Below are 70,822 nucleotides of genomic sequence, written 5' to 3'. Positions count from 1 at the left end.
AACACCTTGTGGTCTGTGTAATTTACAATGTTCCTATCCCCTACGGGTGGCTAAAACCCTTTGGCAATATGAGTGAGTGTAGACAATGCTGCTCCGGCCTCTTGAGTCCACAGGCAGAACAGCACCTCTGCTGGGACTCACAGCTCTGTCACACAACACAGTGAAACTACCAAGACTCTGTTCAGTTTTATTCTGACCCCCATGGTGGCTTTGAGCATTGGAATAGGACCTGGGTTACTCCCTGTGGAAAAGGCCCCAAAATATGCTATGTGGAAGAGGGGAGAGACAAGCCCACCCCCTCCATGCCCCCATCCTGTGCAGTGGCTAGGAGGCTCTGTGGGAGGGATACAGAGCATCCCCCTCTTGCAGTAGCTCTGGAGGGGGTGGAGGATGCAACTGTGAATGCATCAAACCTACTACCCTAGAAGCTGCCTCAGAAGAGGGAACCCCAGGTGAGATACATGCACAGAGCTGCAACTGGGACTGCACAGTGGCTGAGCCTCTCACCATGGTGTTGTCCCTGCACTTCCCAGGGTATCCACCCTTGCCTTTCGCAGCCCCCTCCAGCTAGTCAGTGTTTGGTAAATTACCCAAGCCCTGACAAGTGCAGTCCCACATGCAGAGGTGATGCATGCAGGAGGGGTATGCAGGGTCACTTGCTCACCCAGATTTCTCCGGATGCCTCTGGCGGGGATGCCCAGCAGCAAGGAGGCAGCACTCTCCCTAGCAGCGCTGCTCTCTTTGTGTCCCTGCTGCCACCTCCTTCCCCACCACATGGGGCTGCTTCACCTTCCCTGCTGCTGGAGTCCCAGCCCTGCTGCCTGCTTTGCAGACCATCTGAGCTGGGGGTGGAGGCAGAGACAATATTGAACTCTAGCAGAGGGAAGACAAAGCAGCCCTATGTGGTGGGGGAAGAGTTCAGCCAGCAGCCAGCTCCTAGCCCAGTGGGGTCCTGGTCCATGAATGAGGCGCCCAAGTGCTATGATAACACAGCCAGCCACCTGCTGTTTCCTCCCTCCTCACGCCGTAGACACACTGAGAGCACCACTGCCGGGGGAGCACTGCTTCCTCTCTACCATGTGTCCACACCAGAGGTGTCCCAAAAAATCTGGGTGTGACCCCCCCAGAACCTTTCATTTGTGCACCCACTAGCCACAGCTATGTGGTGCCTCTGCCCACAGACATGGAGGCACTCCGGGTACCCAGCACTGGGGAATGATCACTGGCTGCAGAGGCTCTTGGTACATGATCCCTCACGGAGACAGTCTGATTTTCAGATCTTTGGGAGGTGCAGAAATGAGTGTCCATGTGGCATGTGCCCACCTGAATACAGAGTTACCCAGACATCTTGCTGGTCATGCATGTTGACTCATGAGAATCTGGTTCCTTTGTGCCCCTGCTTTGAACCTGCATGCTCCCATGGAGAGGTCGGAGTACACAACTGTCCATCCCGTAAAGGAGCATGCCACCCTACAGGGGTCTGTGCAGACTGGCCTGCCAGGCACCCACTTGCTGCTGCCACAACTCACATGCTGCTCATCGGTGTCTGTTTATGTCCTTGAACTCCTGTCTGTGCTTTTATTTTCTCAACAGCCATCTTAAACGGGAGCCAAACAATGCATGAGTTTCCCCGGGCCCTTTGCAGGGTGCCAGTTAGCATCAGCAGCCCTCATGGTGAGAGCATCGTTTGTGCAGCTGAATGCAGCTCCTCCTGCTCCTACTCTGTTAGCACCATTATTAGTCATTAGCTGCCTCCCAGTGCTTTCATTGTTTGGAGGGATGCGAATGAAACTTGCTAACAAATGTCTCTCTGTCCCTCCCTCCCTTTCCCTGGCTTTCTTCTTGGCCGCTGTTTAGACATGATCAGGTAGGTGAGTGCTTGGCATGCACTGACACTGAAGGGGACCGGGCACTGCTGTTTGCTGGGATCTGGAGACAGGAGCACACACCTGAGCTGTTCCATGAGATTCTGACCCAAGGTGGTGGAAGTCCTGTGGAACGGCCAGATGAATTGGTGAGATTTCCACAGCCATGGGGCAAAATCTCCCGATAACCATCTTGGGCCAAGAGCTCCTAGAAGTGGCATTATCTTGATATTGCAGCTGAGCCTGAACTAAACTCAGAAAGAGCCTGTCCAGTTACGGGTCAGATCCCAGTTGACAAGCACAGGAACCAGCTCAGGGTGAGGATCTGAGCAGTTCACACTCTGAAATTCAAAGGAGCTGGGTTCAAGGGGCTCGTTTTGGCCTGACTGTGACTGCTGGGGAAATACCCAGCCCTCTGCCCAAGTCAGGCTGGGGCCCCACTTGCAGCATGGCATCATTGCTGCAGGGCTGCAGAACCAAGGGCTTAGCTGCAATGCCCCTCCTGAGAGCATAAGTCACTCACCCACTCCGGAGAACAGGAGACTGTAGGGGGTGGTCTCCTTGCAGTGTCCAGCGCTGGGGGTCCACAGCATGCACAGAAATGAGGATAGTATGTGTGATGAAGTGGGACTGGTTTTAATGTTCCCTCTGAATACTGTGTGGGGGCCTCAGCTGTGGCCAACCCTCTGTCGCCTAGCAACTAATGGCCAGGCCCTTCCCCCCTGCAAGGGGATGCTAAAGGTGTTGGAGATAGAGAGATCAGGTGACCTCCTGGCCCGGGAAAGAGACAAAGCCCAGAGAGGAGGGGCTGGAGGGGGTTTGATAGTTTTTGGAAGCTGGTTGGAAGATGGAGGGGAGCCCCGAGGAGGGTCAGGCCTCCCAGTGGGGCTGTGACCTCCCTGGGACCCCAGATGGACCTAACTAAGGGGGATCTTGTTGTCTGTATTGGCAAGACCTGTTTTGGACTGAGTTCCTGTCGTCTAAATAAGCCTCTGTTTTACTGGCTGGCTGAGAGTCATGTCTGACAGCAAAGTGGGGGTGCAGGCAGGGCCGGTGCAACCATTTAGGCGGACTAGGCGGTTGCCTAGGGCACCGAGATTTGGGGGCGCCAAAAAGCGCCCCCCAATTTTTTTTTTAAATGGTTGAGCAGCCGCTGCTGCTGCGACAAAGAGGGAGTCTGAGCTGCCGGCGGTAGCCGGCAGCCCAGTGGATCCCCTGGGTCAGGGCACCGCCATGGCAGCCGGCAGCCCAGGGTATTCCCCGGGTCAGGGCACCGCAGCAGCAGCCGGCAGCCCAGGGGGTCCTCCCGGTCAGGGCGCCGCCGCGGCAGCCGGGAGCCCAGGGAGTCCCCTGGGTCAGTGCGCCATTGCGGGCAGCCCAGGGCTTCCTCTGGATCAATGCGCCAGCAGGGCCGCCCAGAGAGGGGGGCAAGAAGGGCAATTTGCCCCAGGCCCCGCAGGGGCCCCCACGAGAGTTTTTTGAGGCCCCTGGAGTGGGGTCCTTCACTCGCTCCGGGAGCCCCGGAAAACTCTCGTGGGGCCTGGAGCTTCTTCTGCTCCCGGTCCTCACTGGAGTGGGGGTCCTTCCGCTCCGGGGCGGAAGGACCCCCCACTGGTGAATTACCGCTGAAGCGGGACCTGCTGCCAACATGCAGCCGGGTCTTCGGCAGTAATTCGATGGCAAGGGGCCCTTCTGCTCTGGGACCAGTCGCCGAAGTGCTCCGGAGACCCGCGGTGGGGGCCCTCCACCACAGAATTACCGCTGAAGACCCGGCTGCACTTTGGCAACTGGTCCCGCTTCGGCAGCAATTCGGCTGTGGGGGGGCCCCGCGGCTGGTCTCCGGGGCACTTCGGCGGCGGGTCCTGGAGCGGAAGGGCCCCCCACCGCTGAATTACCGCCAAAGCGGGGGCCCCCAGCCACCGAAGACCCCAGGCCCCCGGAATCCTGTGGGCTGCCCTGGCGCGCCGCTGACAACCCCTGAGTCAGCATGCTGCTGTCGGTGTAACGAAGTGACAACCGCATGGACCAGACGGCAGCAATTCCTGAGCAGGCACACAGATGGTTAAGTTACCCAGCAGAAACTGCACCTAGTTGCAAAACGGGAGAGTTGCTCAAAGTGTTGTCACGCCGGCAGCCTCCAGCCCAGGGGTTCCACTGTGCAGTCCTGCTTGGAGAGGATGCGGAGCAGAGGTGAGCTGGGGTGGGGAGGTCACAGGGCTCCTCAGGCCAGGGGGTGGGGAGCTGCTGCAGGGCTGAGGGGGGCGCAAGGTGGAAGTTTCGCCTAGGGCACGAAACTTCCTTGCACTGGCACTGGGTGCAGGACCCTCTGGCTTCCCCAGGACTCCAACTGGGTAGACTCGCTGTGGGAAGCACACGGAGAGGCACATGCTGAATGCTACGTGTGAGCTTCCTGCCCTGAAGACAGTCTGCTCCAAGGGAGAGAAGGCTCCCCAAAGTCCTGATTGGCTTTGTGGGGAGCAGTTCCAGAGCATCGCCCAGGGATTCTGTAACAGTATGAATGTGACTGAAGCAGCAACAACACTGGGGTTAAATACATGAGGCACAGGCTGGGCTGCCATGCAGGCTGGTGACATCTGAAAGTGTCTTTTCATTCCTTGTGTGCTACTCCCACCCCATTGCACAGTGAAGACAGTGTAATAATGCATTAACCTCTGACACAGGCCCCATGCGAATGTGCCATGGGCACCCTGCCCCCACAACAGCCCAGGCTAAGCTGGCTCCAGAGATGGAGGTGAGGTGCGAAGCTGGTGATTTCACAGGCTGGGCTGCCATGCAGGATGGTGACATCTGAAAGTGTGTAGGCGAAACTGACATATAAAATATGCCACTTGGAGCCAATTTACAGCAGCGGGGGAAGATCATAGTGTGTCTGATTGGAAACAGGGAAGGCCCAGCCCCACAGAGCTGTGGCTGCTCTGAGATGGCTCTGAGGTCCAGACACCAGCACAGGCCATTTAAACCAGACCAAGTTCAGTGAGGAAGAGCCAGCCAGCTGGGTTCCAGGGCTTGGCCAGAGGAAATGCCCAGATGGTGAAAGTTTAGCCTGCAAAATCCTTGAAATATCCAGGCAAAGCGCCCTGCTGTCTCCTTGCCAGCGCTGAGACCTGCAGCCCAGCGAGAGGAGCAGCAGTCAGGGCCTATGTGGAGTCTCCTCAGCGTGGGGATGTGTCAGGCTGTGTGTGGCTGAGGGGAGGGTAATGTGCAGGGATAGGTGGTGAGAACCCAGCACCCCCCACAAGGGAGCGTGCGCTCACGTGCTGGAGGTGGCAGCCGCAGTGGATTCTCTGCACGCTCCCGCTGGCCAGTGGGGATCCACTTTGCCGGACTCCAGCAGAACTGCAAGCCCCTCAGAGGCTGCTTCTCACTAACTCTTGGGCAGCCACCTTCCCTGCGGACTGCAGGTGCCTGAGTGAAAAGTGCACAGGCTGAGTCGCTCTGGGAGCCAGCCCTGCCACCTTCAAAGCTGTGCGTGCATGTATGCAACCCTGTGTGTGCACATCTGCGTGTGCGTACATGTGAGTGTGTATGTATGCATGTGTGTGTGCATGCATGAGTGTGTGTGTGCATGTGCATGCTCACGCACAGGTCCCATTGCCAAGCCTCTGTGTGTAACCAGGGCAGGAGCGACTGTGCTAGAACTCCCTGTTCATTCGATGCTGCAACATGAGAAAAGGGGCCAGAATTCACGTTTTCACATTTAGTTTCCTTTGTACTCGGTTAATTAACACCTGAGCCTGGTGATGTCATTAAGCAGCACTAAAGCTTTATTGGGGTAATTTAATTTTCCCTTTCATATCAGGATGATTTGCTTTGTTAGGGTTGGTACTGGGGGGTGGTGCAGACGGGGGGACAACACCCAGGCAGTGCCAAGTGACAATCCTATATTGTCAGTATAAATAATTCCAGAGGGGAGAGGCAGGGATCTGGGCTAGGAACCGCAGAGCTCTCAATCACTCCAAGAGCCAGCCATCTGGTCCTGAGCATTGCTACGGGATTGCTGGCTCTGGGGAGTGGCAGTACAGCTGGGGGCAGGGCAAGAGGCCACACCCACTACCTCACTCAGCTGACAGTGGAGCTAGCGGACCTCAGGCCCAGTGCTGGCTGGGGACCAGCACGCTATTTTTTTAAGCCGAGAATTGTGTTAGCCCAGAAGTTGCGCTGGTGCTGCAGGTACAGGCAAGGTTCCTGCCCTGCTGGGCATGACAGAAGCACAGCCAGGGAAAGGAGGCAGCAGCTTGATCACACAGCTAAAGGGAGATGCTTTGGGTGCATCACAGACTGTTCTGATAATAATTAGCTCAAGGAAAATGCTGCTGAGGGAAAATATGGCTCTGAGCACAGCTGGGTCTGTGCAGCTTGCACTGCGTCTGCCTCAGACAGACAGACAGAGAGGGGCTGATACCTCAAGGGGCTGGGGATGAGCAGCGGCTGGTTAATAATGTTGGGGGATACTGGTGGTCAGTAAATGTGGGCACCACTGCAGGGGCCACTCCCCTTTAGCAGCACTGGGCAAATGTCCTTTTCAGCAAGGGGCCGACTTCTACTTTGCTTGGTGCCGCCTCAAGGTTCAGGCCAATGGACACATGCAGGGAAGGGGTGATGCAGAGCCAGGCCTGCAATCTCCACCCTGCCCCCTTCCGCTCACCCCACATCTGGCTGTGCAGTGCGAGGTGTCTGACCAGACCCAGGCAGATGGAGGGATCTGTATGAGGTGGGTGGGGACCTGGAACAATGAATCATAGAATCATAGAAGATTAGGATTGGAAGAGACCTCAGGAGGTCATCTAGTCCAACCTCCTGCTCAAAGCAGGACCAACAGCAACTAAATCATCCCAGCCAGTGCTTTGTCAAGCCAGGCCTTAAAAACCTCTAAGGATGGAGATTCTACCACCTCCCTAGGTAACCCATTCCAGTGCTTCACCACCCTCCTAGTGAACTAGTGTTTCCTAATATCCAACCTAGACCTCCCCAACTGCAACTTGAGACCATTGCTCCTTGTTCAGTCATCTGCCACCACTTAGAACAGCCAAGCTCTATCCTCTTTGGAACCCCCTTTCAGGTAATTGAAGACTGCTATCAAATCGCCTCCTCACTCTTCTCTTCTGCATACTAAACAAGCCCAGTTCCCTCAACCTCTCCTCATAAGTCATGTGCCCCAGACTTCTGATCATTTTCATTGCCCTCTGTTGGACTCTCTCCAATTTGTCCACTTCCTTTCTGTAATGGGGGACCCAAAACTGGACGGAGTACTCCAGATGTGGCCTCACCAGTGCCGATAGAGGGAAATGATCACGGCCCTCGATCTGCTGGCAATGCTCCTACTAATATAGCCCAATATGCTGTTAGCCTTCTTGGCAACAAGGGCACACTGCTGACTCATATCCAGCTTCTCATCCACTCTAATCCCCAGGTCCTTTTCTGCTGAACTGCTTTTTAGCCAGTCTGTCCCCAGCTTGTAGCAGTGCATAGGATTCTTCCATCCGAAGTGCAGGACTCTGCACTTGTCCTTGTTGACCTCATCAGATTTCTTTTGGCCCAATCCTCCAATTTGTCTAGCTCACTCTGGACCCTATCCCTACCCTCCAGCGTATCTACCTCTCCCCGCAGTTTAGTGTCATCTGCAAACTTGCTGAGGGTGCAATTAATCCCATCATCTGGCTCATTAAAAAAGATGTTGAATAAAACCAGCCCCAGGACCAGCCCCTGGGGACTGCCACTTGATACCATCTGCCAACTAGACTTCGAGCCATTGATCATTACCCATTGAGCCCGACCATCTAGCCAGCTTTCTATCCACCTTATAGTCCATTCATCCAATTCATACTTTTTTAACTTGATGGCAAGAATACTGTGGGAGACCTTTGGGGGCTCAGAGATGTCCCAGAAGATGTCCTGGGGCTGGCAAGGGGAGCAGGTGATGACAGGGGTGGCAACCAAACAGAGAGGGCTTCTGGCACGAGGCTGGGTGGGGTTATGCAGGTACCTATAGATGAGCCTGAGGAGTCTGAGTAGAATGTGGTGAGGAAGAGGGAGTGAATGGAGGGGACCAGCACGGTTCAATCAATAGTGCAGGGCGATGCCAGCTGCTAAGTCTGGGCGGAACCGGCACTAGGGGCTGAGGCCCAGTCGGAGGCTGCGGCTGGGAGCTGGCCAGGAAGAGGTGGGGGATCAGTCACTGGGACTGGCAGGGAGGAGGCAGTGCGTGTGCAACAGACTAGCCATGTGGGGAGCCAAAGGAGACCTCAGGGGTGGGACTGGGCAGGGCAAGGGGGGCGCATGCCGCACTGGGTCAGAGGATTAGGTGCCCCGCCAGTAGCCAGCCTGGCAGGGCCAGATCAGAGCAGCAGCGCAGCAGGGCAAGGCAGTTGTGGATAAGTGGATCTGTGAGTCATCAGCCTGCAGAAAGGTGAAGCCATTCAAATGGAAAAGGTCAGGCAGGGGCGCTGTGATATTGGTAACTCTGTGTTTGCCGCCCACACACTGCCATTCATTCTCAGCCTGCCACGCGGCAGGGGCTCCACAGCAGGAAACCATCCAGGGACTCACAGCCTGGTGCCCAACTGGAGCCCTGCACCCCCTACCCTGAGACCTGTCTTTTCTCATCCCAGGGGCACCTCAGCTGGGCCTAGCCTGGCCTCAGTCCTCTTACTTTACTTCTCCTTCTCCCCTCTCTCAGTGCTGAGCTGCAGGATCTTCCTTCTGACCATGGATCGCTGGTTACATACATTATCGCCCCTCTCTCCCCCCCAGCGGAAGAGATGCTTCCATCTCCCCCTCTGGCATCCGCCACTTGACCGAGATGGAGGGGCTGGAGCGGATGGAAGGAGACCCAGACTGGGGGCATCTGCTGGGCAGAGCAGGAACCCAGGGAGTGTGGCACCCCCTGTGCTGTGGGAAGGTGATGAGCAGAAAAGGTTGGGCACTGTGAGCTGCCCACCATGGCCTGGGAAGGGTGGCTGGGGGTACAGGCCAGCAGGGAGTGGGCAGAGCATCCACTGATCCCAACGGCCCTGGCCGCACATGCAGCAGGTTCAGGTTGCTATTCAGTCCCTAGGATGAAGCACCTGGCAGAGATACTTAAACTAGTTCAGCTAAAATCCATCACCTGCCCCTGCACAGCAGGCTTGTGCCCCTCCTACTGCTAGCCTCTCCCTAATGCTGGCCCCAGTGACTGTCCAGGAGCCAGACCCCAGCATGGCTGCAGGGAACAGCAGCAATGGGAGGGGGTGCCCGCGAGAAAGGAGAAGGGGTGATGGGCCCGCCTCCTGGCCCACCATAGCCGCACACTGTTCTGTCATGAACAGCCACAGCACAAGGCATTGGAGCAACCCAGCGGGACAAACGGCACCTCCTCCTGCTCGCATGGCAGTGCTGGGGGTGCCAGCAAACACTGGCAGTCCAGGATTAAAGCATGCACTTGCCCCCTGGCGCCCTCTCTCCTCTTCTCTGCCCAGCACGGCTGTTGTAATCCAAAAAGCCATTTCCGAGCTGCGGTGCCATGGACGACAAGTCCCAAGTAGGATGTGAAGAGGCACATTCAGCACATAGGTGTTAAAGCTTTTCTGTCCCCTGGGACTGCAGGCAATAAAAGCCTTGTACAGCCAAGCAGGAAGGCAAGAAGCTGGAGTTGAACATATGCTGTCTGGCTCCAGGCGATGTTCCCTGTGAGTTATTGCAGGTGTTAGTGCTTGAATCTCAGCCCATCTCATCAGAGTCCAATTTCTGTCACTGCTTCCCTCTGTAATGAAGCCCTGATCGTAGGGTTAGGGCATGTGGAGATGACTCTGCGGTCATAATATTTTGCCCTCACACCTCAAAGAGAATACCAACAAAATTAGCCCTGGGATGGTCACTGCTGGCTGTCATAGCAGTTTGGATCAGTCCCAATCCCAGTCACACAGGCCCAGGGACAGAGTTAAGGTTGGACACAAGCCACTGAGAAGACTTCTGGGTGTAAGAACTGGGCCTGGAGGTTGGGGTTTGCATCCCTTAGCTTGTGATCTCTGTATGACCATATGTCTAGGGGTGTCCATGAGATGTGAGAGAGAATTGCAATTAGCAACCCTAACTGCATCTGATAGGAGAGGAAAGTGGTGCAGAGGTGAGGTGGCTTGTCTAGGCAGAGAGGGGGACAGAGCCCAGCCTGGTGCTTTAGCCACTAGGTCACACCGCCTTCCCAAAGTCACAAGTTGCGGCTTATGGTTTGAGGGTGGGATGAAGTGAGCAGAGGAAATGGGCTGCAAGAGGGAACTTAATGACTGCAACACAACCGCCAGCACTGGCAATTAGCAAACATTTCAAGAGAAATTAGGAGAAGCCAGTGACAGGCGAGTGCATTTCTATTAAAAGCTGCCACGTGTGATCCCTCCCCGAGCCTGCTGGCCCCTCCTTACCTGGCGCGTGCAAAAGCAGATGCAAACCTGACATTAATGCAATATTCAGGGTGAGCTTTTAATTGCAGATATGTCAGAATCTTCAGAGTCAAGACAGCTGCACCAGCTGCGAGGCCCGTCAGTGTGGAGGGGAATCAGACGGGCTGGGTGTGTGGGTGGGGGGCTGTCTGCATGTGCATCAGAAGTTCTCTCCTTGCTGGGCAGCCAGCTTCTGCCCCCACTCCTGGCTCTGGTACCACACTGAGTTCAGCTCCTTCCTCACTCGCCACCCCTCCCAGGATGCCTCCACCATCCCTCCTTAATGATCTTCTCACCAAGGGCTAGAAGTCACCATGCACAGCACTCTGGGGCCATCAGCATCTGCTCGAGCTCTAAGGGATCATTTCTACTGAGCAGAAGAGAAAGCACGAGCTGGTCTTGTGTGCCCCTTTGCCCATTCCACCTCCACCAGTGCCCCTTTGCACTAGTGACAGCAAGGAACCCACTGTCAAAAGCTCCATGCTTAGGGTTTATCTAAGAGCATAGTAACGGCCCATACTGGGTCAGACCAATGGGCTGTACAGATATAGAGGCATAACCACACTCAGAGAGCAATGCTGGAACAGTTCCCAGCTAGACCAGCCCTTACAGGTAACTAGAGACCGCTGGGAAGAGGGTCTCCACAGACCTGCCTGCTGGAGTCCCAGCCATGAGGTGCGGGCCCAGAACAGTTCAGACCATCCCCAGCAGCACCAACCTGCACCTGTAGTAGAAGTTGCCCTGGGCCTGGGCAAAGAAGACTGGCAAAGAAGCAGAGACTCAGGGAGGGTGAGAGTGGCTCTCCCCAGGCAATGCATTCTGAGAACGACAGCTATGGGGAGTGTCACGGAGTGTGGGGGAGTCCGGCCCTGCACCCCTCTTCCTGGGACCCACAGTGACTTTTAGCCAGCCAGTAAAACAGAAGGTTTATTGGACAACAGGAACACAGGTTACAGCAGAGCTTGCAGGCACAGTCAGGACCCCTCCATCGAGTCCTTCTGGGCTTTCAGGGTGCTTGGATCCTAGCTAGGATACCCTGAATTCCACCCACACAGCCCCAAGCCCAAACTCAAACTGCTTCCCTCCTGCCACTCCCTTCCTTTTTGCCCCCTTCCCGGGCAAAGGTGTTGACCTTTCCCCTCCCTTACCTAGCTCAGGTTACAAGCTCCGGTATCGTCCATCCCCTAAAGTCCTCCCCTGCTCTCCCATTCCCCACACAGACAGCCCCTACTCCATCAGAGGGAGAACAACCTAGCTGGAGCTTTCTGAAATTAGCTCCCCAGATCCCCACTCCTGCAGCCTAGTGTGAGCAATGCCAGGCTGGCTGACTTGGCAGGACGGCTGACGAGATCAGCCTGAGACAGACACCCCCAAATTGCTTGACCCAACAGGCACCTGAACAGTGGAGCTGCTCTGTTGCAAAACAATTGCTCTGTACCTCTGAGCTGGTTCCCTCTGAGCTGATTCCTCCATGACTCATCAATGGTTGGATGGCTGCCAGTCCCCCCTGAAAAAGGCTGTGAACCTGCAGCTTTCACCCACTGGAATAGGAATGTTTACTCACCTGTACATATTCCCTGAATCGTGCATTACCCTGGTTACTCGCATCTCTCACTAGTGTCCCCCAGCATCTTGAGCCAATGGTAAAGAACAGAAAGCTCATAAAAAAAATTAACTCAAGCCATTGGCCAAAGACATCTGACTACTGGCTATCTCAGCATGTGATCAGGGCCAGTCTGACTCAGGAGATGGGTTAAGCTGAACCACAGCGCTGAGGAGCTGCATGTTCTGAGCTCCAAGCGTTGAAGCTGCTTCATGCATTCAGTATCAGAGATGGGAAACTTGCCAAGTCCAAGCTGTGCCTTGGAACTGCTGCGGCTCTGTTTCAAGACCTTCGAGGACTGACACAGGCTCCTCCGTGGAGCATGTCAATACAGCCTCCTATCTGTTCAGATCCGGGGAACCCCAGGCTTGTGGCACCCTATTTGCATATATTTTGTATCATTTTGCATATTATTAGCGGTGTATCAGCTAAGCTTTGCTTCTGCTCACAGCTTTGTTTCATGAGAGGTAAAACGCAATTTGCATAGAGCTGCTCAGGAACTCTGTAGTGGTGCTCTCTAAACAGCACAGACACACTGCTAGGTTGGAGCTGCTGTGCCCTCAGGCAGGCGCCGGCAAGGGCTGCAGCTTGGGCAGCGTTGCTACTGACCCTAAGTTCCTCAGTTAGCTGTGAACTAGTGAGGCCTGCAAGCCGATGGGGTCGGGGACTAGGCAGCACTATGGCAGCTGAAATGTGACTCGAATGAGTGAGAGATAATGCACAGTGACAAACTCACATTGTGTTCTCGGTGACTTGCCATGGACCATGCTGGTCTCCTCCGAGGAGAATGTCTTGTGGGTCAGCATGGGTGGCGCAATGCAGCCATTGGAGCAGCATGCAGCCACATTTCACAAAGCCAATGGAATGCTTGAGTGCATTAATAATACAGCCTGCTTTTCCCTAGTGCCTGTCCAGTGAAGATCACAACATGCTTTGAGAGAGATGCCACCGAACTGGCCTTGTGTGGCTCACCATGCCCAGCTCTGGTGGTTACAAGGGGTTTACCAGAGGACCCACAGGTATTTCCATGTGAAGGGAGATGCCCAGCCTGGAGGGAATGGGGGCATAGCCCACAAGGAGGAAGAGTAGAGTGATGGCTGATCAGAGACTCCTTTACCCCATCTCCTGAGGGGTCACACCGTGAAATCAGTGGCTGGTAAATTCAGAGTCAATAGAAGATTCTTCTTTGCCCAGCACCTGTGGAGCCCACTGCCCGGCCATGGGGCTGGACGTTGAAGAGCTGCAGTTGCATGGCCAGTAGGATCCACCAATATTCCAGCCACCCAGGGTAACCCCAAACAATGGGGCCCTGGGGCTCCTCCCACGGTACCTTATGCCAGGTTTCGTCTACTGCTCTCAGCCCCATTCTGCAGGACCATCCATATCTTGCCTTTAGGCTCTTCAGCAGATGTGAAGGGTTCGATCACAGAGACCCCTATGGGACTGTCACCTGATGTGCTGAAATTACCTCTGAGTCCATTTTCCCTGACAGCTTGGAACTTCCAGAACCTTGTCTCTGTGAGCCAGACACGCGAGCCTGCTGCAACACAGACCCAGGTCTGGTCCACACACCCAAAGCTGCAGACTAACTGAAAACAGCTCAGCAGGTCATGTGTCTCCAGCACCCAGACACCCAGCTCCAGATGGGATCCAAACCCCAAATAAATCCAGTTTACTCTGTATAAAGCTTGTACAGGGTAAACTCATAAATTGTCTGCCCTCTATAACGTGGATAAAGAGATGTGCAGAGCTGTTTGCCCCCCTGCCCCCCAGTATTAATCACTTACTCTGGGTTTATTAATAAACAAAAGTGATTTTATTAAGTATAAAAAGTAGGATTTAAGTGGTTTCAAGCAATAACAGACAGATCAAAGTAAGTCACCAAGCAAAATAAAGCAAAAACATGCAAGTCTAAGCATAATACATTAAGAAACTGATTATAGGTAATATCTTATCCTCAGAGATGTTCCAATAAGCTTCTTTCACAGACTAGACTCATTCCTAGTCTGGGCCCAACCCTTTCCCCGGTACAGTCTTTGTTAGATCCAGCAGACATCTTAGGTGGTAATCAGGGGTTTTCTCATGACTGACAGCTCCTTTTGTCCTGCTCCACCCCCTTTAATAGATTTAGCACAAGGCGGGAATCTTTTGTCTGTGCTTGTCCCCACCTCTGCCACATCAGTGGAAAAGACCAAGGATTAAGATGGATCCAGTATCATGTGCCAAGACCCCTACTCTCCATTCTTCCTGGGTTGGCCCACAAGTCCACAGGAAGGCGTGCAGGAAAATAAACCATTAACAACCAATTGTCCTAGTCAATGGGAGCCATCAAGTTTCTAAACCACCATTAATGGCCCATACTTTGCATAATTACAATAGAACCTGTGACTCTGGTGGAACATGCCACTGTCTGCTGTGCCTGGGCCCTCAGCTTTCCTTAGCCACAAGCCATGGCAGACCCAGCTGTGAGCAGAGGGCAGGCCTGGGCACAGGGCGCCAGTGGAATTCAGTGCTGGCCTGCACTGGGCAAGTGTGATTCTCAGTGCTAGGGGATGGGCTGGGATTAGTACCTGGATTTAGCAGATGAGATGGGGGACTTTGCAACCTCTATATGGGAAGGATGCCTCCCCCACATACCCCCAGCTCTGGGGTAATGGGGTAAAACCTGCCCCACCCAAGAAGCACTTGGATACCACTGTGCTGGATCCTCAATGGGCTTGATGGAGCTAAGTGTGCTCAGGACAAGCTGGCAGAGCTGTTCCCAGTATGGGGAGAATAGGGGTGCTGGGCTCTAGTGAGCAGCTGCCAGTGCCATGGGAGCAGAGGCTGTCTGGGGGTTATCTGGCAGGCTCTGTGAGCTTAGCCTGCCCCAGAGACCTGGCGGCTGCCTCAGCTCCTTCCATTGGAATGAGGTGTCAGGGTGGTTGAGTTCCTTGGACAGCAGGTCCAACCACCCTGAGGTGAGCAGCCAGAACTCCCCAGGGGAGGACAGCTTCCACTAGCACTAGCCAGCACCAGGGCAGGGCCATGGGACATGTCAAACTCTAGACCTTCCTTGGTAACCCCCATTGATAGGGCTCCAAAGGAGAATTGTATTCAATGGCTGACACCCTGTGATAGCTACCTGCAGGAACCAGCCTTCCCAGCCCTGCATCCAGTCACCTACACTGAGCAGAACAAGCGCCCCAGGAGCTCTGAACTTGGCACTGGCAGTAACTGTTCCTGATGGCCCAGATGCTGCCAGGCAGGCAAGGAAACAGCCATGAGCCCATTTAGCCAGGAGCTTAGCACAGAACTCTGTACACCCACAGCATCATCCAGCTGAGGACATTAACTAGGGAGCCACGCAACCCTGGGGCAGGTCAGTGCTGTGCCATCTCATGGGGCAGCCCCTAAAGTGCACAGGCTGGCTCTGCCCTAGGGCTTTCCAGAAAGGCCCCCCCAATCACATTGCCACTGATGGTAGCAACAGGAGCTTTAGTGTAAACCTGCCACCAGCATTCTTCCCAGTGGCTCAGCTTGGGCCCACTAGCAGCAGCAGGTCTGGGCCGGAGTTAGACTTGGGTTACTGCAATGGTTGGAAGTGTTTAGGAGAATGCACAAGGCCAGGGAGGTCAGGGGACATGCCAAGTTCACACAGGGCATCAGTAGCAAGGCAGGAATGGAATGTGACGAACTGGGAAAGTTCTTAATGTTTTCTCTGAGTACTGTGTTGGTGCCTCAGTGTCCCCTGTGCAGTTCTTAAGTATCTGGCAGAGCAAAGGGCCAGTGCACCTAAATGCCTGACACTCTGTCTCCTAGCAACTGATGGCCTGGGCCCCTCCTCTGCAAAGGTGCCAACTGAAGGTGTTGGAGACTAAGAGATCAGGTGACCTCCTGGCCCGGGAAAGGGGCTGAGCAGAGAGGAGGGGCTGGGAGGGGTTGTTAGTCTGGAGCTGGCTGGGGCCAAGGGTGGAGGGCAGACCTGAGGGTCTGGCTCACTGCCCCCCAGAATGGACCCGGCTGAGGGGTCCGGTTCGCTGTATCTACAAGCTCTGTTTTAGACCCTGTCATCGAATAAACCTCTGTGTTACTGGCTGGCTGAGGGTCACGTCTGACTGCAAAGTGGGGGTGCAGAACCCGGTGGCTTCCCCAGGACCCCGCTGGGGTGGACTCGCTGTGGGAAGCGCACGGAGGGGCAGAGGATGCTGAATGCTCCAAGGAGAGACCCAGGAGGTGAAGCTGTGTGAGCTTCTTGCCCTGAACAAGTCTGCTCCAAGGGAGAGGAGGCTCCCCAAAGTCCTGACTGGCTTGGTGGGGAGCAGTTCCAGAGCATCGCCCGGTGACTCCGTGACAACTGGTGGCAGCGGTGGGATATACTGCACCCCCTGAATGGCGCTGCTTGCAGTAAGTGACTGGGGAGCAGTAAAACAAAGGAGGGATAATGAGGACCAGGCGTGCTGAAGGCTCAGAGTGGGACGGTTTCAGGGGGCGGTTAACCTCTGGGAGTGTGTGACCAGCGAGAAGGACTGTTGGAGTAACAGGGTCCCCCTGAGGACTGCAGCGAGCAGTCTCAGGGGCGGAGGAGCTTGCCGCTCGACCCTGGGAGAGAGAAGGATTTTTGCAGTGGCAGGGTTCCCCTGGGGATTGCAGGAGCAGTCCCAGGGGCGGAGGAGTCTGCAGCTCGACCCTGGCAAAGAGGTGGTGATCACGAGAAGGGCTGGCACACCAGGGGTTCTTCCTGGAAACCATGGGGGAGCCAAGAGCACACAGGCCTGTGAGTCCAGAGCCACTTGGGAACGGTGAAGTGATGGCCTATCACCATCTCCTTGAGAAGGACATTGTGATCCTGTGCACAAAGAGAGGGTTACGCATGGGGAAATTCACCAAGGCACAGTTAATCGTGCAGTTGGAGGAGAAGGACCGCTCTGAGGAGCAGATTCCTGGCCCAGATGGGGCTACAAGAGGATCTGAGAGCAGCTGGAGCATCAGCCAGGCATCCCCGGGAGTCTGGTCCCCAATCAGACGAGGGTCTTCACGATTGGGTTCCCCATCAGGAGATTGGAGACGGATGGGATGGGAGCAGAGCCTGAGAGAGCGAGAGGACCGTGAGAGAGAGCAAGAGCCCGAGGAACAGCTGCAGGAGAAGCAGCAGCAGCGTGGACTGGTGATGGTGGAGCAGAGAGACATAGGGGGCTGCCCAGGGGTCAGTGGGAAAACACGCCTGCGGGGGCGAGACCCTGGGACAGAGAGAACTGTGGTGGTGCAGCCCCAGATGCTGAGGGACTGTGGGACCTGGGTGAAGTTCCCTGGGGTGAAGCCCCTTGCCCTGCCTATGGCCCAGATCCCTGTGCAGTCGCAGGAGGGGTCAGGCTGGCTGGTAGTTGGGGTTCTCCAGGATGTCGGCTGGGAGGCCCTGTTGGGGGGTGACTGTCTCCCCATGGGACAGGATCCAGGCCCCGCTCCTGTAACGGCCGAGGGTTTGAATTCAAATCCAGGGAACCAATTGGCTAGGATGGAAATGGTCAGTGAAAATGCAAATGACCTGGCTGGCAGTGGGGAGAGGCTGCAGGGCTCAGGACACCTGCCTACCTGTAACCAGCCCCCTGGGGCTGAGTGGGAGGGAGAGATGCTCCCTGCCCCCCTGCACACCGGAGACGGAGACGGGGCTCACGCTGGCTCTGATGCTGTGACCAGAGCAGAGAGCTCGCAGCCTGCCCCCACTGGGACAGCAAGGGCAGTGCTGAGCATGGGGGGAGCTGAGATCCCATCTGAGTGGGGGGACACCTGGGCAGGGCAGGTCAGCTGCCAAACAGGTTTGCCTGGTCCAGACGTGCTGCTGGGAAGTGATTACACAGCAGGGAGGGAGCTACCAGGGACAGGGCTCAGGGGGGCTGTGACTCCAGGTCCAGCCAGCGAGGGGGAGCAGGTCCCACTCCCTGCCCCAGCTGCTGAATCCCAGACCGAGCTGCAGAGGGATCCCTCCTTGGAGAAGCTGAGGGAACTTGCTGGCCACAGCGCTGCAAACTCCCTTGGGGAAGGCTGCAGGGACAGAGTCCTGCAGGAGAAGGGATTCCTGTACCGGGAATGGGCTCCCCAAGGGGAAGTAGAACTGGGGGGAATCGGGAGGCACCTGGTGGTACCCCAGGAATCCACAAGGTTCTTCCCGTTCGAGCTGCTGGATGGGAGGAGAGTGAGGGGACCCCTGGACCTGAAGAGGGAGGATTGGATGGAGAAGGGGGAAGACCCCCAGGGGGATCTCTTCCCTGAGGTGGGAGCCAATCTCCCCATCAGGTGTTCCCCATTCAGAGTCACTGGGAAAGCAGCCCAGAGTGCTGGGAGAAGACCCATCCCAGTTTGAACCGCAGGGGTACTGGGGTGGCAAAGGGTGTGGGCTGCACAAACCTTCCCACATGCGGCCTGCAAGTGCCATCAAGCACACCCGACCTAAGGGAGGGCGTGAGACTGGACTGCCCTGGTGTAACTCACACCAAGGAATGGGAGAGATGCTGGGGCATTCATGGGAAAGTTGGTGGGTTCGAACTTCCCCAGGTCACTGGCTGGAGTGACCTCGCTCAGTTCGGTCTCGAAGGGGGGAGAGATGTGACGAACTGGGAAAGTTCTTAATGTTTTCTCTGAGTACTGTGTTGGTGCCTCAGTGTCCCCTGTGCAGTTCTTAAGTATCTGGCAGAGCAAAGGGCCAGTGCACCTAAATGCCTGACACTCTGTCTCCTAGCAACTGATGGCCTGGGCCCCTCCTCTGCAAAGGTGCCAACTGAAGGTGTTGGAGACTAAGAGATCAGGTGACCTCCTGGCCCGGGAAAGGGGCTGAGCAGAGAGGAGGGGCTGGGAGGGGTTGTTAGTCTGGAGCTGGCTGGGGCCAAGGGTAGAGGGCAGACCTGAGGGTCTGGCTCACTGCCCCCCAGAATGGACCCGGCTGAGGGGTCCGGTTCGCTGTATCTACAAGCTCTGTTTTAGACCCTGTCATCGAATAAACCTCTGTGTTACTGGCTGGCTGAGGGTCACGTCTGACTGCAAAGTGGGGGTGCAGAACCCGGTGGCTTCCCCAGGACCCCGCTGGGGTGGACTCGCTGTGGGAAGCGCACGGAGGGGCAGAGGATGCTGAATGCTCCAAGGAGAGACCCAGGAGGTGAAGCTGTGTGAGCTTCTTGCCCTGAACAAGTCTGCTCCAAGGGAGAGGAGGCTCCCCAAAGTCCTGACTGGCTTGGTGGGGAGCAGTTCCAGAGCATCGCCCGGTGACTCCGTGACATGGAACACAAAAGTACCTTGCTGTAATTATTAGACAGTACAGTCTCTCCCTATGCAAAACCCTCTGCCAGGAGGCGGGGATGTGGAAAGTCAGGAAATTCCTAGTTAACATTCCCATGGGGTTTAGCCTGTTGTATTGAAAGAGTAACCGGATAACACTGGGTAACAGCACTTATTGTTCAGCAAATGCTACAACAGAAGGCAACACAACTGCACCTTCTCTACAACCACAGCTGGTTGCCACTAGCAATATGCATCCCGGCAGGTGCAGAAAGTTGCTTAAAGAGCATGTGTGGGACACCCTGCCACACAGCGGGGCAGAGGTAGGCTGCAATGAGCACCTGCACTGAATTCCCTGTCTGTCATGTGATTGGCTTGCAGATGTCATCTCCCCTAGCCCGTGTGGCTGGGATGTAGGGGGCTAGGGAAGGTTTTCAAGGCCTCGCAACCTGATGGAGTTAGGCATCTGCCTGCCATTGGTGCCTTTGGAGACCTCCCCCTGTACATCTGGGAGATAGTGTAAAAAACTCCTATATCCAAGGGGGAATTTATGGTTCTGGATTATGGAGCCAATCTAGGGCAACCTGCAATGTTGCATTCCCTTGGAATGGGCTCTGGAGAGGGTCCCTGGTGGGAGGGGAAGGGTTGAGAGGGCCACCCACAATGTGGGAGGAGAGAAGCACCTGGAGCTGATCTCTCAGCCCGCCTCCAATGGACTGCGAGTTCTCCTCCTGTCCACAGCTGCCGTCTCAGCAGAGAGCTGAGTGCGCTGAAGTGTGTTAGAGCAAAAAAAGCTAAGGAGTGAAAAAAAATCTTTTAATCTCAAAGGTTACATTTGTCCTACTTCCTCCCATCTCCAGCAATTAACTTGAAGGGAGCCATCACCGCTAATTGAGCAGCAGAGATCGGGGCAACAATTAGGCCTTTTGACAAGAGAGGGACTGATCCAAGGCTTAAAATGATAGGGAACGGTTTCTATGGCGATAGAACTTTCCTCCCATTCTCTCCAGGCACGGAAATGATCCAGATGTAGATTTCTCCCTGATTAATGATTTAATGAAAATAAAGAAAATCTTTTTTTAAAAAAATCGATGGGACGCAATGTTTTGCCTGAGCCGATGGCTGCAGAGAGAATCGATGTCCTTCCAGGGCTGGGAGCTCGGTGAAATCTATTACAGCAACGTGCCAAGGACGGCAAGCGGCCCTGCTGCTTGGTAATTAGGCAGCAGGCTCACACAGGGAAACGTGAGGGCTATATTCAGAGTGCTGATCAAAGGAGCTGCCCATCAAAGAGCTCCTCACATTGGCATCTCCAGAAAACTTTCTCTCCAACATCGCAGCTCTTCCCCTTCCTCTCTGTTACCTTTCTTCATTATCACTTTCATTTTAATTATTCAGAGTGTTCCCTTGCAGTGAGGGATACCGCATGCAGACGGCACTGCTGGGGAGCAGCACAGGGTGCCCAGGAACAGGGACCGCACCTTGCCCGTGCACGCTGGAAGGAGGGAAATGGACCCCTCCAGGCCATGGCAGGAGCAGAGCCCTGGCCAGGGGAATGAATTCTCAGGCCACAGACAGCAATCGGGTGGGAATCTCTGACCGAGGGAGGCGAGAGCCCTGGCCAGGGGGTGACAAATTCTCAGGTCTCAGAGGGGGCAGCAGGGTGAGGATGTCTGGCCATGGGAGGGGGCCGTGCTGGAGAACTGTATGCATGGAGAAAGGACTGCTGCTCTCCTGCAGCGTGCTGCTAACAAGCAGAGGGCTGGATGCAGGCATGGCCAGCTTTTCTGCTGGCAGCGGGGAGCTGCCCTGCCCCTGCTGTGGCCTGGAGTAGGATTGGGCTTGTCACATTGCCTGGCAAGGTCCTGCAGTGAAGCCATCTCATCTATAGAGCTCAGTCCAGCAAAGCCCCGGCAGGATTTTTTTGGCAAGTGCCCCACACTCACCCTCCGGGGCCCAGGCAGTCACTGCGTGCTCCCTGTGCTACTCACTGAGCCCCCATGGCTGGGGGAACACAGATAGGGCTGCGCTCCAAGCACCCACAGCCATAAATGGAGCCATCACCTTTCCCCCTGAACTCTGGTCCCCCATCTGAGAGGCCTGGCAGAGCTGGCTGGCAGGGGAAGGGGACCCCAGCACCAACTGCTGAGCTGTGCAGGGCTCCTGTCAGCCTCCAAATGTGGCTCCAAAGTTAGCCCCAATCTTGGGGACAGAGACCAAGTGGCAGTGATGGTTGCACAGCCTCCAACGCTGGGTGCTAGGGTTGCAGAGCTGGCCTGCAGTGGGGAGCGGGCAAGTGCCCATCTGGTGGAGCCAATTCTGCCAAAGCAGAGATGCCACTAACGATTATGCCTGTGACATAATGCACTGTGTCCTGCCTCCCCAAGTGCCCTCAGTTGCTTCCCATTTCTAAAGAGCTTCTACCAGAGGCACTAAAGGGGGAGGGCAGTGAAACTTCTGTCTCCATCTAACATAGCCCCGGCTCCCAGCCCCTGTCCATACCTCCTGCTGGCTTCCCCTCAGAGGCTATCTCTGGCCTTGCCAGTCTCACACGGCCCCGTGTCCACCAGCACTTTGTGACTCTCTCTCACATTTCTCATGGACAATGCCTTTTCCTGGGCAAGATTCCGGGGCATACGGCTGAGTCTCTGAACCATGTATAACCTATAGCTCAGGGCTTTCTCAAGGCCCATGTCCATCTGCATCCATCAGCAACAGCTGTTCTCTGCCATGTGATGTGGCACTGGCGAATGGCGGGCGGGAGGGCAGTAGAGCAGAGACCATGCTGGGCGGCAGAGGAGAAAGCATTCTGCAGGCCCTTTCTGCTCCTTCCTGCGCACACAGATCTTGCTGAGTCCATGCAAGCAGCATTCGCTTCACATTGCACTCTGCTGCCCATCTGTTCGATACTGAAAACAAGCAAACCAGGTCTTTTTGCTTGCAAAACTACTTTATTGCTTAGGCCAAGAGAATGCTGCTGGGGTGGGACAGGCGAGGGCTGCCCTGTGAGGGGCCAGGAAGACAACGCAGCACTATCCAGGTCAGGAGCACTCCACCCTTCCCTGTGCAGAGTCATCAAAACCAAACCCCTTCAAAAAGCAAAAAGCTCATCTTCAGAACTACCCTGAGAAGGACTGGGACAGAGGAGCAGGACCCAAGGGCACCCAGGCCCCTTGCAGCTCATGGTGCATCTTTCTGCCTCTGTCAAGCAGCTCTCTAGGATAGGCCATTCTCCTTTCCCCTCTACCCCTCACCTCCCAGCTGGTTCTGGAGCAATGGGATTTTCCCTCTCCACTCTAGGAAGTTCCCACAGTGACAGGGTGTTTAATCCCATCCCCACACTGGACTGTTTCCATAGCAACAGGGTGATTAATCCCATCCCCATGCTGGGCAGTTCCCATGGTAACAGGGTGCTGAATCCCACACCCACGCTAGGCAGTTTCCATAGTGACAGTGTTTAATCCCATCTCCACATTGGGCAGTTCCCATAGCAACAGGGTATATAATCCCATCCCATGCTGGGCATTTTCTATAGTGATAGGATGTTTAATTCCACCCTCACACTGGGCAGTTCCCATAGCAACAGAGCATTTAATCCCATCCCCACCCTGGACAGTTCCCATAGCAACAGGGTGTTTAATCCTATCCCCATGTTGAGCATAGCGACAGAGTGTTTAATTCCATCCCCTGACTGGGCAGTTCCCATAGCGACATGACCTATCCTCCTTTCCGCGCTAGGTGGCTCCCACAGCAATGGGGTGTTCTCCATTCTGCACTGAGCAGTTCCCATAACAATGGAGCATTTCCCTCCCCACATCAGGCAGTTCCCACAGTGTGAGGAGACTAGACTTTTTCTGGGGAACTGCTCAGCCTTTAGGTTCCCAACTTGTGTCCACCAAGGTCTGGACGCCATGTTGTTTATCCAACAAGTGATCAATACAGAAGCTAGCTCTCCCTCAAGCCCCATCTTTGGCCCCAGTCTTGGGAGGACGCTAAGGCCATTCCATGGATAACCACTGGGTGATTCTTTGTCCCAGGGACTCATCAGGTTCAGACCCTCACAGGAGGGAGGAAGCCTCCAGACCACCCAGCTTCCCGTGCTATGTGCTATTAACAAAACTAAGTGAGAGAACAAAAGTCTGGAGTGCATTTAGATGGATCAAACCCCAGGGAAGTGGGTAACAGCAAACCATCAGATTAATGTAATGATCAGAGTGATTAAGTCATATCAGATAGAGCCACAAGGCCTTGTGAACTCTGTGTCTTCACTAGGGTGGTGCGGATCTTCTTGAGCTGCCAGTCTCCAAAAGACAAGGGCATTCTCAGTCTCAGTGCCAAGCAATAGGTTATGGGGCCAGCCAAAGAGCTGACTTGGGAGGTTGAGATCACTCCTGGATTGAAGCTAATGTTGGGAGTGCCACTCTGATGCCAGGTAATCAGCCTGCCCAAATGACCAGGTAAGCAGCCTGCCCAAATCCCTTCTCTCCCCAGCACAGGGCCACTATGAACCTTCCAATGCAATTCAGGACCTCACAGCTTGGTGCATTTAACATTCAGATGACAAATCTAGGAGGAAATAGTATGGGTTTTCAGGATTCAACATACGGCTACTAACCCAAGAAATGTGTGTGTGTGTGTGTGTGTGTGTGTGTGTGTGTGTGTGTGTGTGTGTAAGACAGACAGAGAGAGAGAGAGAGAGAGAGACCTTTTAGACAGGAGGCTTGTTTAACCTATGGCTGATTTAGGTAGCTGAGGAACTATTCCATAGGCACCATTCTCAGCAAGAGTCTGTGATTCTATCCATGAACACACACACGCTCACTCTCAGACATCTGCTGGAGTTCAAAACAAATACGAGAATGCTAAGGTAGAGGCTGCTGTACTAAACAAACTGGAACGAGGAAACACAATACAAAAGGTTGATGCCTATGCAGGATGGTTGTCCTGACTCTCATGATTTCATTCAGCTTCAGGAAGCTGGAATGTAGTTGCACAGGCTAGCTGGTGGGCTTATTGGCTCTGATATTTAGTGCTCTTTAGTGTAGACATAACCTTAGATGGTGCATGTCGCTGGACTCCCCCACCCCGATGGTGAAGGAAGCACAGGCCTTTTTGTCAGGCATGGGGGAATGCACAGCCAGAGGCCAGCAGCCACTGCAGGCAAATGTGTCAGGAGCCAGAAGCAAGCCAGCAGCAGGATGAGGAGAATGCGGGAATTTGTATAGTATTTTGATGTATATGCATGACTCAGTTTACCCACCCATGTGTATTGCTGCCTGCTGCCTGCTGGGATCAGACCCAGTTATGCAGATAAAGAATCACATGTTCCAGTAACTTCAGGCTCAGAAAGTCCATGTATCTCAAAATATATTCAGGCAGGCAACTGGCCCACAGGTATGTGGAGACATCTGAGGTCATGGGTGGAGCTGGTTGAAAAGCTTTCAGTGACATTTTTATAATCAAAAATGCCATTTTGCTGACACCAAGTATGGGAAAGACACCAACCCAGAGTAGCTGGTGGTTGGGGCACTCACTCAGGTTGTACAGTTCACCTCTCTGCTCCCAATCAGGCAGCACAAGGCCTTGAATCAAGTTCTCCCACCTCCCAGACATGCAGTCTACTGGCAGGGATGGGGGAGAGACTGTCTCTTTCTCAGAATTTCAAAATGTTTCTTGGTGTTTTCTGGCCAGTGCTGGTCTTGGCTCAGGCCACAGGCATTATCTCAACCATCCTATAAAGTTCTGACTCAAAAGTAATTTAAAAAATGCAACAGTAGCAAACAATTAGAGTCGAAATCACAGGGCTCTTCTGATCACCCGATAGATGTTGAGAACTTACCCTCTATATCTGACTTCTCAGCAGCTCAGCTTTGACCGCACTTGTTGACATGCACAATGTAGGCAAAACTCTCTCGCAGTCAAAAGTCTCTTCCTCCTAAACTCGCAGTTTTGGGGCTCAGTTTTTCCATGCAGACCTGTTTGCCTCATAGAGCTGGCTCCCATGGTGACGGCGCATGTCCCTCTATGTGCTGTCTGGCCCTGTTCTTGACAATGCAGTTCTGAGCATCCTTTATTCTCAGCAATTGGCTTTGTTCAACTTTTGTCTGTTCCCTTCTGTTGTTCTCCTCTTAGCCCAGGTGCTTATGTTTCAGGAACAAACACTCTATTTTGAGCCTTAAGTGTTGTTTTTAAAGCCAATATTCAAGCATTCCAGCATGCTGCCTGCTTCACTCTCATACTGCCCCGCTAAAGGTGCCTCTTGTCATGCAAGTGATGTCTGCAGGGCAGATGTTCTGTGCGCTGGGCTCATTCTCCATGACACATTGATCCTTGAAAGCTGTGATTACAAATGAGGGTCACAAAGCTGGGGCAGTTAGTAGCTTCATTTCGGGATATCTCAGACCACGGTGATGGGCTCCAGCACTGCCTGAGAAGGACTGGTGGATATCACACCAACAGGCCTTGCCCGGTCACCTGCCTCCCACTGCACGGGCATGAAAATGCCAGTGTCAGTTTGAGAAGAAACTAGGAGAAAATTGTGATTAGTCCCAGTGATTTTTATCTAGCATCAAGGTCTTGTATTCCTTGGTTTTCTGTGCTACTTGATTTCCCATGAGGGCCTGTCCCATATGTGCTGGGTGGAGAGACTCATCAGATATTGGTTGGTATCTGGTGTTGGTGGCTGACTTGTGTGCATTGGAAGCAGACCTCTGCTCCTGCTCCAGTTTGGCTGTTACCAGGGAGGAGCACTCACTCCTGTTTCAGGCTTGGATCCTCTCAAAACTTGCACATTGTTTGCATCCTCTTAACCATATGTTAATTCAATAACTGCACAAAACACATCTTAATTGCACTTGAGACATTTTTATTGCTATCAAGTTTCAGAGGGGTAGCCATGTTAGTCTGGATCTGTAAAAGCAGTAAATAATCTTGTGGCACCTTATAGACTAACAGACATTTTGGAGCATGAGCTTTCGTGGGTGAATACCCACTTCGTTAGATGTTCCAAAACGTCTGTTAGTCTATAAGGGGCCACAAGATTCTTTGCTGCTTTTACTGGTATGTATTTAACCTTCTGAGTGCCATCCACAGGACATTTACAACTGGCTGGGAGGCAGCCGCTCCTTGCCCCTCTATACACAGACTGTGGGGTGTAGTCCCTGTTGAAACCATTTGCTGGATGAAGACATTCCCCTGGCCCATTCATGTTCTGTTGTTGGGCTGCATTTACCCTGCCTCTCGGGCACTCATTTACACCAGAGCAAAGTGCTACCAATGGCATAGGGAAGCATCTTATACCTGCAGTGCAGGACTGGAATGGGTAATATTGTGCCAGGCCCCAGGGTCTTCAGGATGGTGGCCCACATCTTCAAGGGAGTGATGAGCCTGTTTCTGAATTAACACTGGAAAAACAAATGGGAGAAAATGGAAAATAATTACAAGGGAAACTTCACACACACATCCGCCTCCACCTGCAGCAGAAGCGAAGATGCAAACAAAACAATCTCAGTGATAGGGGTTTCCATCACGGTTTTCTTGCCCTCCCCTGCCATCTGGGAACCATTTTACAAGATGTCTGCACCAGAGTGGGAGGTGTCATTTCTGGCTCAGGTGGATAAACCCAGGTGAGCTCTGAGCAAGCTAGTGCACTGAAAATAGCAGCGTGGCCATGGCGGTGCAAGTGGCGGGACAAGCTAGCCACGCTAGGCATGAGCCCATCTGAGATCTAGGTACACATTGGGCAGCTTGCCTGTTCCACTGCTCACTCAAGCAGACCCAGCGAAGGTACATCTCCCTGAGCTGGAAATTACACCTCCAGCTCCAGTATAGACATACCCTTAGCTAGGTTGAGGCAGGGACTATGTCCTGCATTTGTACAGCACTGTGCACATAAAAGGCATAATAATTCTCTGGGACCTAGGCTTGCCGCCCTGCACAGGTTATGGGGGTGGGGGGCAGTGCTCATTGCACAGACGGTGTGATGAGAGACATTGTGTGGCATGACTGGATTGTGATGCGCTGTCATGTACTGCAGCTGTGTAGGCCAACAGCACTGCGTGGTATCAGACACTCCCTAACCTGACTTTGACCAACCCTTTATGGTGTTCAACAACACACCTCAGACGCCAGGGTGAGCGCGTTGCTGATGCAGGCCAATCCGAAAGGCAAGAGACACTCCATTGTGTACCTGAGCAAGAAGCTGCTCCTCCTGGAGCAATACTACACGGCCATAGAGAAGGAATGCCTGGCCCTGAGATGGGCTCTTAAAAGCCGCAGCCATATCTATTTGGATGGCTCTTTATGGTGCACACTGCCCACTCGCGCCTGACTACTCACCCTGACATGGCTGCACTGCATGAAAAGGGCTAATGCCAAACTCCTAGGGTGGAGTGTGATCCGCCAGGATGATCATATGGAGGTGGTCTATGTTAAGAGGAGCGTGAATGTTATAGCTGATGCTCTGTCCCAGAGAGTGGGGCCTGAACTTCCCCAGGTCACCGGCTGGAGTGACCTCGCTCAGTTCAGACTCGGAGGGGGGAGAGATGTGACGAAGTTGGGGATTTTTGTAGTGTTTTACATGAATAGTGTCTGCGCTCCTCAGTTTCCCTGTGTGCTGCATGTTTAACAAGGTGGTGGGAGAGGGTTTGTTGTTGCAGAGGATCAGGTGTTACCTCACCCCAGAAGGGCTGTCACACTGAAGGGGGTTCCCCCCAGGGACCATCCGGGCCAAGAGTGGGCATGACCTGTGTGTCTGTGACAGCTCCCACCTCCCCAGTACCTATGAAACAAACTAGTCTTAAACAAGTAACAGGCCAAGAATTGCTTCTCAGAAGTATCCACCAAATAACTCTGAATAACAGGGATATTTTAAAATTGTGGACCATATTCGACAGCAGAGAAAGAGATGACATCTACAGACTAAATGATTAGTTACAGATCAGTCCCCGAGCTCTGCTTCCCACATGCCTTGTCTGTTCTCTCCTAAGAGTCGTGGCTGCTGGCTCTGCCGCAGCGCAAAGCTTGGCTGACACTGACAGGTCCAATATTCTGTCCCTGCCTAATTCAGCCTGATCTGTTATGGTTTGGATGATTCTAATTCAGGCCACAATTTAGTGTACAGGAATTTGATCCCGTTCAGTATCTGGGGTCCCAGGTAGAAGAGCAGCTAGTGCTTGAAATGGAACATTCCCTGGCTGGAGACCCTGCATTGGCTGCATTCTCCCACTGCTGCTGAACACCCAGCTGATGTTTTGTCTGGTAAATCCACCATGTTCAGATCTGCTTGGCTGGCAGTGCTAATCCCAGGTAATACAAGAGCCTACCTTGTAGTCAGGATTTCAGCATCACCCTTGAGTAAGGATAAAGACCTTTACATGAATAAGGCATCTTTATTAAGCTTGGTAATACTTCCCTCAGTGCCATTCCGCAGTACCCTCACCCACCGCAGGACACTGACAAGTTTAAAATAGTCCTAGATTGCAAGGCCAGAAGGGACCATTGTGATCATCTAGTCCAGGGGTCTCAAACTCAAATGACCACGAGGGCCACATGAGGACTAATACATTGGCCTGAGGGCCACATTATCCCCATTCCAATCCCTTCCCTGAAATTCCCACCTCAACTCCATCCCCTCCATGCCCCCAGGGGGTGCAGGAGGGGTGTGGAGTGTGGCAAGGGCTCAGGGCAGGGAGTTGGGGTGTGGATGTGCAGGAGGGATGAGGGGTGCAGCAAGGGGTCAGGGCTGTGGGTTGGGGTGCAGGAGGGGTACAGCAGGAGGTAAGGGCAGGGGATTGGGGTGTAGGAGGGGTGCGGCACGGGGCTCAGGGCAGTGGGTTGGGGTGTGGGGTGCAGGAGGAGTAAGAAGAGAGGCAGGGGGTCAGGGCAGGGGATCAGGGTACAGAAGGAGTGTGGCAGGCGGCTCAGGGAAGGGGGTTGGGGTGCAGGAGGGGTGTGGGGTGCAGCAGGGGGCTCAGGGCAGGGGGTCAGAGTGCAGGGTACAGCAGGGAGTCGGGGTGTGGCAGGGGGCTCAGGGCAGTGGGTTCCGGTGTGCAGTGCAGGAGGGGTGAAAAGAGCGGCAAGGGGTCAGGGCAGGGGATTGGGGTGCAGGAGGGGTGCGACAGGCGGCTCAGGGGGTTGGGTTGTAGGAGGGTGCAGGGTACAGCAGGGGGTCAGGGTGTGGCAGGGGGCTCAGGGAAGTGGGTTGGGGTGCAGGGTGCAGGAGGGGTGAGAAGAGCGGCAGGGGGTCAGGGCAGGGGATCGGGGTGCAGGAGGGGTGCGGCAGGCTGCTCAGGGAATGGGGTTGGGGTGCAGGAGGGGGTCAAGGTGCAGCAGGGGGCTCAGGGCAGTGGGTTGAGCTGCAGGAGGCGTGTGGCAGGGGATCTGACTGCAGGAGGGGTTCGGGGGGTGGGCTCTGGCCCAGCGAGCACCAGGGGCAGGGCAGACTCCCTCCCTGCCTGCCCACCTTGCCCCCATGCTGCTCCAGGAAGAGGCTGGAACGAGGGGGAGCAGGGGCACGACGTGTGTGTTGCTGTTGCTTCAGGCACCTCCCCCAGCATCTCCCATTGGCTGGAAACAGGGAATTGCGGCCAATCGGAGCTGCTGTAGGCGGCGCCTGAAGCAAAAGCAACACACACATGTTGTGCCCCTGTTCCCGCAGGTTCTGTCCCCTTCCTGGAGCGGAGTGGGGGCAGGGCAGGCAGGGAGCCTGCCCTGCCCCCAGTGCACATGAGGCTGGAACCATTCTAGGTAAATGCTGGAGGAGGGTGGGGGGGACTGTGAGGTCCTCGCGGGCCACAGAAAATAACCTCACAGGCCGTGTGTTTGAGACCCCTGATCTAGTCTGTCCCCTGTATAACACAGGCCAGAGACCTGTCCCAAATCATTCCTAGGGCAGATCTCTTAGAAAAACGGCTAATCTGCATTTAAAAGTTGTCAGCGATGGAGCATCCCCCACACCAAGTACATTATTCCAGTGGTTAATTACCCTCATTGTTAAAAATGCACACCTTGTTTCATTCTGAATTCGTCTAGCTTCATCTTCCAGCCACTGGGTCATGTTATCCTTTCTCTGCTAGACTGACAAGCCCATTATTAAATATTCATTCCCCTGTAGGTACTTACCGACTGGGATCAAGTCCCCTCCTTAATCTTCTCTTTGTTAAATTAAATAGATTGAGCTCTGAGTCTATCACTATCAGGCAGGTTTTCTAACCCTTTAATCATTCTCGTGGCTCTTCTCTGACCTCTCTCCAGTCTATCAACCTCGTTCTTGAGTTGTGGACACCAGAACCGGACACAGGATTCCAGCACCAGCACCAAATCCAGAGATAAAATAACCCCTCTGCTCCTACTCGAGATTCCCCTGTTTACGTGTCCCAGGATCGCCTTAGCCCTTTTGATGCAGTAGGGAGCTAGTTACAAGGCATTTCACTCGCTGTGTTGGACACTGTTACAGAAGGCACATTTCCCAGATTGTGCTGGGCAGCTTTGCTAGCAAAGGCGCATTTGCCAGCCAGCACTGGGCAGCTCTGTTGGATGGTGCATTCCTGGCCAATGTGCTTAGCCGGCGATATTCTCTCTCCCTTTCTCTGTCTTGCTAATATTTTTTTTATGAATCAATCTTTATTCTGTCCTTTCCTTAGGTAGGAGCAAGTAAATAATGCAAACATTGGCTCAAGGATACTCAGATACAAAACCTTGCAATCTTACAGCAAAGGGTATCCAGAAATATTACAGAGAGTGCAGATTACATAGCAGATTTCAAGTGGTGTCAACAGAGGCAAAATGCTTGGCTGTTTCCTTTGCCTTTGTTTGTTTGTGGTGACACATTTTCTATGATTCCTATTTCTATGAAATGCTGCTCTACTTTGTACCCTTTTGAAAGGGATGCAGATGCAAACAGCTTTGCCTCTCTAGGGGCCAAAATCTTCCCACTCAAGACACCCATTGGCCCAGGTACAGTGGGTGTCCCTAGAACCACCCTCCATCTTAGCAGAGCCCCTCCCAGAATTGCCCTTCACCTGCCCAGGGAAGCAGGGCAGGGCTATGGCCCTGCTGTGTAGCTGGAGCACTGACAGGCAGAATGATGCACCCAAGTAGTTCGCGGTAGAACTCTCTCAGTCTCAGTGCCCTGACCACAGGGCCATGCTTCGTCCCTGAGAGCAGCCTTCCCTGGCACCTCTGGAAGGATCTAACCAAAAGCTTGCCTGGGATCCTAGTGTCTGGGTCCTTCTAATGACCCTGAGTGGGGGGCAGGCTGTTGGGGAGGGAGTGGGAGGGTTGGGCCAAGCAGATCTGGCTGGGGAATGGGCTTGCAGCCCCCTCTTCCTGGGCACTCCTGAATTTGGAACCCCCCTCCAGTGATCAGGAAATGCAGGCAGCCTATTTCTTGGGGGCTTGAGCCCAGAAAAGCCTCACTTAGCCTCTCCAGGGCAGCAGGCCAAGCCCATATCAGCACAGCCCAGCAGACTTCTCTTGCCCCTTCCTCCAAAGCAATTCTACTCTCTTCTGAACAGCCACAGGGCTCCCACTCGCTGCACCCTGCTGGCAAAGCAGCTGCAGGACCCTTCTCCAAGCCCAGAGCTCCCTCCTTCCAAATGCTCACAGCTCACTTGGACCCTCAGAAACCGCCTGAGCCCTGCGGTTGTCTGCCCTCAGGGGGCAGCGCAGAGAAAGCCCAAAACACAAAGGCCTGCCTGCAGACAGAGGTCAGCTCAGTGCCCTGAGAATTCTGGGGAACCCCCCACATCTGAGCTCCCACCCATCCTAGCCCTCTGCTCAGTCCCCCTCCTTCTGGTGAGGAGCTCAGGGACTCTATCACACAGGCTGGCAGTCCCTCGTGCTGAGCAGGGATGGGCCATAGATCAGGCGTTCACGGAAGAGGAGCTGACTCCAGGCACGTCCAGGAGGTTCTTACGCCAGGCATCTCCCAGGGCAGCTTGGGGAGGCAGCATTGACCCAAATCAGTAGCTACGCAAAGGCTGCCCTCACTTGCCCCTGGTTTTTGGTGCAGACCAAAGATGCCTGTGAGGTACTGAGCCCCTCTGGCTCTCACTGGCTTTGTGGGGAGGCCAGGGCACAGGGTCTGGCCACAGTGACCTCTGCAGAACTAGGGTGATCAGACAGCAAGTGTGAAAAATCGGGATGGAGTTTGGGGGTAATAGGAGCCTATATAAAAAAAGACCCCAAAATAGGGACTGTGCCTATAAAATTGGGACATCTGGTCACCCTATGCAGAACTGACACAGGAAGTTTAGGACCAGCACCTTTTCTGACATTTGCATTCACACAACTCACACGGAGCCCCAGTCCCCATGCACAGACAGGCACAGGATCAGCAGCCAGGGCACTGCCAAGGTGCAACTGTGGAGTGTCACCAACAGGTTTAGGAGTTACTGCTTGATAAATCTCTCTACAGCACAAAGGAGAGGGGCAGCTAGGGCAGCACATGGGAGAAGGGTTGGGAGGGGTCCCCAGCAACATGTCGGGGAGGGGTGGAGAGGGCGTCCCACAGTGCATGGGGGAGGGGGCACCCAGCAGCATGCAGGGGAGGGGCAGGCAGGGCACCCAGCAGCACAAGGGGGAGGAGCAGGGAGGGCACCCTGCAGCACAAGGGGAAGGAGCAGGGAGGGCACCCTGCAGTGCATGGGGGAAGGGCAGGGAGGGCACCCAGCAGCGCACAAGGGAGGGACGGAAAGGTGCCCCACAGAGCATGGGGAGGGTGCCCAGCAGCATGTGGGGGAGGGGTGGAGAGGGCTTCCCATAGTGCATGGCTGTCCTTGGAAGAACAGTGAGCCTGGAAGCACATCACTGATGAGAAGGATGCAGCTGTGGTGCCCTGGCCTTGGCCTCCTGGCTGCGGGACACCCTAGGTGGCTGCTCCGCTGCAGCAGGGCCCGAGGGGCAGGAGCACTCTGGGCATCCCAAGGGCTCAGCGTTCCCCATCTTGCAACGTCACCATTCTGGTCCTGTGGGGACATGGCCAAAGTCCCCCAGCAAATGGAGAGTGGTCAGGGCCAGCCAGTCTCGTGTGCCTGAGACAGGGGTGTGAGAGAGCTGGGGGGCTCCATGCACCATCCAGTTTCTATAAAAAGGCACAAACACCGTCTGGCTTTTGATGCTGCATTAATGGTGGGGATGCACAGCATCAGCCTTTGCCTGGGCCACAGCCGCCTCAGTGCATCTCGCCAGGAGGCCAGGGCTCTGGCACGGGACCAGCCTGGAGTATCCCAGCCCAGGGTACCTGGATCTCATCAGCCCTTCCCCTAGAACTGCCCAGCTCAGCTCTGACCAGCACTTGACTTTCAGCAGGAGAAGGGGCAGAGCTGAGCTCTGGGGCCCTGTCTTCTCCCACACATCAAGGGGGGCAGACCCATGGAGTGTCAGCAGAGCCCCTGTCAATCCTTCTTGCTGCCTATGCGGAGCTCTCCCTGATGCATTTCAGGAGCGGAAATGGCAGGCCCTGGCTGCTCACAAGAGTCCTCTGGCTTAAGGCTGCCAACTTTCTAATTGCACAAAACTGAACACCCTTGCCCTGCCCCTGCCCTGCCCCTTCCTCAAGGCCCCGCCCCTGTTCCACCCATTTTATGAGACCCCCACCCCACTCAGTCCATCTCCCCTCCCTCTGTCACTTGCTTGCTCTCCCCCGCCCTCACTCACTCACTCATTTTCACTGGGGGGGGGCAGGGGGTTGGGGTGCAAGAGGGTATCAGGGTTCCAGCTAGGGGTGTGGGGCTCAGGGCTAGGGCAGAGAGTTGGGGTGAGGGCTCCGGCTGGGGGGGTGGGCTCTGGGGTGGGGCAGGGGATGAGGGTTTGGGGTGCAGGAGGGGTCTCCAGGCTCAGGGGTGGGCTGAGGGTTTCAGAGTGTGGGAGGGGGCTCTGGGCTGAGGCAGGGGATTGGGGTGTCAGAGGAGGTACGGGGTCTGGGCTCCAGGTGGGGCCAGGGATGAAGTGTTCGGAGTGTGGGAGGGAGCGCCAAGCTGGGGTGGAGGATTGGAGTGTGGGAGGGGTTTTGGGGTGCAGGCTCTGGGAGGGAGTTTGGGTGCAGGAGGTAGCTCGGGGCTGGGACAGGAGGTTGGAGCATGGGAGAGGGTGAGGGGTGCAGGCTCTGGATGGCATTTACCTTACTCAGGCAGCTTCCTGGAAGTGGCAACATGTCCCTCAGCTCCTAGGCGCAGGGGTAGCCAGGTGGCTCTGCACGCTGCCCCTGCAGCTCCAATTGGCCACAGTTACCCAGCAACAGGAGCTGCAGAGCTGGCACTTGGAGTGGGGGCAATGCACAGAGCCCGTGTGGCTGCCCCTGCACCTAGGAGCCAGACATGCTGGACACTTCCGGGAGCTGCGCAGAGTCAGGACAGGTAGGAAGCCTGCCTTAGCCCCACTGCGACACTAACCAAACTTTTAACAGCCCGGTCAGTGTTGCCGACTGGAGCCACCAGGGTCTCTTTTCAAGCTTGATCCTGGAAACCCTAGCTAGCTCGCCAGAGACAAGTATTGGGGGGATGCACGTGTGCAGGTGCACGAGGGCTCTCTTCCTATTGTCTCTGCCACCCCAGATGAATGAGGAGTGGGGGGAAGTGGTTGACTTTCCGTGAGTCCCTGCACAGGGAGATCAGTGGCTTAAAGCCAAGGGCCTTTGCCATAACCACTGGTCTCACCCAGCCAGATGGCTGGGATTTCAGCAGCTCTCTTCTGCACATTCACCCCCTTTGCCACAGGGGCAGCATGCATGTGCACCTGTGTCTGGGGTGGGTGTACATGTGCACACACATGTGCATGGGTGTGCCGGTATGTGCACATGGGGTTGGGCTGATGAGCAAGGAGCTAGGTTCCACCCTGTGCTGATGTGTGTTTAACAATCAGAATAACGTTGCTGATAAATATTTAAGCGACCCGTTGAATATTTGAACAGTTAAATGATTTTAATGGCTGCTAAGTGTGACAGCGGGCGGGGGCAGGGCTGTGTCGGCACACAGGGGAGCCCAGCACAGGGCTCACCGTGGGGCTGCTGGGGGCTGGGATGAGGCAGGTAGCTTCATGCCTCCTCATCAGGCCGGGAGCGGCAGCTCACTCCGTTTCAGCAGGATCTAGGTCCAGTTTCTGTGCATTGATTGGGGAGCCAGGGAGGAGCCTTCCCCTTACCTGCCACTGCAGCAGCATAGATGTGCCACCCCAGACTGGGGCATTCACCAGTGCTGGCACAGCATGCGGCCACTGTGAGCTGGCAGGGCCCTCTCCCCTGGCATACCCTCTCCTGCCCTGACCATGGTGCAGCCCCTGCCTTCCTGTATCCCAGTCTGAGCTCAGCCATGGGCTGGCACCTCCTGGGTGTGTGCAGGGCACCAGGTTGCCCAACATGTCAGAGTTGCCCGAAAGGGATCAGATTTGACCCTGTGCCTTGGCTGGAGTCACAGGGCATGGCAGCTGCCAGCCAGTCCCCAGCAGGGCCAGCTCCGAATCGTAGCCTGGGCCCGGATGGTGCTGCCCTCGGGTGGAGAGCAGTGCTCTGTGGATGTGGGGAAGCGGGGGCTGGTTTGGAAAGCAGGCCCTGGCCCAGGCTCTGTTCCCCACAGGCAGGGGCTCACACCTTGCCCCACATGGGGGCAATGGGCTTTGCTCAGGGTCCCTCGGGGCCCCATTGCTGTCTCACCAGCCAGGCTCCTGCAGCTGCCAGCGGCACATGGTCCAGCCAAGAGCCTGCAGCATGACCTGACTGCCCTGGCTTATGGACCCAGCTGAGAGATGGGATGTCCAGCTGCTTCCTTGGCCAGGTGCCTCCAGGAAGGGCTGGCAGCGCAGGATTCAGGATCCCTCAGTTCCTCTGCTGAGTCTCTCCCACCTTTGCCAGCCATGTTCTCTGGGAGGAGCCCGCACAGACTTAGGGGGAACCCAAGGTGCGGGGGTGCTCAGCTCTCAGTGCTTCTTTGTGCTCAGTCAGAATAGCCTGCCAAGCGGCAGGGACAGGCGGTGCCAGCCGAGCCTGTCAGGGGCTGCATGATGAGGTAACGGCGTCCCACAGGGTGCAGCAGGTGCTAGTCCCGCAGCCTTTACCAGTGCTGATCCCATCCGCCACAGCCGCTAGCCCAGCTGGGCTCCCACTTCCCGTGCTCTCCTCTCCCAGCCCTTGTGTTTTATTGATAGCAAGGGGAGAATGAGTGAGAGAACTGAGTGTCCCTCACCCCTGCTCCAGGCCCCCACAGCCCTGAGACCAGCTCCACCGACAAAGCCTCCTGGCCTACTGAAAGGTTGAGGAAGCACCTTCGACACAGCTAATCACTGCCAATGCTCCACACAGGTGCCCATGTCCCTGCATCTCCCAGGGCCCCACCCCACTCACCAGTCTGGGCAGCAGAGAGCACAGGTCAGGGGCATTCTCCAGGGTTGCTGCTCACTCAGAAGCAGGAACCAACAGCTGTGGCTGCCACCCATCCCACCTTACTCCTCGGTGCCCTCATTGCTCCAAGGGCCACGTTTCCTCCCTGCTGGCTGGTTCGGAGCCTGAACCCTGCTACATGCAGGCAGCAGGAGAGTGAACAGGGACATCCCACTCTTTGCGTGGGGCAATGCTCCCAGAGAGGGGTGAAATGGGGGAGGGGGCAGCTGATTGAGGGATCCAAGCCCCAACTCTGACCCCTCAGCCTCCCTACCCCAACTCCGGCCTTCAGCAGCCCAAACCCACCATCTTGTGGGAGATGTGGGGACTGTGCCAGGGGGATAGGATCACAGAGAGAGTGAACCCACCGGGGGAGATGGAGGTGTCACAGATCCACAGGCCCGGCTCTGGAACAGTCCCTGGGAGGACCCCTCAGTGTGTCAGCCACCAAAGGGTCACACTCTTTCTCTGGGATAAGGCCCTGGGCTTCACCAGCTCGGAGCCTTTAGCCCTCCTGCTTCACACCATGAGCTCCCTGCAACAAGTCCACCTGGATTGGACATTGGAGGGAAACTTACACACCCAAAAGGAGCCATGCGCTCCCAGCTTCCTGGCTCTGCAGTGACTCTCAGCCAGCAGTGCACAAGCAGGATTGTTGAGATGTTTGGAACACATCATGGAGAGATCTTACTTAATGTGGAGAATAGAAAGATACAGCATAGTAGGCCATGTGGTTCAGTTCCGAGCCCTCTGACCCCTCTTTAGTCTCAGTCCAGAAGCTTCTCCCCTATCTCCAGCAGCCTATACTTAACCCCACCTGGTCCCTCCCCAGTCCTTTGTTCCCCAGCTGGTCACAACTGGCTGGCTTCCTCCAGTGGGGTCTGTGTCCATGGTCGTTTGTTGCTAGGTGCCAAATGTACAGGCAATTGGAGTAGCCATTGTCTTCTGGGACTCTCCATGGGCATGGGCCCCCAGGCAGCTAGACATCAGTCCCACTGGATCTCTGTGTCTCTCCACGAGTAAACACCCTCCCTTCATCTAGTTAATCATGCACCACATAGGGGAAACTGAGGCGTACACATATTAATCCCAAATATCATGAAAAATTCCCACTCTGTCACAGGGGACTGAGCCGAGGGGATGGGATCAGAGAGGGAACCGCAGCAGAGACAAGACAGGCCAGGGCCCTGGGGCAGGGATGGAGAATGGGACAAGTGGGTTGGGGCAGAGCCTGAGGCAGGAGGATACAGAGGAAAGAGGCCCACACTGATGCCAGTGAATGTGACACTGCATTGTGCTTCTCTCCTGTGCTGGCTGTTCCTGGCCTGGCCTGGGGTCCCTGTACAGATGGGGGTGATACTGATTGAATGTGCACTGACCTGGGGAGTTGGAGACCCAGCATCCTCACCTGGCTCACTGGGAGGAAAGGGCCAACATCAGCATTTCTGCATGCACTCCAGGCTCCAGGGTTCCCATGGTGAAGGGCACTGGACTGAGGGGATTTGGGGCAGCCTGTTGCCCACAAAATGCTCTGTGCCCAACTCTTGCCCCAGCTGCCTTTGGGGGACAGTTAATCTGTCCCTCCTTGCTTCCCTATCGCCTGTTGACATGAGGAGTTTGGCTGCGGTGGAGATCTGGGGCCGGCGTGGGGCTCAGACCTGGAGCATTGAGTGCTAGCCTCTGATGGAGCAGCATTGACAGTCCTGGAGAGCTGGCCACGTAGGGTGACCAGCCAGCAAGTGTGAAAAATAGGGATGGGGCGGTGGGTAATAGGAGCCTATATAAGAAAAAGACCCAAAAATCAGGACTGTCCCTATAAAATCGGGACATCTGGTCAAAATACGGCCACGCCAGAGGAAGTGCTCTCACCTCTAGCTTTGCTGAGCCGATGGCTGCTGAGTGCTGACCCTGCTAGGGTGTTCCCAGGGGCTATCTCTCCTTTGCCAACCTGGAGCCCCCCAGCCAGGGTGAAGTGCGGAGTGCTGGCTGCAGGTTAGTGGCCAGCAGGGCTCAGGTCACGAGCTGGGTCCTTCTTTTGGCGAGGAGGCCAGAAGGCCCTGAACATAGCATTGCCTGGGGCGCTATGGGAGCTGAGATGGCTCTGCCCTTCCTCTTCCCACCAGCATCACCTCCGTCCCCCCAGGGCGCAAGTCCCACAGCCAGTGTGGCCCTGGGTGGAGTTCCTGGGCCGGACAGTGAGGAGCCTTGCCATCACCCCAGCTTTCACAGCAATGCTGAGGGAGCTGGGAGGGAGGCCAAGGCCCGGGGGCTGCACCCACCGGTGAGTGCTCTGCATCTCCTTGGGGCAGCGCTGTCAGAACCAGCAGGGTCAGGAGGCCAACTGGGTGCCATCCACCCTCCCTTGCTGGTGCCATGCCCTCCTGACAGGGATCCAGACGTCAGCAAGCTGTAACCCTGTCCCCTGGGGCTGAGCTCTGCCCAGTTATGTAGGGCTGTGACTCTAAAGAGGGGCAGATCCCACCCACAGATCCCCCTCCGAGAGCCCATCGAGTGTCTGCGGGTGTCACCCCAGGCTGTGGGGAAACCTGAGGCCAGGTCCAGAAAGACCCTTGGACAAACAGCTGTGTGTGTCTGGCCATGCAGACACAGTCCCACATTCTGGCCTGTGCACGCAGACGTGGCAACAGACATGTACCTATGTGCACATGCACCGCAGGGGCACAGCCCACCAGCCACCATGTACACTCATTGCCCAGGCACTGCCTGGCTACTTGCCGATAATGCAAGTATCCAGGCAGCTCACAGTAAATAGATGGAGAGGAGTTTTCTGTATAGTGCAATGAGCCATCAGCCTCAGGAGATGAAACCTTGCCCCACTCAGCACCTTGCCCCGCAACACTCCCATCACTGCTGCCTGGCACTGGCCAGGCCAGGCTGGGAGGGGCCAGCTGGGGTTCCCTGCTGCTCTGGACCCGGTGGCGGTGGTGGCAGTGGGTTGCGGAGCTGTGGGAGCAGGAAGGAATGTTCTCCCCAGCGCTCACTCAGCGCACCCATAAATATTCATATTCTCCTGCTAATTTTCCATGTACTTTTCTGTCACATCCAATTTTATTTTAATTTCCCTTTATAAACCTTTGCAGCTAATGCACTCAGTGCGCCCATGATTACCCCAATCAGCCAGTGCTTTAAACACAACCCTGCAGGCAGCTCCTGTTGGAAGTTATAAACCTCACTGAGCAGCCACGCTGGTGCAGCAAAAACACTGTGCTAAGCAGTCTGGCATGGAGGGGCCCAGGTGCAGGAGCCATGGACCCTACACGCTACTCTGGCTAGCTCCCACCGAGGCCGGTTTTCAGGTGCAGGGGTCTGATCTGCTCTAAAACCAGCAGGACTGGGACAGTGCCTTAGCCATGCAGCCCTGCAGGGCCTGGCTCTGCTCACATAGGGCTCAGCCCAGCCCTTGTGTGAGGGGACTGTTGGCCCCTTACTAAAACTCATTGCCCTGCTTACACTTTGGAACACATGTCCGTGTCATAGATCCAGTGGCTGGGGTCCCCTTCAGCCTTGCTCAGAAGTAACCCACTCCTGTGCGAGCAGTACGGGCTCTGGCCGAGTTGTGTGTGGAGCCCCAGGCTGGAATGGGGCAGGGGGCAGCAGGCCCGAGCTGTGGGAGCAGGGCAGCACTGATGTGCATCAGCGGAGCTGTCTGGAGAGGCACTAGCCCAGCACCTGCCCTGGCTCCAGCTCGTGCAATTCATGTTTCACCCTCACAAGCACACAGAGCAATCCCTCTAGCAGAGCTGGGAGCTCTGTGGGGCCTGTCTACACTGCCCCCACTCAAATGGGCACATTACAGTAAGGGTTCAGTGAGCTGGCTGTATTTGGGTCTGAGGAGTGCGTGCAGGGAGCGGGAGGCTGGGTGTGAAGGGGTCTGAATGGAATGTGCGGGATGCTGGGCACATATGAATTGGAGTGGGAGTGGGCAGGGGGCGGGGTCCTGGCTGGGTCTGGGTTGGAGTGGAGATAGGGTGTGAGGCGCTGGCTGGGTACAGATTGGAGTGGGGGTGGACAGGGTGTGGGGTGCTGGCTGGGTATGAGTCAGAGTGGCAGTGGGCAAAGTGTGGGGTGCTGGCTGGATACAGATTGGAGTGGGAGTGGGCACAGGTGGGGCACTGGCTGGATATGGGTAGGAGTAGGGGTGGGAAGGGGGTGGGGCACTGGCTGGGTACCGGTCAGAGTGGGAATGGGCAGGATGTAGGGTGCTGGCTGGGAATGGGTCGGAATAGCAGTGGACATGGTGTGGAGTGCTGGCTGGGTTCGGGTAGGAGTGGGGGTGGGCAGGGTGTGTGGTGCTGGTTGGGAATGGGTCGGAATGGGCAGTGGGCACAGTGTGGGGTGCTGGCTGGTTTGGGTTGTAGTAGGGGTGGGCAGGGTGTGGGATGCTGGCTGAGCATGGGTCAGAGTGGAGGTGGGCAGGGTGCAGGGCGCTGGCTGGGTTTGAGTCAGAGTGGAGGTGGGCAGGGTGCATGGCGCTGGCTGGTTCGGGTTGGAGTTGAGGTGGGCAGGGTGTGGGGTGCTGGCTGGGTATGGGTCAGATTGGGGGTGGGCAGGGTGTGGGACCCTGGCTGTATTTGATACAACAGGTTTGCAGGTGCCACCACCATGCGTTGTCTGTGCCAGTTGGGTGCGTCTCTGCCCTGTGTCTGTGTGCAGACTGGCTAGGTTCGAGCCCGTAGATGCCCCCACCCCAGCCCAGCTCCTCTGCAGAGGGGGTCCCAGCAGCCAGCACTGTGTGCTGGGATCAGGAGCGTTCAGTCGTGTCTCCAGCAGCCTGCTATGCCTGCTCAGGAGCATGGGGGAGGGACTGGCTGAGGGGGAGCCTGAGGACAGGGTGTGGGGGTGCTGCATGATGTTGTCCTGGTTCACAGACTAGCTGCACCTTAGAGCCTTTCATTCCCCCTTATCTGCTGCCAGCCCAGCTCTGTGGGAAGCCCATCAGGCCCACACTCTCAGAGGGGAGCTCTGGCTGCAGCCTCTAACCACCAAGCCCGTTAACACCACAGCCCCACTTGGCTTGGCCCTGGAAGTGTTTCGGGGGGGGGGGCTGGGCTGGCAGCCATTTGCAGGAGCCTCTTCCAGCAATGTGATGTGCCGGTTCCTCAGAGATCTGAGGCATGTCAAGCAAAGGACAGAAACCCCAATGCCCCGTTGGGAGCCCCCAGCCAGCTCCACCAGCGCTGAGCTGGGAGAGCAGCTGGCCTGGGTCACAGCGTGCAGGTCTGTCTGCCTTGCTGCAGCAGCGCACCTGGCACCAGCGCTCTGGGCAGACTCTCCAGCTCCCCCAGCCTCTGCTCTGAGCTCTGAGGTGTTCGACGTTCCTCTGACCTCAGCATGGGCAGTGCCCAGTCTAACCCGCGTGCCCCCTACCTGACATCTGAGGGCTGCGTCGTATGCCCAGCAAATCACACGGCCCTTGCGCAGCTCGTCACGCTGGCAACGGGCCAGCTTGGATCCTGGAGAACAGGCTGGGCAGGGATGGCTGTGAGCAGCACCCTGGGCTGCTTCAGATCAGCGGGGTGGAAGCGTGTGGTTAGGGTGGAAGGCTCTCCACAGGCCTGTGGCGTGCGGGGAGCCCAGGGCATGGTCTGCAGGGGATTGGGTCAGCACTGACAGGCATCATGACAGCACTAAGGAAGGGGCACAGCAGGATCCATGAGGTTAGAGTGAGGGGAGATGTATATGGGGAGCCTGGGTGGTCCAGCAGGGGCCATAGAGTGGGAGTGAGGGGAGTTGTATGTGGGGGGCAGCAGGGGCCCTGGGGTGAGAGTGAGGGGAGCTGTATGTGGGAGTCCAGGCAGGGCCAGCAGGGGTAGCAGCAGAGCTGGGATACAGGACAGAGTGCCCCCTTGAAAGTTTTCCAGGGGTGGCATAGCTCAGTGGTTTGAGCATTGGCCTGCTAAACCCAGGGTTGTGAGCTCAATCCTTGAGGGGGCCATTTAGGGAACTGAGGTGAAAATCTGTCTGGGGATTGGTCCTGCTTTGAGCAGAGGGTTAGACTAGATGACCCCCTGAGGTCCCTTCCAACCTTGATATTCTATGATTGACAGCAAGTCCTTTGGGCATTTTGTCCTAAATTTTCCAACATGGCCCCTAGTCTGGGCAGCCTCTGTTTTTGGAGCCTAGCCTGAGAGAAGGTGACTTGCAATGAGTGGCCACGGTGGGTGAGGCACAGCATTGGCACAAGGCTGGGCAGGGAAGGGCTGGGGGAGCCCCGTGCCTGAAGATCCAACTAGGGTGGAGGGAGCTGGATTTATTTCCTATGAGGGTTCTCCAGAGTACTCCCCCCTTCTCAGAGTCTCACCCAGGGTTCTAGGGTTGGGTTGTGGGCTGTGCTGGGCAAGTTGCCCTGGGCTGAGCAGGCCATGCTGGGCAGGCCACACTGGGCTGGGCAGGCTGCACTGGGCTGCGCAGGCCATGCTGGGCAGGCCGCACTGGGCTGGACAGGCTGTGCTGGGCAAGCCGTGCCATGGTGGGCAGGCCACACTGGGCTGGGCAAGCTGCGCTGGGCTTTGCAGCAGGACCGGCGCTAGGGGTTTTAGCGCCCTAGGCGCACAGCAATTTCACTGTCCCGCACGTTGGTCCCGCGGCTCCAGTGGAGCTGCCGCAGTTGTGGCTGCGGACAGTCGGCTGCTCCGCGGCTCTGGTAGAGCTGCTGTAGTGGTACATGCAGGAGGTCCACAGGAGCAGCGCAAGCAGCCGACCGTCCGCAGGCACGACTGCAGCAGCTCCACCAGAGCCTCGGACCAGGGGACCCTCCGCAGGCACGACTGCGGTAGGTCCACTGGAACCGCCTGCCGCCCCCTCCGGCAAAACGCTGCCCACCAATAATCCTGGCACCCTAGGTGATTGCCTAGGCTGCCTAAATGCAGGCTGTGCTGGGCAGGCCACACTGGGCTGGGCAGGCTGTGCTGTGCTGGGCAGGCTGTGCCATGCTGGGCAGGCTGCACTGGGCGGGGGAGGCTGTGCTGGGCTAGACAGGCTGTGCTGGGCAGGCTGCACTGGGCGGGGGAGGCTGTGTTGGGCTAGACAGGCTGTGCTGCGCAGGTTGTGCTGTGCTGGGCAGGCTGTGCCATGCTGGGAAGGCCATGCGGGGCTGGGCAGGCCGTGCTCAGCCGCGCAGTGCTGGCAGCGGGAGGTGACACATGTTGTGAGTTCATTGGTGTGAGTCAGTGACAGGTACCATATTGGTGGGTAATGAAGCCGGGTGTCTGTGTCGCAGCCCATCTGTTCCTGCACGCGACTCAGGCAGCCTTGGCCAAGGGGAAGCCAGGCCACACTTGCTCTGTCTCATGCACTCAAACCAGCAGCCTGGCTGGCACCAGCTCTCAGTACCAGGCCTGGCACAGGCCAGGGCTCTTCTCATGCTGGGCTCCAGCGCCCAGTACAGCTAACCCACACAACCCTGCCCCTCCCTGCCAGCTGTCCCTCCAGCACACGTTGCCCTCACCAAGCCTAGCAAAAGCCATTTGTGACAGCATGCGAAGGAGCCAGGCAAGGGGGCTGCTCTGCACAGTGCCCAGGCTCACCCCGCATGGCTGACACCAGGACCTAGGCCAGGCCAAGTGTGAAATGTGAGCTACATGACCCCAAGCAGCACAACAGGCACAGATGGGGGTGCACAGGGTCTGAAAGCCCTCAGCTCCTGCGCCCTCCGACAGCACCAAGACCAAGGCGAGGAACCAGGACAGAAGGCTGATGCTGGTGGAGGCCAGCTATGGTGCGGAGAGCCCAAGAGTGGGACACTGGCATAGTCTGGACAATGCTGGCACCAGTGGGAGACAGTACAGAGTCATTGCTGCAACCCCACTGAGCTCGGTCTGTGTCGCCCTCGCTCCTGAGCGCAGCCGGGACAGAGGGCATATTGGTGCCATGTTCACACTTAGCCCTGCTGCCTTCCAGAGAGGTATCATTGGCACAGCTGGTGCTGGCCATGGGTGGGCAGCATGGGTGCCACTTTAGGGTAGGGTGCCATGCCAGGAGGCACATTCGCTGGGCCTGGCGCTCTGCACTCCCTGCAGTGTCCCATCCCATGCTTTGGCCCCCAGGATTTATGATCTGGAGGATGGCGTGCACTGCACTCTCAGCAATTTTGCAGATGACACTAAACTGGGAGGAGTGGTAGATACGCTGGAGGGTAGGGAGAAGATAAAGAGGGACCTAGACAAATTAGAGGATTGGGCCAAAAGAAACCTGATGAGGTTCAACAAGGACAAGTGCAGAGTCCTGCACTTAGGACGGAAGAATCCCATGCACTGCTACAGACTAGGGACCGAATGGCTAGGCAGCAGTTCTGCAGAAAAGGACCTAGGGGGTACAGTGGACAAGAAGCTGGATATGAGTCAACAGTGTGCCCTTGTTGCCAAGAAGGTTAACTGCATTTTGGGCTGTATAAGTAGGGGCGTTGCCAGCAGATCAAGGGATGTGATCATTCCCCTCTACTCAACATTGGTGAGGCCTCATCTGGAGTACTGTGTCCAGTTTTGGGCCCCACACTACAAGAAGGTTGTGGAAAAATTAGAAAGAGTCCAGCAGAGGGCAACAAAAATTATTAGGGGGCTGGAGCACATGACTTATGAGGAGAGGCTGAGGGAGCTGGGATTGTCTGGTCTGCAGAAGAGAAGAATGAAGGGGGGATTTGATAGCTGCTTTCAACTATCTGAAAGGGGTTCCAAAGAGGATGGATCTAGACTGTTCTCAGTTGTAGCAAATGAGAGAACAAGGAGTAATGGTCTCAAGTTGAAGTGGGGGAGGTTTAGATTGGATATTAGGAAAAACTTTTTCACTAGGAGTGTGGTGAAGCACTGGAATGGGTTACCTAGGGAGGTGGTGGAATCTCCATCCTTAGAGGTCAGGCTTGACAAAGCCCTGGCTGGGATGATTTGGTTGGGGATTGGTCCTGCTTTCAACAGGGGGTTCGACTAGATGACCTCCTGAGGTCCCTTCCAACCCTGAGATTCTATGATTCTATGATGATGTCTGGATGGTAGCTGCTGGGCGCAAACCTCCCCTCCCCCAGGGCTTGGCACACAGGGACAGAGGATTTCCCTGGGCACAGTGAGCAGCGAGGCAGTCCTGCACAGTGGGAAGCCAGTGCCCCTCCCCATGCACTTGGCTCTGGAATTCTTGCCCTCCAGACACAGTGCCCTCCAGCAGCCCTGCCACCCAAAGCACAAGCCACTAATTTGCATACGCCCTCGTTCTCATTTACAGAGCGTTTGCATATCCCTGTCTTTCCCAGGTCTTTTGCTCTGGCTCCTCTCTACATCAGCAGCCCGCATCCCATGTGTGCCCCTCCCCGCCGAGAGGCCTGGCCTCAGCTTCACACTGTGTAGATGCTGGGTGCCTCATGCCCACCTTTCAACAGGCAGGGATGCAGCCAGCACCAGAAGGGAAGGGCACAGCCCAGCAGGGGCTGTGCTGCCCTTCAGCCCCACTGTATGTCTCCTCTCCAGATTAGGCACACTGAGAACTGCAGAGATAGGGTTCTCCTGGCTGTTCCTGGCTGAGCCCGATGGCCTTGGGCTCTAACTGGGGCAGGGAAATGGTGCTTCAGGGACCAGCAACACAGAGGGTGTCCATGTGATGAGCATGTCCCCACACATACAGGGGCCTGAAATGCTGGATATGTGCTGCACTTCCAGTACCCAGCCTTGGCATGGCCTGGCTGGCACCACACCGAGCTAAGCCACACTGTGCACATAGGTGTGGCATTCGCTGAGTCCTTCCCCTGCTCCGCTGCCTGGCCCTGGGCAGGCATGGCACAGGGAGCAGCCACTGGAAGCAAAGGTGGCTACAGGGCATCCTGCAGGGCAGTGCCAATGTTGACCATTCCCCTAGGCCCATGCCAGGCAACACTGGTGCTCACTCTCCCCAGCAGGTCCCACGCTACCTGGAGAATGAAGGTGCTGTCAGGACTAGAGCCCCCTGCGTTACAGACAGGTCAGCTGTTCTCCTGCATTACACCGTGCTGCCAGGGCATCAGGCGGGGGACAGGATGTTTCCACATGACATAAATCATTTCCCTGCCTAATTACCTGGAAGCCAAACTATCCCATCCCCAGCTGGATTCCCACAGCAGTGGCAGGATGTAGCCCTGAGCCTGGGCAGGGGTTGCCTGTGCTGAGTGCTGCCCACTGCCTGGCTTCAACTGCCCAGGCCTTTGTGAAGAGCTGAAGGGCACAAGAGAGGATGGATGGGGGAAGGAATGCCCTCCGCTGACCACATGGGGACTGGCTGAGATGTGAGCCAGGGGGAGCCAACGTGAGCTGCTCTCTGATTAGGGTGACAAGCCCCAGTGCTGTGGCTTAGTGCAGGGCAGAATCCCCAGGACTGGCCGGGAGCAAATGGGTGCAGCAGTTTGGTAGTGCCAGGGCTCTGACAATGAGGACCCCACCCCTGCGGCCCCCTGGGGAAGGTCGGACTCCAAACCAGCGGCCGTGGCAAGCTCAGCATGCCCTCACACTTGACTTGTGCGAGCATGGGTCACGCATGGAGCTGGCACTCCTTGGCATGGAGAGTTCAATGCCTCCATGGGGTGAGCCCTGGCTGTGCAGGGGTGTGTCTGGGCACCTTCCCATCTGTGGAGACCCAAGCTCCGTGCCAGCAGATGGAATAAAAATTCGGAATAATTATTTACTAACTTTCCCTTCCAGGCTCTGAACTCAAGGTGCACCCAGCCATTTCGCTGAGTGCCTGGAGGGGCAGGTTTTAAACTGGCATTGAATGACAGAACATGCATACATACACACACACACCTACGTTGACACGTGCACATGCACACATGCATACATACACACATGTGCACTCACACACACACATGCATGCACACACGCATGTGCGTGCACATACACACACTCTGTAATTTGCAAAAACCTTGACTGATAGTTGAAAACACTGCTGATAACAATAAAGCAAGGAGCAATCAGTAGAGTATTGCCATTGCCGCTGTCAATGGGGCTGTGACGAATCACCCCAAGGGGAAGGCCCAAGATGCCAGAACCGTCTCATTACATTTCCACCATCCAGCTTTCCCTGCCCCCATCCCACAGGCCGGAGACTCCTTTGCATGGAATTGGTTTGAGCTCTAATGTGCCTGTTAAAGTGCTGGCAAAGCTCCAACCCCACCCTCCCTCATGCCCATGCAGCAGGGCTGGTCGATCCCCTCACTCACCCAATACCAACCGCTCCCACTCCCATGTCTCTGCACAAGGCCAGCCTCTCCCCTTCCCCACCCCACATGCCTGCGGGTTGCTGGCACAGTGAGCAGTGGCACCAGGGGCAGAGGGCAGGGCACACAGTGTTCCCCTTCGCCAAACCTGATGCCAGGGTTCTGCCTAGCAGAGCTGCCTAGCTATTGAGCAGCACCACACAGCTCTGGCTGCCTGGCTAGGCTTTTACAAGGCTGCCCATCACCATGGTATCTGAGGGCTTGTCTAAACTGGCAAGTTTTGTTACCAAAAACTGCCTCTTGGAGATAGAACAGCAAGAACATACACACTACAATGGGACTTTTGTCACGAAAAACACCCCGTTTTGGCGACAAACGACTTTCACTCCTATGAGAGACTTTTGTCTTTTCCTCTCCCTTTATTGTCCACAAAGAGCCAGTCTAGACACTGCTGACTGTTTTGTCAACAGACCTGGCTTCCGCCAGTATCCCATAATGCCTGCCCTGATTGCTGTGCTCAGTGTTTTGATCTCCACTGCCATGCAGGCATGTGCCCCTCCCGTTTCAAAGCTCCGGGAAGTATCTGTGTGCTGTTCTGTTCTGTGCTGCACTAGAAACACAGCAGCAGAGAGGCTGCTGCTTCAGGAGGAGAGTGACAGACTGCTGTGCTGCTTTGCCATTCCTCATCATGGAGCGCTCACACTGCTGCTCATGATGCTGCTCTCGGTAACCGGAGGAGCCATGGGAGAACTGGGACATAATCCCAACATGCGCAGGGATCAGTCCTTCCTTCCCACACACTGCACTGTGGGATACATACCCATGGTGCATGGCACACCCTGTTGATGATGGTGTCCCCAATGTGGACATGATCTGTAGACAGATGGAGCAAGTGTGAACACCTTTTGGCAATTTTTGTTTTGTTGACTTTTGGGCATCGACATAAGTTTTGTCAACAAAACTTGGTAGTGTAGACAAGCCCCCAGAATGTGGACACAACAATGCATGCTTGGCTTTGCCACGACAGAGCCCTGGACCCAGCTGCACACGCCCCAGATGCCTGTTGCAGGTCCTGTCTCCCACCACAGAAGGGGGGCACGTGGTGGACTTTAGCCAATAGACAATTCCAGGACTAGCCAAGTTCAATTGGCTGACTTGACACCATCCCTTTGATTCCTCAGCTGTCTTCAGTAGTTAATGCAGCCCCTGCTTGGCAGGCAAGGCCACCGCAACAGCCCCCATGGAGGGGGGTTGATGTATGCAGCAGGTGAGACAAGGGAGTTGTGGATGGGACAGAGGGTGAGGGTGCAGCTGAGTCTGGAGCTGGGACTTGGACCTCACATAGCCTCACTCCTCTGCTAAATCCGCAAGTGTATCATTTCAAGAATGCGACTTTGTTTAGTGTGGGATTTCCCCACAAGCAGCTCAGCTCAGCGTAGGTGTGTATGTGCACGTGTGTGTGAGTGCAAGTGTTTAATTAGATGTGTAACACACACACAAACACCCCAGTCCAGGGCTCTAAGTGTCAGTATAATGCAATGACATAAAACCTGCAGCTCCCCCAAACCAAACAGCCAGGCACTGAGCCCCAAACACATCAGCCCCCAACACCAGCCCTGCCCTGAGACCCTCCCCAAGGTCTGGCTGCCCACGTGGGCTCTGAAGAAGGCCCTGTGCAGTCCTACCCAGATGCTGCGTCTCCTCCACGGTGCACGGGTTGGGGAAGATGTGAGTTCTGCCCTCCAGTGGGGATGGCAGCGGGGCAGGCTGGGCAGATGCTGAGGAGCCATTGCAAGGACCCCACGCCGCAGCTGGGCTGCACACTGGGCGCTTGCTGTCCTCCGCGTTTCCTGGCTGGCTGACACTGGCCAGAGCAGCACAAATGCCTGCATGCTTTAGAAATGTCTCCCAGTGGCTGGCTGGTTTGGTGCATGACAAACAACCGCCGGCCCCAGCCCAGCAAGCTGCTCACCCCCAGGCGCATTCCCTCGCAGGGCCACCAGGGCTCCAGCAAACCCCCACCATTTGGATGACATGGGCAGAGAGTGAGCCCAAAGCCCAGCACCAGCCTTTCCCCCATGGCACAGGGAGAGCAGACTCTTTGCCACAGCTGTCTCCCCCTTTCTCTCCTGAAACGCAGCTTCCAGGGGCCTTGCTGGCACGCCTCACAGCAAGAGGGCCGTGCAAAGTGCCAGGGATACAGCTATGACTCCACCCAGTGCATGGCCTCCAGGCTGCAGCCCGTTTGTTACTGTCTCTCTTCCAGGTATATTGATACCAAAGAGGCTACTCGGCATGGGAGGGGCTGGTGAGATTGGCCCATGCAGGCAGGACCTCTGGGTTGCGCTCTTCTGCCAGTCACCCAGGAGAAATCTCAAGTAACTCCACTGGCTTCAGGGCCCACATGTGGCTGGGAGCAAACTCTGGCCCGTGCATGGAGAAATCTAAGAGTACTCATAGAAGGTGTCTGCCTGCTGTGGGCACAGGACCCAGCCACTCCCGCTGACCTGGACACAGCTATTTGAGGCATATTTCCCTCACGGCTACAGGGAAACTCAGGGCCCCTGAAGTAAAGACAGGGAGGGAGCCAAAGTGAGGCCCTTGCCTGAAAATGAGCCATCTGAAACAGAGCCAGCCTGAAGATGCAATGCCTTCCCCACAGCAACTCAGCCTAGAACCTCAGTGTGCATGGCTGGGTGCTCATCCTAGCAAGGGGTCCTGCCAGGCTCACCCACTCAACGCCGGGTCCCTTCGTGAGAGCTGCAGGCTGTGTGTCGAGGCTTGGAGAACACAGCCTGTTCCAGAGCTTGCTCTTCCTTGGCTCCCTCTTACTGTGCAAAAGGCGCTTTGTTATTTCAGTGCTAGTTCAAAGCTGCGATCCCTGGGAGCCTGTAGGCATGTGGGCGCCACAGCCGAGCAGTGAGTGTGCAGTAATTACACCCTACTGCATATTCAGTGCGAATTAGCATGCAGAAAAGGAGCAACTATCAGAGGGAACTCAGCCTCCCCCCTTGCTAGCTAAAGATGTTTTCTTTATTAACTGCTAGAAAACTGTCACTCGCTCACAGGTGGAGTTGGGAAATGTGTGGCTTCTTGGCACGGAGTTGCGTTCTGCTGCAGTCACAGGAGAGAGTGAGGCACAGCTGCCCCCTGTCGGCCACCATTGCACCCTGCCTGGGCAGTCCAGTCCCCATCTTGCCAGGTCCCTGCCAGTGGTGTCACAGCACCATCTGTCTTTTTAAAATGCAGGGCTGTCCCGAAATGTGTAATTTGGTGCCGGCTGCTGTTAGTCACCTGCTCTCTTTCGGGTGGAGTGCGCACCGAGCAGACAGAGCCGGTACCTTGCCAAACTAAAGGACTTGCTTGGAAAAAAAATCCCCTGAGAGGGAAGAGGTGAGATTCTGTGCTGCCAGGAGCAGGCGGCAAGACCGAACCCTGTTGGGACTCTGCACCTGCCACTCCCCTGCGCACTCAGCACCTCCCAACACCAGGCCCCAATCAGTTGATGCCATCTTTGCCTTGACTGTAGAGGCCACTGCTCCTCACTCGCCATCTGGCTGGGTACTCTAGGCCCCTGCACTCCTGTGAGCAGGTCCCGCTCCAGGGGAACGGACATTGGTAGCCAGCAGGGGGCCAGGAGGGCCCATGCTGCTGCCTCATGCTGGTGGTGGGGGGTGCCCAGCACTGGATCTCAGCTACAGGGTGGCCAGTCTGCCAGGGGTGTCCTCAGGCACTAGCCTTCCTTGGCAATTGGCAGGGGTGAAGTATCCCAAACAGATTGCTGGAATGACCCCAGGATTGAGCCTCTCCTCTGCTAGGGACTAAGTAAGAGGAGCTGGGGGAGAGCACAGCTCTGCTCTCCTCTCCGCTCCTCTGCCTGGCCGGTGGGATGAGCACTCCCTCTCCAGAGCCATTGGGCTCTAGCCCCTGCTCTTCGCAGGCTGCTATCTCCAGGCTCCCATCATGGAGCTACTGCTGATGCTCTGAGCCAAGGGTCTCTGAGTGGAGTGGGGCACAGGCCTGCAAATGAAGCCAGGCAACACTCAGTACCAATGACACTGACCCGCAGTGTGGGCAACATGCCAGCCAGCTCCCAACACTAGGCAGCCTCATCAAGAAAGGCAAGAAGGTCGTTGGTCTGTTGACTTCCTTCCCCTGACGCAAATTAGAGAAACAGCGGCACCAGGAGAGCAGGGTGCACTGGGAAGCTGTGCACCACAGCATCATGGGACAGGCCAGGAGACTAGGGCACCACTAGGAAAGCAGCAGCCGGCACCCGTGACAGGGCAAGAGAGACTGAAACTCCATGAAGCAGGTGAGGAGGAGACCTGCCAGAGCACTTCCCAAAGCCACAGCCCCAAGACCTCAGGCACAAGGCTGGGTTCGCAGCTAGGTCGGGGTGGGGGGTCTGAGTGCAGTGATCAAAGGAGGATCCACAAGTGACCCTAGGAAGGAACATCTGGGGCCGGGGAAGGAGCAGCATCCCAGTCACACAGGCTCCATCCCAAAGTACTGCTCTGTGTCTGCACCATCCTGTGCCTGGCATGGAGCCCTGCAGTAACTGCCATGGGAGCGAACCCTCCCACGTCACTCTTGACCTCCCAGCCCTCCAGGCCAGTACTGTCCTACTCCTCCCAAGGGTGATGGAGTTGCCAATAGGCCAGGGAGCACCCACTCCTGGGAGCAGCAAAGGGGAATATCCTTCCCCTCCCCCACACTCCCTGTTCAGGAGCCAGGCACAGCCTTGCTCCCCAGCTTCTGGTGCTCATGCTTTCCCATATGACACCTCCATGGGCTGCCTATATCTGCACAGGCATAGGCGGCAGGTTATATATGTTTGCGGTGCTCGAGCACCAGGAATATTCAGGGCTGGGGGCCCTGCTCCAGCAATATTTGGACGTGGGTCTCTCCCCCGGCCCTGCCTGGACTGGGCCCCGGCCCGTGCGGGTCTCCCCGCCCCGCCGCGTCCCTGCCTGACAGAAAGCAGCACAGTGCCTCTGCCCTGCCTGCTTCTGCTGCCAGAGTAGAACTGCCCCCCGCAGTACTGCTGCTGCTGCCCCAGGGTCCTAGTGCCTGCCATCCACTAATGGTAAGGCAGGCTGCCCTTACCCTGCCCTCCGGCCCTAGCCCTGAGCCTCTCCAACACCTCATACCCCTTATCCCCCTAACACTCTAATCCTCTGCCTCATCCCTGAGCTCCCCCCATCATGAATCCCTCATCCTCAGCCCCAACCCTCATCCTCCTGCACCCTGATCCTCTGCCCCAGCCCGGAGCTCCCCCACATCATAAATCCCTCATCCACAGCCCTCATCCCACACCTCAACCCTCTGCCCCAGCCCTGAGCCCCGCCACATCATAAACCCCTCATCCTCAGCCCCACAGCCCTCACCCTACACCCCAACCCTCTGCCCTAGCCCTGAGCCCCATCCTGCATCATGAATCCCTCATCCTCAGCCCCACAGCCCTCACCCCTGCACTCCCTCCTATCCCCAAACTCCCACCCAGAGCATGCACCCCCTCCCAGACAGTGCATCACCTCCCCTTTCCCACACAACCCTTCCCACTCCCAAACTCCCTCTCAGAGCCTGCACCCCTCACCCCTTCCTACACCCCCATCCCCAGCCCAGAGCCTACACCCAAACTCCGTCCCAAAGCCTGCACCCCTCACACCCTCCTGCACACCCACCCCCTGCCACAGCCCGGAGCCTGCACCCACCACCCAAACTGCATCCCAAAGCCTGCACCCTGCACCTCTCCTGCACCCTAATCCCCAGCCCAGGACCTGCACCCCAGACCTCCCCCCCATCCCCTCCCAGAGCCTTAGGCAGGTGGGCGTGGAGTTTGGGAGGGTGGAGTTGCGGGGGGCGGGTTCTGGGCACCACCAAAATTTCTACAAACTTGCCACCCATGTGCACAGGCACTATGCTGGATGGGCTGGGCACAGAAAGCCCCTCCCTCTGGATTGCCTGCCACTGGAGGACTGGCACTGTGCTGGCTATCCCAGCCATATAGGGTGACCAGAGGTCCCGATTTTATAGGGACAATCTTGATTTTGGGGTCTTTTCTTATATAGGCTCCTATTACCCCCCACCCCCATCCTGATTTTTCACACTTGCTGTCTGGTCATCCTACAGCCATATCCATTCCCCATTGCTGGGCACTGTCTGGGCTGCTGTGTTTCTGTGCACGGCTCTGCACTCTTCACTCATTTCCCAATTCAGTCCAATCTGACCCTTCATTATTTTGCAAATGACTCTACTTCAGTACTTCCCAAACCCTTCCTCAAGGTTCCTCCAGAGCCAGCCTCATCTAGGCAGCTCCTTCCTATGTAGCTAGATCCTGCCGGCACCCCCCTATCTAACTGGCACTCCACACCTATCTAGCTGGGACCTAGCCAGGATCTAGCCAGCTCCCCCTGATACCCCCTTCCATTCCCCCAGGGCCTGCCTGGCGCCTGTCACATTCAGCACTGGGAAGGGCAGGGTGGTGGCAATCTGCAGCCTGGATACCTGCTCTGGTTTATCTAGATGTTGCCCAAGTTGTTTTTATCCAATTTTATTTCTCTGGTGTCATCACTTTGGAGCTCATGAAAATGGACCTTCAATTAACAGTAGTGCAGGCCTGGCCTCCAGCTGAGTGGCTGGAGGGGTGGGGGAGGATGGATCTAGCCCTAACCAAGGACAGTTTAATCTAGAGCACTAGAAACAGAGCTGTGCCAAAGGGCAGGAGCTGGGCAAGGTGCTGGGGAGGGGCACTCAGAGTTGCATCTAGGAGTGGAGTGCACTGGGGCTCCTCGGTAGCAGAACACACAGAGGGTACTGCATTCTCCCAGACCCTTTGGGACATGGACTATACAGCAGCTGGGGGCCCACATGCATTTCTGGCTGATGGTCCCTTGAAATGGGCCGAGCCAGCCAGTGCTCCTGCCAGCAATGGGGGAGGCTCTTTGGTTCTGCTAGCTTCCTTCCAAAGCCCTCTTGATAAACATTTATAAACATTTGTAGTATTTTAAATTCCCTCTCAATAATTTATGACTAGTTATTTTATATCCTTTAAAGTGGGTAATAATGTAAAATTTATAAGCAGGGGAGCTCAGAATGGCAGCGCAATGGCACGGCTGGGAGCAGCGAGGCAGAGCTGCCTGCATGGAACAGGCAGGCACTGATTGAAACATTAAAGCAAAACACTGGTGTAAAATCCTGAGCCGCAGAGATGAAAGGGAAGCTGCCTGCTCCGGCGTCTGAGTGTGACAAGAGTACACCCAGGCAGGGACAGCCCCAAGAGGGGACAGTGGGGATGGGGGGTGCACCAGAGAGAGCACAAGATGGAAACAGGAGGGAGAGGTGTGCAAGAAGTGTGTGTGTGTCTGTGTGTGTGATGGCGAGCAATGTGAGTGTGAGAGCGAGGAGTGTGAGTCAGGTTTGTGGGTGCAAGAAGGAAGGAGAGAGGTGGAGAGCAGACAGGAAGACCTCTGCATGAGAAGGAGCAAAAGGGAGGAAGAGGAGTGAGGGGGGAAGGGGCACAGGGGATAGCTAAACCAAAGGAGGAGGGGAGAGGAGGCATCTCTAAGGGAAAAGCAAAGGGATGAGTGTGAAAGCAGGAACGTGCAGATGGGAGAATCTGTGAGCGAAAGATAACGGGGAAAGAGGCTGGCACGCAGAAGGATGGAGAGAATGTGTGACAGAGAGAGATGGATGGAGGGGGAGCAGGCGGGAGAGCATGTGAGAGGGAGATAAAATGGGGGGAGGAGGCGTTAGGCTAAGAGAGGGAAGGAGTCAGACAGAGAGAGGCAGGGAGAAAACAGGGAAGAGAATGAACAGGAGGGAGAGGAGAAATGGGGGAACGGGAGGAGCAGGGGAGGGGTGAGAGTGAAGGGGTTGTGTGAACTGGATGTGCGTCTGCCCGAGGGCAGGTGGAAGGGGTTAATTTGCGAGGGGAGTGTGGGCCCAACCGCAACAGAAGTGAGTGGGAAAGGAAGATGGGGGGCGATGGTTGTGAAGAGGGAGGGTAGGGTGAGGCGGAGCAGGGCTGGAGGTGAGTGGTGTGTGTGAGGGAAGGGGAGTGTATGTGCATAAGTGAGGCTGGAGAACACAGGGCAATGTGTGTGGGTCTGTAAGCAAAGAGGGGTGTGCTGGTTGTGAGAGAGGTGTGTGTGAGCGGTATGTAAGAGAGAGTGTGCACGAGTGAGAGAGATGTGTGTCTTGCTTGTGTGTGTTGCTTGTGAGTGGTGTGTCTGTTGATTGTGCATCTGTTGTGTGAGCCGTGTATGTCTGTGAGTGAGTGACATGGGGGTATCTGTGTGAGCGGTGTGTGTGTCTGTATCCCTGTGTGTGAGCAGTGTGTGTTGGTTGTGCGTCTGTGTGAGAGTGGGGTATGTGCAGTGGCGGCTCCAGGCACCAGCACAGCAAGCGCATGCCTGGGGTGGCAAGCTGCAGGAGGCAGCCTGCTGGTGGCTGTGAGGGCAGCAGCCAGGCAGCCGTCGGCGGCGTTTCTGCAGGAGGTCCGCCGGTTCTGCAGCTTCGGTGGCAATTTGGTGGCGGGTACGCCAAAGGCGTGGGAGCGGCAGATCACCCGCAGAACCGCCGCCGAATCCAAGTGACCAGCAGACCTCCCGCAGAAACACCGCCGAAGGCTGCCTGACTGCCGTGCTTGGGGCGGCAAAAAACATATTGCTGCCCCTGGGTCTGTGTTGGTTGTGCGTCTGTCCCTGAGTGTGAGCAGTGTGTGTGTTGGCTGTGTTTCTGTGTGTAGGCAGGTGGTTGAGGGGGTGCTGGTTGTGTGTGTGTCCCTGTGTGTATGACCTGTGTGTATGAGCAGGGTGTGTGCTGGTTGTGTGTGTGGGAGCAGAGTGTGTGCTAGGCGTGTGTGTCCCTGTGTGCTGGTTGTTTCTATATGTGAGCAGGTGGCTATGCTGGTTCTGTGTGAAAGGTGTGTGTGTGTGAGCAGAATGTGTACTAGTGTCCCTGTGTGTTAGCAGGTTTTGTGATGGTTGTGTGTGTGCACGAGCAGGCTGTGTTTGTGTGTGCGGATTGTGTGTGTCCCTGTGTATATGAGCAGGATGTGCGCTGGTTGTGTTTGTGTGTCAGCAGGGGCGGGGGGAGCGGGTTGTGTCTGTGTCCCTGTGTGTGTACCGAGCGAAGGAGCGCCGTCTCTCACCCCCGGCCCGGAGCGCCTGAGCCTGCCAGGCCAGCTCGGGGATGGTCTCCGCAGCCCGCCTGGCCCCTCCCCGCGGTCAGCCCAGCTGCTCCGGAGCCAGCTACAGAAGCAGGCTGCCCCCCCGTGGCCACAAGCGCACAGGGCCGCGCGGGAGCCGCGGATGCTCTTTCCGCGGTTCGGGGAGCTGGGGGGCCGCCCCCGCTCGGGGTTCCGTGCGCTCCAGGGCCCCGGCCCCGAGCCGAGTCACTGCGCAGCCCCCTGGCGCTCCGAGCTGGGCCCCGCGGCCCTAACGCGGGGCGATCCCAGCCCAGCGGCAGCGCCTCCTGCGGCCTCCCTGCGCGCTGCAGCCATCGGGATACTGGGCTCTCCCCAGGTTTGGCCCCGCGGCCGGGGGTAGCTCCCGGATCTGGCGGGTATCTGGAGAGGGGCGCAGCGGGGCAAGAGCCCTGGCAGCGAACCCGCGGCGCAGCCTCGCTTGGCTCCGGAGCCGCGCAGTGAAAGGCAGCGATGGTTTAATTACACCGCGGCCCCGAGCGCCTGGATCTCCGCCTCGGCAGGACACCCTGCTGCTCCCGGGCCGGCTGCGGCCGCCTCTAAGCCTCCAGGTTGGAGACCAGCTGCGCTAAGCGCTGCGCGACAGAGAACGAGCCACGCACTGCGCTTCATCCTGCGATGGGGGCTTGTGGTTGTCCCCCCACCCCTTCCCAGGCGCTGGCTTCTCCCCGGGGCTGCTGCCGGGTGACCAGAGCCGCAGGCCACGAGAGCTGCTCCATTGTAAATTTCCATCCAGCCCTGAGCCCTCCCCGCTGCGCGGCCCGCTGGTCCCTCCCGCCTCCCAGCAAAGGAGTCGGGTACTTCCCGCACTAAAGGGATGGAGCTAGAATCGCGTTGGCTGCCAGCGATTCTCTGGCTCCGGCTCTTCTGCACTTAGCTCAGGCTGGCGGGCCCATCCCTCTTGGCCCAGTTGCCAAGGCGCTTAAAGAACCAAGTGAAATTTAGCAAGGAGCTGACAGCGGCGAGGAGCGGTCCCCCCTCCCAGCGTGATAACATCTCCCTCTCTGGGCTGCGGGTTCTGTCAGAGAGGCAGGGCCGTTCCTTGCAGTTGCAGGGGCCCTGGCAGTATGAAAACACTCGCTCGTTTGATAGTGTTGCAACTAAGCTGCTTTGCCAAACGCGGATCCCAACCAGCTGCTTTCCAGGGAGGCGGGGCGGCTAAGGGCACAGCCAAGCTGTCGCCTCCTGCCTTCAGCCCAGGCTTGCACACTGCAGTGCTGAGATGAGATGAGTTTGAGCATCTCCTGCCCAGGATTGCACTTGGACACAGTAACGCTGCTCTCACAGCCAGGAGCCCTCAGGATGTCTCATTGGGTGCATGCACCAGCATAGATTGCTTGGACTTCAAACCTGGAGATAGACATGTGAGTGAGGGCTACCAACCCAGCCACAGGACTGATGGACTCACCCTGGGACCCCCTGGCCACTTGTGATAAACAGGGCTTTGCATATACCAATAGACAGGCACATTGGGTGAATGGCAGGGGTGTGGGGCACAAGCCAGCTGGGCATGTGAATGGCAAGGGCACGGAGCACAGGCCTGCCAGGCATGTGAATGGTAGGGCCATGGGGCACAAGCCGGCTGGGCATGGAACCAATCACAAGGGAGAACCCACAAGGAGATGGCACAAGGGGATGACCCACAGGGGGATGGCACGGGGGACAACCCATGAGGGAGATTGCATGAGGGGACGACCCACAAGGGGACAACCAATGAGGAGATGACACACCAGGGGACAGCCCACGAGGGGATGGCAAGAGGGGACAACCCATGAGGGGATGACACACGAGGGGACAACCTGTGAGGGGATGGCATGAGGAAACAACACATGAGGGGACAACACACAAGGGGATGGCACAAGGGGATGACCCATGAGGGGATAGCATGAGGGGATGACACACGAGGGGACAACCTGTGAGGGGATGGCATGAGGGGATGGCATGAGCAGATGACCTACATGGGGATGGCACAAGGGGACAACCCACGAGGGGATGACACACGAGGGGATGGCATGAGGGGACAACCCATGAGGGGATGACCAATGAGGGGATAGCATGAGGGGATGACACACGAGGGGACGACCTGTGAGGGGATAGCACGAGGGGACAACATATGAGGGGATGACTGCTTCCTATTTGTACACGTGGGTGTGTCCCAAAGGAGCAGAGTGCTTGTTCTGGGATATGCCACACTCACATGGGGCCAGTGGCTCTTGCTTGAGCCCATGTGTGGTGCCTCAGCTCGGCTGGGCTGGGCTGCGCTGACTGTGCGCAGAGGCAGAGGCAAACCAAGACAAAAGGGATTGTTTTAAATTTTTAGAACTTTATAGGAGAATCCCCAAAATTGTACCAGGAGCATAAACAATACAGACCATTACCAAAGACCTACTATTTATAATAATAAACTCTAGGTTATCAATTCATTAACCTTTGTGCGCTGGGACACGCTGTGCGGTTAGGACCAAATGTGTTGTTATTAGCATGAACAAAAAAAATTACTCAACAATATTCACTTCAGAGAAGAATTGACTTTTCCTCCCCTTGGCTGTACATCCAGCTCCACTCTTACTGTCCTGTTCTTTGCCTCTGTCAAGGTTCCTTCCCCACTCTGAACTTTAGGGTACAAATGTGCGGACCTGCTTGGACACGTCTAAGCTTAATTACTAGCTTAGATCTGGTAACTCTGCCACCATCCAGAAATTTCAGTGTCTGGATCACTTCTTGTCCCCCCGCAAAACCTTCCCCTCCCTGGGCAGCCTTGAGAGACTTCACCAGTTCCCTGGTGAACACAGATCCAAACCCCTTGGATCTTAAAACAAGGAGAAATTAACCATCCCCCTTCCTTTCCCCCCACCAATCCCTGGTGAGTCCAGATCCAATCCCCTGGGATCTTAAAACAAGGAAAAATCAATCAGGTTATTAAAAAGAAAGCTTTTAATTAAAGAAAGAAAAGTAAAAAAAAAATCTCTGTAAAATCAGGATGGAAAATACTTTACAGGGTAATCAGATTCATATAGCCCAGAGGAACCCCCTCTAGCCTTAGGTTCAAAGTTACAGCAAGCAGATGTAAAATCCTCTCAGCAAAAAAGGGACATTTACAAGTTGAGAAAACAAAAATAAAACTACTCCACCTTGCCTGGCTGTTACTTACAATTTTGAAACATGAAAGACTGATTCAGAAAGATTTGGAGAGCCTGGATTGACGTCTGGTCCCTCTTAGTCCCAAGAGCGAACAACACCCAAACAAAGAGCACAAACAAAGACTTCCCTCCACCAAGATTTGAAAGTATCTTGTCCCCTTATTGGTCCTCTGGTCAGGTGTCAGCCAGGTTTACTGAGCTTCTGTTACGGAGTCACCAGGCAATGCTCTGGAACTGCGCCCCATTAAGCCAGTTAGGACTTTGGGGAGCCTTTTTTTCCTTGGAGCAGACTTGTTTAGGGCAAGAAGCTTACACGTTTTTACCTTCTGGGTTTTTTCTTGGAGCATTTAGCATTTTTTGCCCCTTCGTGCGATTTCCACAGCGAGCCTGCCTTAGTGGGGTCCTGGGGAAGCCACAGGGTTTTGCACCCCCACTTTGCAGTTAGACGTGACTTTTAGTTAGCCAGTAAATTAGAGGTTTATTTGATGACAGGAACAGGGTTTAAAACAGAGCTTGTAGATACAGCGAACTGGACCCCTCGACCGGGTCCATTCTGGGGGGCAGTGAACCAGACCCCTCACGTCTGCACTTTACTACTCAACCCCAGCCAGCTCCAGACTAACACACCCCCCCAGCCCCTTTTCTCTGCTTAGCTTCTTTCCCAGGACACGAGGTTACCTGATTTTTTTGTCTCCAACACCTTTAGCTGGCACCTTTGCAGGGGAGGGGCCCAGGCCATCAGTTGCTAGGAGACAGAGTGTTAGGCATTTAGGTGCACTGGCCCTTTGCTTTGCCAGATACTTAAGAACTGCCTTGGGAACACTGAGGCACCAACACAGTATTTAGAGAAAACATTAAGAACATTTTTAGTTTATTACATTTTTTTTCCTTTGAGACCGAACTGGGCGAGGTTACTTTAGTCAGTGACCTGGGGAAGTTTGAACCCACCAACATTCCCATGGATGCCCCAGCATCTTTCCCATTCCTTGGTGTGAGTTACACCAGGACAGTTCAGTCTTACGCCCTCCCTTAGGTCGGGTGTGCTTGATGGCACTTGCAGGCCGCATGTGGGAAGGTTTCCGCGGCTTGAACCCTTTTGCTATCCCCAATACCCCTGGGGTTTAAACTGGGACGGGGGGGTTTTCCAGCACTCTGGGCTGCAATTCGGGCTCTTTTGGTTAAGAGCCCCCATCTTGGCCTTGGCCAGTTTTGGGCTTAGGCAGCCGCTTCCCACTTTGTGGCCCAGACACAACACCTCTGTCGTACCCCCTTGCACTTTCCAGCTTTTAACGTTAGTCTCACCTTTTTGAGGCAGCCCAGCCCCCTTTTTACCTGGGACACCTGTTTCTTCCAGGTTTGGCTAAAGATGCATGTCATCATTGTCTGCCAGGGCCAAGTTCTCCATCGCCCTTTGCTTGTCTAGAATCTCCCCAGGCCTAGGCATGGGGTTGGTATCAGACACTGTGATGGCTTTAAGCTTCTGATAGCCCCATAAAACCAGATTATCCTGTTTTCCTTGGGGATCAGCCCCACGGGTGAGGCCCATGGGCTGTAAAATGGCTGGATCCCATCTAAAGCCAGCATGTTCCTGACCTTTCTCTCCAGGATCTGGGTTGCTTTCCCAGTGACTCTGAACGGGGAACATCTGATGGGGAGATTGGCTCCCACCTCAGGGAAGAGATCCCCCAGGGGGTCTTGCCCCTTCTCCTCCCAATCCTCCCCCTTCAGGTCCAGGGATCCCCTCACTTTCCTCCCATTCAGCAGCTCAAATGGGAAGAACCCTGTGGATTCCTGGGGCATCACCAGCTGCCTCCCGATTCCCCCCAGTTCTACTTCCCCTTGGGGAGCCCATTCCTGGTACAGGAATTCCTTCTCCTGCAGGACTCTGTCCCTGCAGCCTTCCCCAAGGGGGTTTGCAGCGCTGTGGCCAGTAAGTTCCCTCAGCTTCTCCAAGGAGGGATCCCTCTGCAGCTCGGTCTGGGATTCAGCGGCTGGGGCAGGGAGTGGGACCTGCTTCCTCTCGCTGGCTGGGCCTGGGGTCACAGCCCCCCGAGCCTTGTCCCTGGTAGCTCCCTTCCTGCTGTGTAATCACTTCCCAGCAGCACGTCTGGACCAGGCAAACCTGTTTGGCAGCCGACCTGCCCTGCCTGGGTGTCCCCCCATTCAGCTGGGGTCTCAGCTCCTCCCATGCTCAGCACTGCCCTTGCTGTCCCAGTGGGGGCAGGCAACGAGCTCTCTGCTCTGGTTACAGCATCAGAGCCAGCGTGAGCCCCCTCTTCGGTGTGCAGGAGGGCGGGGAGCATCTCTCCCTCCCACTCAGCCCCAGGGGGCTGGTTACAGGTAGGCAGGTATCCTGAGCCCAGCAGCCCCTCCCGCCTGCCAGCCAGGTTATTTGCATTTTCACTGACCATTTTTATTCTAGCCAGTTGGTTTCCTGGATTTGAATTTAAACCCTCGGCCATTACAGGAGCAGGACCTGGATCCTGTTCCAAGGGGAGACAGTTACCCCCCAACAGGGCCTCCAAGCCGATATCCTGGAGAACCCCAACTACCAGCCAGCCCGACCCCTCCTGGGGCTGCACAGGGATCTGGGCCATAGGCAGGGCAAGGGGCTTCACCCCAGGGAACTTCACCCAGGTCCCACAGTCCCTCAGCATCTGGGGCTGCACCACCACAGTTCTTTTTGTCCCAGGGTCTCGCCCCCGCAGGCATGTTTTCCCACTGACCCCTGGGCAGCCCCCTATGTCTCTCTGCTCCACCATCACCAGTCCATGCTGCTGCTGCTTCTCCTGCAGCTTTTCCTCTGGCTTTTGCTCTCTTTTACGGTCCTCTCGCTCTCTTGGGCTCTGCTCCCATCCCATCCGTCTTCAATCTCCTGATGGGGAACCCAATCGTGAAGACCCTCGTCTGATTGGGGACCAGACTCCCGGGGATGCCTGGCTGATGCTCCAGCTGCTTCCAGATCTTCTTGTAGCCCCATCTGGGTCAGGAATCTGCTCCTCAGAGCGGTACTCCTCCTCCAACTGCACGATTAACTGTGCCTTGGTGAACTTTCCCATGCGTAACCCTCTTTTTGTGCACAGGATCACAATGTTCTTCTTAAGGAGATGGTGATAGGCCATCACTTCACCGTTCCCAAGTGGCTCAGGACTCACAGGCCTGTGTGCTCTTGGCTCCCCCATGGTTTGCAGGAAGAACCTCTGGTGTGACAGCCCTTCTCATGATCACCACCTCTTTGCCAGGGTCGAGCTGCAGACTCCTCCCCCCCAGGGACTGCTCCTGCAATCCCCAGGGGAACCCTGCTACTGCAAAAATCCTTCTCTCTCCCAGGGTCCAGCGGCAAGTTCCTCCGCCCCTGAGACTCTCGCTGCAGTCCTCAGGGGGACCTCGTTACTTCAACAGTTCTTTTCGCTGGTCACCCACTCCCAGAGGTTAACTGCCCTCTGAAACCATCCCTCTCTGAGCCTTCAGCACGCCTGGTCCTCATTATCCCTCCTTTGTTTTACTGCTCCCCAGTCACTTACTGCAAGAAGCGCCATTCACGGGATGCAGTACATCCCACCGCTCCCACCAGTTGTCACGGAGTCACCAGGCAATGCTCTGGAACTGCTCCCCATCAAGCCAGTCAGGACTTTGGGGAGCCTCCTCTCCCTTGGAGCAGACTTGTTCAGGACAAGAAGCTCACACGTCTTCACCTCCTGGATCTCTCCTTGGAGCATTCAGCATCCTCTGCCCCTCCGTGCGCTTCCCACAGCGAGCCCGCCTTAGTGGGGACCTGGGGAAGCCACAGGGTCCTGCACTCCCACTTCGCAGTCAGACATGACTCTTAGCCAGCCAGTAAATCGGAGGTTTATTTGATGACAGGAACAGGGTCTAAAACAGAGCTTGTAGATACAGCAAACCGGACCTCTCGGACGGGTCCATTCTGGGGGGCAGTGAACCAGACCCCCCATGTCTGCACTTCACTCCTCGACCCCAGCCAGCTCCAGACTAACAACCCCCGCCCCTAGCCCCCCTCTCTGCTTAGCTCCTTTCCCGGGACACGAGGTCACCTGATCTCTTTGTCTCCGACACCTTCAGCTGGCACCTTTGCAGGGGAGGGGCTCAGGCCATCAGTTGCTAGGAGACAGAGTGTCAGGCATTTAGGTGCACTGGCCCTTTGCTCTGCCAGATACTTAAGAACTGCCATGGGGACACTGAGGCACCAACACAGTATTCAGAGAAAACATTAAGAACATTCCTAGTTCATCACAGCTTCTTAACCTTTCAGAGGTAAAAGAGGCATTAACCCTTAACTATCTGTTTGTGACAGCCTCTCTTTGGCTTGACGTGCTCCAGCGTTCCTGTGGCTGTACCTCTTTGCACCGAGTTTATCCACAGGTGGGTTTCTGCCCCTAGTGAGCCCTCACTGGTCCATTAGGCAGCTTTGAACTGAGTTCTGTCAATAGCTGCTCAGTCATTCTCTCTGTTCATGTTCTTTAGGTCCTTTGTGGATGGGCTTCCCGTTTATCGTTTTCAGGATTGGTTCTCATCTAACACGGCTTTTGGATCAATTCCCTTTCACTAATTCTATTGCCTTTCCGGTTTTCCCTTGACACTCTCTCGACTTCCCTTCTCTACTAGCATCTGCTCACATACCCAGGTCTGTTTTCCTGCTTCTCCTGATCTGAAACCTTCCCTATTCGCCCTCTTTCCTCCTCCTCACTTCCCAGTTTCCTACTTTTATTCTCCTGGGCTTCTTTTATTTATCAGCTTCCCTCCTACCCAGCTCTGGTTCACCCGCTAACTCAACATCTCAACTCTTCCCCTTCTCTACCAGCTTTTTCCAGCTGTGGGGCTCAGGCCCCCTCCACAGCCTGAGCTGGCCCCTCACTGGCCATCTCTCTCCCCAGAACAGCCTTCGGGGATGCTGCATCATAGGTGCTAATGCCAGGTGCAGGTTACTGCACATGTACAGGTGGAATGCCAGGCTGTGCTCAGGAGCTCATGGGAACATGCAATTGAACTTGGGCACACAGAGACCCTGCTGCCAAGGTTCTCCTGGAGACACACATGGGCACAGTACAGAAGAGGACACACGAGGGATGCACAGGGGCATGGCCAGGGAAGTGGGACTTGCACAGGCTGGCTCTGCCTGCCCTTGGGTTTGCACTGCCCTCCCTGCCATCACGTGCTCCTAGCAGCCACCTCAAAAGGCCTGTAAGTGTCAGGTTTGTTAAATGATGCTGTGAAGTCAACAGCCCTGGGTTTATCACCTGCCATTAATCTCCCCTGGCTCAATCACAGCTGTGTGGCACCTTCCCAGCATCTCCCTGGGTCACTTGCATGGTGCAGCCTCTCCAGGGATGCCCAGGTCAGTGTAACCGAGTGCATTGTGCGTACTACAGGGCACAGTGCCCAGCTGATCTGGCACAGGGAGCACTGAGTCCTCCTCACCAGGCTGAGCCAAAACTTCCCCTGCACAGGAGTGAGCCAGAATCCTTCATTGTGTCTGCTGGGGGGAGGGGCCAGTCCAGACCCCTTATTGCTAAGGAGGCAAGGTGGGCAAGTGGGAAGCCCCGTCCTTTCTTGGGCTCCAAGCACTCCATTTCGCCAGGAGGGTGGTGAAGCACTGGATTGGGTTACCTAGGAAGGTGGTTGGAATCTCCATCCTTAGAGGTTTTTAAGACCTGGCTTGACAAAACCCTGACTGGGATGATTTAGTTGGTGATTGGTCCTGCTTTGAGCAGGGGGTTAGACTAGATGACCTCCTGAGGTCTCTTCCAACCCTAATCTTCTATGATTCTATGCAGCTAACCAAGATGCTGACAGCTCTGGATCCAACCTTCAAAGCCAGCGCTCTGCCTGCTGTCTCTAGGCTCTGGGAAGTAGGCCTGAAAATCCCCCCTTCTCTCTTTGTCCCCCTATCCTAAGCCACCCAAGGGTGTCCCTGGCATTGGTGGCCATGTTCCTCACTCCCTGTCCCCCCAATCCAGTGCAGCTTGAGATGCTTGAGATGCTGCTGGCATGGACAAGGCAAGGAGTTTTCCAGCAGCCTGGCACTGGGCACTAGCCAAGCCAGCTCCCTCCCCCACCTTCCCCCTCCCACTACCTCTGCAGTGATGGAGAGGCTCCATGGTGAGGGGCCAAAGTGGGCAGCAGCTGGAATGTCAGTTGCTTTATCCAAACACAGAGCCCAGGGGGCTGAGTCCATCTGGAGCTGCCTGCTGCGCTGCTAGTCGGGCTCAGCTGGATCTGGGCTCCAGCCTGCAGTGTCCATACTGCTGGCTGTGTCTGGGGACTGAGCACAGGAGATACCACATTGGAACCCTTGGCATTCCATCGTCCAGCCCCAGCACCTCCCCACGCAGAGTGGGCAGTGCCAGGCTGGGGTGCGGAGTCTGCTCTGGTGCTGGCCAGAGCACTGGAGAAGTGAGCAGAGCAGCGGAGGGGGAGCTGGCAGTACCCATGAAGCTGGACCCTTCGCATCTCTTGTCTTTGCCTTGCCAAGGAAGTCTGTCTGCTGGCACTGGTGCTGAGTGACTTGGGCTGCGAGTGGTGAGCGAGGCCCAGCCCATCACACACACTGCATCCCGCTGCCTTGGGCTCAGCAGCAGCTGGAGCCACCATCAAACCCAACCCAAGGGCCACCTTGGTGCCTCACCTGGGACAATTGTCCAGAGCCTGCTCTGCAGATACTGGGGAGCTGCCCAGCAGCAGAACCTCCTGCTTGGCTATGGGACAGGAGCATGGGCTGCCATCCTGGGAAAGCCAGTTAGGCCAGGTAGGGCTGGCCCCACTGCTCATGCCACCTTGCACTGACCCAGCCGGGACAGGGTGAGAGGGGCAGAGAACAAGAGCTGAGAGTGAGTGGATGGGTAGGCCCTGGGCCAGCCCCATGCCAGCTTGAACACTGCCCCCATGCAGATCCCACTGGGACAGGCTGGGACAAGATGCTGAACTGGGAGAGCGTCTGGGGCTGAGCATGGGGAGGAGAGTGGCTTAAGGGCTGGCCAGACTGCCCCCAACCAGAATTCAAACACCCAGCCTGGGGGCAACCTGGGGCTGAGGGTCTGGCAGCTATCAAGGGCCAGACACATGGGCAGCAATGCCAGGCTGCCATGGAGAGGCACAGCCCCCCTTGGGGTGTGCCAGCAGATGCATCTTGTGGAATGGTCCTTCATTTCCATGGCTCCTTCCTCCCCCAGCACACTGCTCTCTAGACTAGAGGGCTCTGTTCTCCAGCTGCTGAAATGTCCCCCTCTAGGGTGGAGCCCAGCAGCAGTTTTGGAGAAACGGGGAGGCTGCGACCACCAGGAGAACTGGCAGGCGGCCCAGGGATGTTGTGAATGCCCACGAGTGGCCGGGCTCTCTTGCCCATGCTGTGGGAGGCTGGTGGAGCTAATGCAGAGGGCAAAGCACCTGACCCCATCATCGGCTTTTCTCTGAATGGCTCAGTCAAGTGCTGACCAGCCTGACCTAGTTAGCTGGTGAGCTCTGAGAGATCACAGCTGGAGGTGCTGGGGTGGCAGGCGTGAACACAAGCAAGGTAACTACCCCACTCCACTGCACTGGTTAGCCCTCTGCTGGGCCCACAGCTGTTGGGGACACACCAGTGCAAAAGAGCCAGGCACATGGGTGAGCAGTCAGAGGAGAGCCCCAGCCCAAGAACAGGTCTGGGGAACAGGCCCTGGGGAGGGCAGGCTCCGAGCAGAGATGACTTAACGGAGATGTGATGCTGGGCTGCAATGATGTGCAGAGTTGCTGTGGAAAGGCCAGGCTCCAGCACAATCACCAGGCACGGAGCAGAGAAAAACCCTAAGAGACTGCAGCTGGGCCATGTAGGTTAAATGTCAAGCAAATGTCTCACTCACCCAACACCCAGCACCAGACCGAGTGTGCCAGGAAGCAGCAGCTAGGTCCTGTGGGGACCGCTAGCTAGAACAGGCCCTGAGCTCCTGTGGGGAGAACATACAGTACCTGGGGCCCTTACAGTGTGTGAGGGGTGGGGCTGGATACCTTCTGGAAGCCCCACCCTGAGGCTCTTCTGTAGCCCAGCAGTTCTCAACCTGTGGCCCAGTCAGCATATAGCTATGACCCATGTGACATCCTCAGGGCCAAACAGGCAGTGTATATATTGTGCAGATGCGGCCCCGTATCACCCAGAGAGCTGAATGTGTGGCCCAAAATGGTAAATAAGTTGAGAAACACGGCTCTAGCCCTTCCCCCTTCCCATTGTTGTTACAGTGAGTGCAGGGTGCAAATCGGCACCTGTGGGGTCAGGTCAGGCAGGCGCTCCTGCCCCCGCTCACCTGCAGCATTGCACCAGGGGCATTACGGGAACATGTTCCTGTGTGGGAGGCCAGGGCCAGCCATGTGGGGCAAGTGGCCTGTCCCAGTTCCCAGGTGTGTCCTGGCCTGGGTAACAGCTCTGCATGGTTGCAAAGCCAATAGGATCGGTGTAGCCATTCCCCCAGCTGCTGCAGTGCCCCCAGCTGTGGGTTTTTGGGAGGGGCTGGGTGACCCCTCTGTGGGGCTCGGTAATGCAGTGAGGGTGATCACACTTCTTGCAAAGACACAGCCATGGGGAGGATCACCCCTCCGTGGGCACAGCCATCCTGCTGCTAAGGAGGTGTTTTCCTAGGGTTGCCAGGCGTCCGGTTTTTGACCGTAATGCCTGGTCTAAAATGGATCCTGGTGGCTCAGGTCAGCACTCCTGACTGGGCCACTAAAAGTCTGGTTAACAGCACAGCTGGGCTAAGGAGCCGCCTAGGAGCCAAACATGCCAGAGGCTTCTGGGAGCCGTGCAGAGCCAGGGCAGGCAAGGAGCCTGCTTTAGCCCCACTGCGCTGCCAACCGGGAGCCTCCAGAGGTAAGCACCGCCCAGCTGGAGCCTGCACTCCTGCCCCAGGTCGGAACCCTCTTTCTCACCCAAACTCCCTCCCAGGCCCTACACCCCAATCCCCTGCCCCCCAAATGCAGCAGAAAGAGGTGGGAAATCACACAAAAATTAATTGCAAATGGACCCGAAGGATCCAAGAGTCCACAGGGCCGGTTCCCTGGGGCAGGAGGGCCCACACACTTCACCAAGAAGAGCCACCGCTGGCATTTTGTCTTTTGGGGGGACCTGCCCTCCTCCCCCTCCCCTTCTCAGCTCTCTGGCTGCCTCTCCCCTTCCCAGCCCTCCAGCCCCCTGCTCCCCTCCCCTTCCCAGCCCTCCAGCCGCCTGCTCCCCCTCCCCAGCTGCCCCCAGCCCCCTGTCTCTCACTCTCCCAGCCCTGCCCCCTCCTGCAGGCTACAGCCCCAGCCAGCCCCTGCAGGCCACAATCACTGCCAAACTGCTGACTGCCCGCTCACTGGCTCTGGACACTCCCCCCATATTGCGGCTGTCTGGACCCCCTTCGCCCCTCACCCACCCACTGCCTGCTGCCCCGCCCTGGCCCAGAGAAGTGTGAATGCGGGGGAGGGGTACAGCACTTCCACAGCAGACCCAGGATGGGGAAGTCATAGGGGAGCGAGGGCAGTGACAGGCAAACCACCTAGACCCTTTCTGTGCCCTGCTGGTGGGCTGGGACATACCCTTTGGGAAACACTGCCCTCAGGCATTGCAGGAGCCGAGTTAGCATCCAGCAAGGGCCTTCAGCAACCCAGAGCAAATAAAGTGTGGGACATGCCACATTCTGCTCCATCCTCTACATGTATGTGCATGCAATGTGTGTGTGTCTGTGTGCACATGGTGTGTGTGTGTGTGGCTGTGTGCATGCAGTGACTGTGTGTGTAGCTGTGTTTGTGCACACATGGTGTGTGTGGCTGTGTGTGACAGTGAGTGAGTGTGCAGGGGGGTAGTCATGTCTATGGATGTGTGTCTGAGCATGGGCTTCAGCTGCACCAGGGAAAATGTAGGTTAGGTATCAGGGTGAGCACCAGAAGGAGTGGCTGAGGGAGGTGGCTGTGTGTCCTCCCATGCGGACAGCCAGGCTAGAATGGACTTCGGAGGGACCTGTCCTGCTGTCACTGCATGTGCGTGCGTGTGTGAGTGGCTGCGTGTGACTGTGTGTGCATGTGAATGCCTTTGCGACTGTGTTTGTAAGTTTCTGTGTATGTGTGCATATGCCAGTGCATGTGAGTGACTCTGTGAGGGAGAGGGGGAGGCACTGCTATTCTCCACTGGGGGAGGAAGGAGAATGTCCTGGCTTGTTTAAGGCTCTGGGAAAACAAACCACGACAAAGCGCTGGTGTGTGCTGTCAGAGAGGGTGAAGATTTATTTATTTTTATGATAATTTCCTAGCGTTTGTGGCTGTCAGTTTCCTGGTTAGCGTCTCACCCTCCTATGAGCCACTCCGCGCAGATGACACCACAATTGTTCTCTGAAGAGAACACGAGACTTTCTTCTTATTTATTCCCTTTCTCGGTGTTTGTCTGTGCTTCAAAGTCTCCTCATCTCCCTGTTTGGTGACAAAAACTCATGTCTGGAGATCAGGGTAAATCTGTTGCCTTTCAAAGCCCCGTGGGGAGGGAGGTGGCAAACAGGGATCTCCTGCATTATTTACCTCCCTCAGCCTCACTGCCTCTGAGGAGTCCCCAGCTGCCTCGTCACCCCCCACCCACACTACCAGGCCTCAGGCCATTTGGGGCCAGAGGTCCCCTCCCTCCTTGCCCCCTGTCCAGCAAAGGGAAAGGCTAGACAGCCAGGCCTCAGCCTAGTTCTGTGGAGACCTTCGCTAACACGAACAGAGTCCCAGCGAGGCTCCGTGAGGCTGAGGGTTGATGGGCCTCAAATCTGA

Source organism: Gopherus flavomarginatus, chromosome 7, assembly GCF_025201925.1.
Source record: "Gopherus flavomarginatus isolate rGopFla2 chromosome 7, rGopFla2.mat.asm, whole genome shotgun sequence".
Lineage (NCBI taxonomy): Eukaryota > Metazoa > Chordata > Testudines > Testudinidae > Gopherus > Gopherus flavomarginatus.
Note: the sequence above shows the minus strand (reverse complement) of the source record.